The 72,089-nt window shown below is 33.0% G+C and overlaps 1 protein-coding gene across 1 annotated transcript; it reads right to left on the bottom strand.

The window, feature by feature from the left end:
- Window positions 1-41,563: 41,563 nt before the first annotated feature.
- Window positions 41,564-44,176, bottom strand: LOC105794331 (type IV inositol polyphosphate 5-phosphatase 9). Its single transcript, XM_012623464.2, has 8 exons — window positions 43,882-44,176; window positions 43,632-43,795; window positions 43,439-43,546; window positions 43,001-43,313; window positions 42,635-42,819; window positions 42,123-42,231; window positions 41,893-42,044; window positions 41,564-41,820 (listed from the first exon to the last, which is right to left on the bottom strand). The coding sequence occupies exons 1-8, from the start codon at window positions 43,897-43,899 to the stop codon at window positions 41,592-41,594; spliced, it is 1,278 nt and encodes a 425-aa protein (XP_012478918.1). The 5' UTR covers window positions 43,900-44,176; the 3' UTR covers window positions 41,564-41,591.
- Window positions 44,177-72,089: the final 27,913 nt, after the last annotated feature.

Raw genomic sequence — 72,089 nt, 5'->3', positions numbered from 1 at the left:
TCCAAAGATAATCTCGGACTCAACTTCTTGGTGATGTTTTATTTTGGTTCCAAACATGTACCTAAGAAGTCTTTTAAGTTATAAGCCTATTTTGTATGTTAATGGACATTTTGTGTTTTGGTTGAAAATATATATAATTAATGTGTTTATATATGTTAGTATAAATTTAATAACTATGTTAGGTGCATAAATTAAGTAATCGTTTCATGTGGTATAACTTTAATTAGTACAAAGTGGATAAGTAATTGCATATATATATGATTTTAGTTTGGGTATGTATATGCCATGTGAACTTGTTTTTGGTCATTTGGAAAGGTCTTATGGCATTTGAATATATGAATTATGATAATTTTATATGTATGCTTTATGTATGAATATATGAATTTGAATGTTGTTAGTTGGTGTGAAATGTGATATTTTTTCAAAAATTGAATTATGGTGTCAATGAGGGCACATTGTGTAGGTTTTAAGTGTTTGAATAGATGATAATATTGGATTCTGATTGCTAGGTAAATTTGGCATGGTATAAACTCTTAAAAGATGAAATTTTATCATTTTGATGATAGGTATCGATACTTGACCATATGAACCGTTTTAAAACAAACAGAATGCCAAAATTGTATCAATTTTTATTTTAGTATCGATACTTTTCATAAAATATTGATACCATAAAATAAATATTGATAGCATTGATTTTCAAGTAAACAAAATTGACTTTCGGTATCGATTTGGTATTGATACCATCTGTGCATTTCCAATATTGACTTTTAACTTCATAATTTTACAATCCAACCTTACTATAAGCTTGTATTTTGTAATTAGGCCATTGTAGAATTTTAATTATTTAATATATTTAATTATATCCATAATTTATTGATAAATAATTGAATTTTCATTAAGTAAATTATTTATTGAATTGTTGAATTATGTCGTAGCACCTTATCACTCGGGTCCGGTGATTGGAATGGGTAAGGGGTGCTAGAAACACTCTTGAGTTGTTAACCCAAGAATAATAGAGTATTCATAATTGAAAACAAAGAGACTAAGATTTTATTACATAAAAATAGAAATCAAATTATAGAATTCATCCTAGGGTTCATCTCCTCTAAGTATTAAGAGAATTAGTCTATAATGGCAAGTGTAAACACCAAAAATACAATATAACCACTAGAATAAAAGAAATTCATGATAACTCCCTTCAAAACCAACTTGGACTCTTGAACCTTGGTGGAAAATTGCTTGGAAATTGACTTCAATGGTGTTCTTAAGGTAATTTCGTGCTCTTCCTTGGTGGTTGCCTTTTTCCCTTTTTATTTCCCTATTTATAACATCTTAAAGTGCTAAAAAAACCTTAAAAAATCATAACTTGCAATCGTTATTCAACACAGTTCCCAAGATTTATACACCCTGGACACGTAGCTATGTGAAAACTTGCTATATGTGCACAGTTTCTAGAATGCTCCAAAGTTCTAATTTCCACTCTTTTCTCACTCTTATTGCTCCCAAACGCCCTATTAAGCATCAAAATATGAATACAAAGGACTAGGAGTGTAAAATTCACAATTAAAGTCACATAATCACCCAAAAATGCACTAAGAATGAGGCTAAAATATGTTACTTTTGACACTTATCAAATATCCCCACACTTAAACATTTGCTTGCCCTCAAGCAAAGTCCTCAATTCACATTCAAATTTGCTTTACTTAACCCATTATTTTCACTAGTCATGTCTTAAGATAATTAATAGATTATCATGCATTAAATATTTAAACTAAAATGATAATAAAGAGCATAAGCGATCCAAGAAAACATTTTAATGTAGAAAACATAAGAGTCTCCCCTACCTTAATAATTACTTGAGATTCAAACTCAACAAGGCTTAACATCCTCACTAAGATTCACTCAAAACACTCAAAATATTCAAAGGCTAATTAATATGCATTCAATAGTCAAAACGAGGAATGTTATTACTATAAGCTTTCTTAAGAATCAAATCTCCACCACTACAACTATGAGATAACACAAAGATCACGAGGTCTTAACAATGGTTGTAATGGGCTTAGGTAAATGGTGCCACATCCTAAAATTAGGCCTAGAAGAAATAGGAATTAAATTTAGATTTTTATTTCCTTAAAGCATAGGGTAAGAGAATTTAGAATGCCTTACAAATTATTTTTGTCAAGGAACTAACAATAATGAGCCTGCTAGTTCAATGGTAAAGCCTTAACTTACCCATAGGTCCCAAGTTTGAAACCTTTTGTGCACCTTTTAGCTAAAATATTTTATTTTCTTATTGTTACCTTATAGAAGTGCCAAAATTTCAAAATAGCCTAGCCCAAAACTATTTTTTTAATTCGGTCCTTAATTTAAAATAGTCCTAATTCTACATGAATTCCTAAAACCTATTTCAATTAGGGAAGAAAGAGTTTTATAAATAACCAATCTTTTGAAACCCTAGAGTTTTTACCTACAAAATATTTCAAGAAAAACTCCCAAAGTTATTTCTTTTCTCCTCCATTGTCGAATCAATTATCAATCGAGGATTTCAAAGATTTTCAAAATCATCCCTCTCCTCTCAGTAGATTGTCGATCTCCTCACCCAAATTAAGGTTTTTTTGTTTGCAAACCAGGTGTGGGATCTAAACTTAAATCATTATGTATGATCAATTGTAGTGTTAGAAAGTAAGCAGTTTGTACATAAACCTCCTTGCATGTAAGCCCATGTATGTGAACCCCTATAAGTGAACCCCTATAGGCGAGCGCCTGTATACGAACCCCTATAAGTGAACCTCTGTATGTGAACTTGGAATGTGCGAACCCTATAAAAGAGAACCCTAAGTGCTAGCCCTTATTTAAACTGTTATATATACGAACTGCACTAAGTGAATCATAGCAGATATGTGCGAACCCATATGCAAAACCTTATAGGAATAAATATGTGATCCCTTAGTATACTTATGCAAACCGTACATGAACTATTCATGTGAAACTTATATATGTATATGCAAACCCTATATGTGCGAACCTCTAGGTGCAAACCCATATGTAAGAACCACTAGGTGCGAACCATATGTGCTAACCCTGTGTGTGTCAACCTGAATATATGTTTTAGCTGAACTAGGCCTGTTAAATTTGCGTTAAGATACTGTATATGTGAAACTGTTTTTAGTTCACATAAATTAATTGTATATGTGAAATTGATGTGAACAAATGCATGAATACATGCCATTAAATGATACTATGAAATATTGAATGTACATTGATTGATGATAAATAGCCTAATATGCTAAAGTATATATGCATAATTACATGAAATTGGATATAGAGGACGTAGGAGTTTTGTAGGAGAAAGTGATAAATTAAGTTCACACTGAAAGTTGTACTGCACGAAGTAGGCGACAATGTCATCCAAATCGGATAAACCGAGATGATAGTTTAAAAATCCATCAAAATTGGGCAACTGGGATGGTAAGTTATTATAGTAAAAGTCATCGTCACTGATGACAAGTGAACGACCATCTTCACTGGGAAATCCAGGATGGTTAGTTATTGATATGTGCTTTGAAGTATTGAGCAATGTTCAAGGGCGGAAATGATGGACGGGTGAGAAATTTAAAGTTATAATTGCATTGCATCATGAGTATAATATGTACATGCATGGATTTACCTAATGCTTCTTATGTTATGCTTAATTTGCTACTATGACATAAATTGAATTCTTTACAGTTTTCACGTTTATAATGGCTTAAAAATTAGACTCACATTGAGCTGTCATAAGCTCACTTCCCCTTTCTTTACCTCTCAGGTAATGTAGAGAACTGGGACTGGAATGGCATCGGAGGAACCTCGGACTAGCAACTCGTTTTCTTTGCTATTATTTTAAAAGTTTCCATTAAAAGTTTTTCCTTAATTATTTTTAGGGTTGTAATTATTAATTAATTCTTTCTTTTATATATTAGGTTTGGGATTGTTTAGCTTATTAATTTTAAGCATGACACTAAGCTAATACTCTGATAATTGCATGCTATTTGGTGTAGAAAACTATTTTTCTTAATAGTGTTTTTCGTTGCTTTACAAATACTTTAAGTTTTGAAAAGTCTTTTAACTTTAACTGCTTTTCAAACTTCACATTAATAATGATGTAATTGAATTGCTAAGTAAAGCCAATTTAATTAATGAATGTTTTCCTTTAAAACAGAAGAGTGATTTTCATATAATAAAACTCAAAATTAAAAGAATGGCTTTACAAGATCATTTCAATGATCAATGTAATGTCTTCAACCTTGCTGAAACTCTTGGGCCGGCTCAGGGGTGTTACAAAAGGTATGAAAGGGTATACAAGGTGATTGCAGTTAAGAGTTGAATTGATAAGTTACAAGATCAAAAGAATAAGATGTTGAATTGCAAAGATGTTACAAGAAAAGTAAACAAACAGTTGAAGTGAGCCTTTATACAAGTTATAATAGTGATGATGTAAACTCAACAAACAAGATAATGTGGTTATAACATGAAGAATGATCAAAATGGTTTGACAACTTACCAAAATTTAATCTCAACTAAAAGAAGGCAAGAAAGGGTAATTCAAAGATTAATGGGCTTTTTAGGGTTAAAATAAGTGGGTGATAAATGATGAAAAAGGGATTAGACTCATAGGGGTTTACTAGTGGGCAATAAAGTGGGTAGGCTATTTAAAGGCTAAGTGGATTAAATCCTAATTGCCTCTATCATCTCAATATATCAAATCATTAATGTGGTCTTGACATGCATAACTGACACACTCAAAACAAAAAATATCAAATCCTTAATGTGGTCTTGACATGCATAACTGACACACTTAACACAAAAAATAACATAAGCATAAAAGGATGAATGCTTTAAAGGTTCAAAAGCTCGCAAAAATATGGTTTTGATGTCAAAACTTGTAAATTCAAGACAATTATTAAGTTTAGGGAAAAAAAAATCTAAAATGAAGTTTTCTGAAAGCAACTTATCATACTTGACTCTCTCATGCATTAAAGTATAAATAGAAAATACATGAAAATCAACAAATCATCACAAAACAGACTCAACAAAAAATCTAAATTTAGAGAAGGTAACTCTCATGCAAAAATTAAGAAAATTGTTTAAGAAAACATGTAAAAATTCATGGACTAAGTCGAATAAAAGTATAAAATCTTCCCCATACTTAAGATGTACATTGCCCTTAAGTACATAAAAAACAAAACAAAATAATAAAATTAGGAAAGAACTGAAACTGCCCTGAATTGGGATGAATGTGTTGATATAGTGAATCTTGAAGCATTGGAGATCCGAAATTAAGTACAGTTATCGTTGCAAAAATCAAAAGAGAACAAAAGAAAATAAATATGAAAGAGAAAGAAAAATAAAAAGAAAATTGAAAATGGATCTAGTGAAAAAAATAAAATAAAAAACAGTCCCCAATATCCACATGACTGTGTCATCAACCTGTGTAGATCACGGGAACTGTGTGATTTCAGGAAAAATCAAGGTTTGGTTTTTTTATGAGACCTAAAATGCATTCAATTAACAAAATTAAAACTTCTAAAAGAAAGAAATAACAATGAAGAAAAAGAAAATCAACCTAAAACTCACATATGCAAAACATGAAATTAAAAAAAAAATCGATAAACCTTAAAGCTCAACTTCCCTATGTAACACATGATCTATCGAATCTTTGAGTTGGAATTGTTGGAAAAAAAATCCAATTTGAAAATATTTTTCTTACATAAAGGAAAATTAAAATTTTGAAAATCGACCTGGTTAAAGATATTTATTGCAATAAACCTTAGATCGAAATTGTACCTATGTTGTCGGATAAGCGGATCCTTAAGGTTTTTCAACTTTTAACCAAACCATTTTCACCGCTATTCTCGTAGCATGAACTACTTTGAGTGTAGGCTCAAACCAATTGAATCAAAACACAAAACTAGAAAAGTTTTCTTTTTTTTGGGGGGGGGGGATGCAAACGAAAATTCTCTCTTCTTTAATAATAACTAGTAGAATTGTTATTCTAGAAAAATATATTTAATAGTTGAGAATAAATTCTTCCTAATTTTTGGTAGAGTAAAAATCTCTCAAAGTTTTGTGTTAATAGTCCTATCGGTGCCATCCATTTGTAAGAAGAGAATGTAGAACCCTTGTTGAATTGTAGAGGTTTATTTCAACTAGAAAAAGAACTTCCTACTTAAAGTAGGAGAGGGTGGACGGCATCTCCTAGTATTCCTACTAGGGTTGCCGCCCCTAGTATTTCTTAAAAATATATTTAATATTTTCACAATTCAACTTGTTTCTTATGATCGAATGGTTTATTTTCATTTTTGGGCTTTAAAATAGCTAAAAAGTGTAAACACATTCTCTCGATCATTTTTAACTAATTCATCTACATTTGCAAATGAATCATTTCTCTTGTTCTTTTCCATTTCCATTTTCATTTCCAAATGATTTCATTTCTCCAATTCGGAGAAAATCGTAATCATTCATGAATGTTTTCCATTTTCTATTTCTATTCATTTCGTTTATTTTGATTCAAATATACAATTAATTTTTAGTTTCAACGAGCTAGCAAAGTGACTGATTGAAATATACAATTAGAGCTCAAATAATTTATAATTAAGTTTCAGATTTTCGCCTATTAATTATAAAGTTATTTAGTCATAATGTTATTCCACTATAGTATCATGACTGAACTCTCTCTAACGACATATCATTACCAAAAAAACTACTCAATGCTCATTCAATGACCTTGTCATAAGTGTGTTACCCTGATAAGATATCCTTAATATATTTTAAAAAATATTCGTTCTCCCAATATGATCCTATTGTATCTCATGGTAACTATTACATCTTCCTTAATTAAAAGTCAATTACAATAAATAGTAATCAAATTCATTATAAGGACGAACGACTCGTGGCCACGTTTACTTTTTATCAACCATGTAATGCCAATGAGAGGATATCATTTACCCATGTTTTGGGATATGAATTTCACTGTTGTGAATGATGGTACATTTTGCAAAAGTCGTACACCTAACGCACCAACTTTTGGTTCGTTATCTATTTGAGCTCAAGCTTTTATTTACATCAAAGTGTATGAGTTAGACATACATAGTTTGTCATCCACTCAGGATTTAGGTATGTCACACTATGGACATCACAAGTGAATAAATCCTTTAATGAATTCAAGATCTATTCTTCTTGGGTCTTGTCCGATGTACTATTAGTCTAGTCAATCACTTTTATGTCTCTATCCTTTGGGAATCATCCGCTTCGATGCCCAGGACAAAGCATCTCCCCAATTGGACTTGACAGATGACATATTAGTCATTCAATTAGTTCTCATTTTCGATTAAAATAACGACATGTTTAGGTTCATCTACTAATATAAGTTGTCTTTTTGTATTACGATCTGACCACGTAATATCGCTTAGTATTAGTTAAACATTAGACAACCAGTGAGCAACATTTGCTTCCATTTTAGTTTGTGTACCAAAACCATATGAGGACATTTATAAAAAGTATTAATGTAATTCAAGAATAATTTTATTAACCATTCTGTTGAAAAAATTATAAATGTACATTAACGAAAATATTACACTTTGGGCACCAGATCCAATAGGAATTTCTTTTTCTCATTATGAATATCACTACCAATATAGAGTTTGAGATGATGACCATTTACCTTAAATTTTCCATATTCAGGATATGTTACCTCAATTTGTCTGGATGGAAACACGTGTTTTACCACAAATGGACCCATGCATCTTGACATAAGCTCTCTAGGGAACATTCGTAGCCTTCAATTGGTTTGTCCTCTTTAAATGAGCATCATGATGTTTCTTTGTTACTTCATTGTACATTCTTTAATTTTCATAAGCATTTGCTAGCCATTCATCTAGCTCATTGAGTTACAACATTCTCTTTTCACCTGTCCTCTGACATTTATCACCTTAAACAAGACACAATTCCAATATGTCTTTAAGAGTAATTTCCTGTAAATAATGTTGAGTTGCATGATCAATAGAATCAACATAATAACAAGTATCATCTTGCTCACTAAAAACTTGCATAACATCACGTGTTTGAAGAGTAATCTTTTCATTTTACCTACCCTAAGCACAAGTTTACCAATACCAATATCAATAACAACTCTAGTAGTGGGTAAGAAGGGTCGGCTTAAAATCAAAGGTATCTCAACATCGTCATCCATGTCAAATATCACAAAGTCAAAAAGGAATATAGATTTATATACTTTAACAAGCAAATCTTCAATAATATCCCTAGGATATTTAATTGATCAATTAGCTAGTTGAATTCTCATCCTAGTAGGTTTTGGTTCCCCTACACCAAGTTGCTTTAATATTTTATAAGGCATTAAATTGATACTAGCATGTAAATTAGTTAAGGCTTTCTTAACAAATAAACTACCAATAAAACAAGTGATAGTAAAACTCCATGAATCCTTAAGCTTAATAGGTAGCTTAATCTGGAGAATGGTTGAACATTCTTCATTAATCTTTACAATGGACAACTCCTCTAACTTCCTTTTATTTGTGAAAAGCTCCTTTAAGAATTTGACAAACTTGGGCATCTGTGAAAGAGCTTCAACAAAAGGTAAGTTAATATGTAGTTGTTTAAAAAGTTCAAGAAGTTTACCAAATTGTTCATCCATGCGTTCTTTCTTCAACTTTGTTGGTCATGGGATTGGTGGTTTGTATTATCTTTTTTTCTTTTTTGCTATCCTCAACCCCATCTTCTTTCTCAACATCTTTGTGTTTCAGCTTCTCTTTAGGCTCAATTAAAAACTTTCTACTTCTCAAAGCAATTGTGTTTACTTTCTCTTTTGGGTTGGTTTTGTTTTTGGTGTTAGACTACCTTGTTGTCTCTCTGAAACCAATTTAGCAAGCTGTCCAATCTGATTCTTGAGACACTGAATAGATGTTTGTTAACTTCTCAAAGCTGCTTCAGTGTTTTGAAATCTAGTTTCTAAAACTGAAATGAATTTAACCATTATATCTTTAATATTTGGCTTTTTCTCTTGTTGATGAGGCTACTAAAAACTATGAGGAGGTTGTGATCTTTGATTCCCTTGGCCACCCCAGGAAAATTTTGAATGATTTCTCCATCTTGGGTTATAGGTATTTCTGTAAAGGTTATTCTGAGGTCTAGAATTATTACCCATAAACTCAACTTGCTCATGCTCCATGTTAGACTTAAAAGGTAAGCATTCCTGAGTAATCATACTCGCTTCAGTTACATCACATTGCATCACAAGAGTAACTTGCTTCCCTATACTCAAACCATCTATCTTTCTACCAATAGTTTCAACTTGACTTGCCAACATAGTAACTACGTCTGCATCATAAACACCAACTGTTTTGGTAGGTTTTGCTCTTGTGACTTGTCACTACTAATTATTCAATGTCATCTCCTTAATAAACTCTTAAGCTACCTCAGGTGTGTTGTTATTCAGTGTTCCCCTAACTGTTGCATCAATCATTTGTCTAGTTGAGGGACTTAAAACATTATAGAAGGTTTAAACTTGCATGCATAAAGGTAGACCATGGTGAGGGAAGATCTTTAAATCTCTCCCAAGTGTCATAAAGTGTCTTAGGCTCCAATTGGGCAAATGAAGAGATATCAACTTGGTTGCCTTGGCTGGTGGAAAATAATTTAATAAAAAGTTTCTGTCATTTGAGCCCAAGTAGTGATGGAACCCCATGGAAGTAAAGTCAACAACTACTTTGCTCTATTCCTTAAAGAAAATGGGAACAACCTCAGACGTATGGAGTCATCAGAAGCACCATTGATCTTAAAGTATGATAGATCTTTAAGAAATTTGCTAGATGAGCATTTGGGTCTTCATCTTGTAAACCGTCAAATTGAATATATTGTTGCACCATCTGAAATGTGTTCGGCTTGATCTCAAAGTTATTTGCAGCAACACTCGATCTAATGATACTAGGCTCAGTCCTAGTCAAAGTTGGCTTGGCATAGTCATAAATAGTCAATGGAGGATCTACCATTTCTTTAATAATATCTTCTTCCTATAGATTGTCTAAGATAGTTTGATGTTGACATTTCCTTGTAACAACCCGATTTTGGGCCTAGTCGGAACAATAGTTTCGGAACCACTAATTCGACGAGGAAAAATTTAATATTCTTATATTTTTATGATCTATAGATGTACGGAATGATTTCGTGAAAATTTTGTTCAAAAACTTTGACGTTTCGGCACTCAATTTAGTCCATTGATTGATTTTTTGGACAAAAATGGATATGAAATAGGTGAAATAGAATATTTTTAAGTTAAGGGAATTTTAGTAATTTAGTGATTAAATGAATTAAAAAGCCAAATTAGAAGCCAATTTTTGCTCATCTTCAACCCTTTGGCCAAATTTCACATGAGAAAGACATAACTAGGGTTTTTCAAGCTTCCAAGCTTGATTGTAAGTCCATTTTAGCCTTGTTTTTAATGTTCTTTACATTTTTGATATCCTCGTAGCTCGGTTTAGCTATTTCTACCATTTTTTGAGCTAGGGTTTTTGTTTAAAAATTTACCCATGGATGACTTGCATGCATTTTGATGTTTTATGGTAGAATATGAATGTTTAAAGTGTAATAAACAACTCTTACTAAGTGATTTTTAGTGAAATTGCATAAAAGGACTTATTTGTAAAAGTTGTAAAATATGTGTAAAAAAGAGAAAAATGTTATTTAGTGAAAATTTTGGGATGCTATAAGAGGCAATATGAATCGGCTAGGCTTGAGTAATGAGAAAAATGAGTACTTTTCATTTGACGAGCCTAGGGGCAAAATTGTAAATATGAAAAAAGTTAGGGGCAAAAGTGTAATTTTACCATAAGGTGTTTTTGGGGCTGAATTTAAAATGTATGTATTAAATAAGTTAAATGTGTTATTATAGATCAAGAAGGACAATGAATTGACCTTGACCGGGGAAAAGGCAAGGTTGTGGATTAAGACGCAAACGTTTGATATTTTGGACCGAGGTAAGTTTGTATGTAAATAATGCATCGTTTTTACTTACGCTTTCATATTTTGATATATTTTGTGAAATGTGGTTGAATATTTGATGTTTTGACAAAATATTGACAAGTGTGAAATTTCTCGGTTGAACCTTAAGAATATAATAGGATACAAGTGACATGTCACTAGGAACCTATGTGAAATTGTGTCTAAGTGAATCTGGGTGCTAGTTTTATAAGTTCTTCCAGTGGCTGGGTAATCCGACATGTGTTACGGATACTTGACAGCTTGTGTGAGCAGCACTGAGTAGTTACAAATGACCGACAGCTTGTGTGAGCAGACTTGCGAATGTGAATAGCTCGAGAACGAGCCTATGGGTGATGAGTGATGCGAAGTAGCTTTGGCTACAAGTGTGGCAATATAGGCAAATTCCGATGTATCCGTTCATATTCTGATTTGTTCAACGGGAGATGATTAAGTGTAAATGATTGTGATTATGTGATGAATGAGTGTAGGTACATGTATATATGCATATTCATGAGCAATGTGCTCGATATGTGATCGAATTTTGGTAAGGTTGATGTGGAGTAAGTATGACTATAAAGACTTGTAAATATTTGATAATGACTAGCTATTGGAATGGCTAGCTATGGAGATGCTTAGTGTTATGCGTGTGTAAATGAAAGTTAACACAAAGAAAACATGAAAGAGTAAAATTAGTAATAAAACAGTTTTGGACAGCAGCCGTTGTTTAACTGTGAAAAATTACAAAAAATTGTGAAAATCAAATTAGAGGTTTACTAAGATATGAAATTAAAGCTTATTGAGTCTAGTTTTACATAGAAGAAACGGTGTAAGCAAGAGAATTTCATATTGGAATCCCCTATTCTGACTTTAGAAACTCATTAAAAATTTTATAAAAATAATTATGATTTAGAATTTATATTTTAAAATTATTAATGAGTCTAATTGCAATAGAAATAAACAGGAACATCATCCGAATCCCGTACAAGGAGATAATTAATTTTTAGTGAAGAAGGGTCGAAACTATCAAATAGCAGAATATGGATGACTTTAAAGAATAAACTGTACTTATTGGCTAAACCATAAATTCTGAAAATTTTATGGTAAAAAGATATGTGAGTCTAGTTTCAAATAAATTTAATGGGTCTTAATTCGGAGTTCCGTAGCTCAAGATATAAATAATTTATTTACTATGACTCGCGTAGACAATTTGATATGAACAAGAGTGAATAGTGAAATTATGTGCAAATATGATTGTATTATCTTGAGAACACATTATGAGGATTGATAAAAGCATGTTAATAAATTTTTTGTTTTTTTACATACCAACTTACTAAGCTATATGCTTACTCATTTTTCTTTCCCTTGTCTTATAATGTCACCAAGCTAACTAGGGATACAGAGATCGTCGAAGATCCATCCACACTATCAACACTTTTTGGTATTTTGAAAGCAATATTATGAATTATGGCATCTATAGAGAACTTGATTATTTTGTTATGTGTCATAATTGATTTGGCCTAAAATGTTGGCCTATGTTATTTGATAGTTCATTTTGTATAAGGCCATTGATGTTGGTTATTATTGGTTAAGTTGTACGTTTATGATAATGCCATGTTGTGTGTTTATAAATTTGGTAAAAGTGTGTAAATGTTTGGATGGAAAAAAGCTTGGTAAATAGCCTAACTTTCATCCGCACGGCTGGCCATATGGTCATGTGCTTAGGGTGTGTGCCCCTGTTTTTCAAGAAAATTTTCAAAGTTTTCAAAATTTCTTGGTTTGGTCCCGAACCACTTTCAAAGTATGTATTGGGTCTCATAAGCCCGTATATAGGGACTTTATGATGAAATATGAAAATTTTTAATTTGGATGAAATTTCATTACTCGATTTTATATGATTGGTTATGTTTAAGTCTGGTAATGCCTCGTACTCTGTCTCAAAGTCTGATGTGGGTAAGGGGTGTTACATTTAGTAGTATTAGAGCCATGGTTTAGTCGATTCTCTGACTAACATAGCGTGTGTGTGAGTCTAGCTATACATGCCATAAATATACTGTGATAGTGTGATGACTCCTGACAATTTAAATTGTGTTTTCATATAGTAAATGGATCTCAACCGAGCTATAGCTGATGACATAGAGAGTAACGCCCTGGCTCCTGTGCAAGGGACCACGCCAGTTGAAAGTAGATCTGAAACACGTAGTCAGGGAGATGGGGCTTGGGAATCCTTCCTCTATATGATGAATAATTGGAACACGGAATTTATTTGGGCGAATCCGAATGCCCAACCTCCTCCACCCTCTCCTATTCCCCAACTGGTTCCCGTTGTTCCTCAAGGTACAGAAATGGGAAGACTAACTAAGCCTCCGGTTGATAAGATCTGAAAGCAAGGGGCTGAAGAGTTCAGGGCTAATATAGATGATGATCCTGAGAAAGCAGAGTTTTGGCTTGAGAATTCTATTCGAGTATTTAATGAACTTTCATGTACTCCCGAAGAATGTTTAAAGTGTGCTATATCTTTATTTAAGGACTTGGCATATCATTGGTGAAAGACACTAGTATTCGTGGTTCCGAAAGAAATGGTTATATGGGGTTTTTTCAAGAGGAATTCAGAAAGAAGTACATAAGCCAACGGTTCATTAATCAAAAACGCAAAGAGTTTCTTGAGATAAAGTAGGGTCGAATGTCTGTGACAGAATATGAAAAAGAGTTTGTTAGACTCAGTAAATATGCCCAAGAATGTGTGTCTACCGAGGCTATTATGTGTAAGAGATTTGAAGATGGGTTGAACGAGGATATCCGACTGCTAGTTGGAATTTTAGAGCTGAAAGAATTTGTGGTACTAGTTGATCGAGCTTGCAAAGTCGAAGAGCTAAAAAAAGAAAAGAAAAAAGCTGTGATTGAAGCCTGAGATGCAAGAAAAAGGCCAATGAGTAAGTTATTCCAATCTCAATCAAAGAAGTCCAAAGAGATGAATCCTCGATTGACTATTTTAGCTGGGTATTCACACCGAGACCGTGGGAGATCATATTTGGGTTCTAAAACCCAAACTACTTCAATGGCAAGTGTGGGTAATGTTAAATCCAATAGACCTGAATGTCAACATTGTGACAGATGGCACCCCGGCGAGTGTTATATGGTTAGTCGTGCTTGTTTTAAGTGTGGTTCTCAAAAGCATTATATTAAAGATTGTCATGAGAGGGTTGAGGAAGAAAAATTTTAGAGTGTTAGACCGAGTAATACTGCCCAGTAGAGGTAGACCACTGAGAAATGCCGGAAGTGGAGCTAGCAGCAAAAGTGTAGTGAAAGATTCAGCTGTGAGGCCAGAAGCTAGAGCACCCACTAGAGCTTATGCCATTCGTGCTCGTGAGGATGCGTCATCTCCCGATGTGATTACTGGTACATTTTCTTTCTATGGTATTAATGTTATTGCATTGATTGATCCCGGGTCTACTCATTCCTATGTTTGTGTTTACCTATTGAACTTACTGAATTTGTGATTGAAGTGTCAAACCCTTTAGGAAAATATGTGTTAGTTGATAAGGTTTGCAAGAGTTGCCCTTTGATGATTTAAGGTCACTGTTTTCTGGCTAATCTAATGTTGTTGCCATTTGATGGGTTTGATGTTATTCTGGGTATGGATTGGTTGATAGTGCATGATGCCAAGGAAAATTGTAGACAGAAAACCCTTGAGTTGAAATGTGAAAATGGTAAGATTCTTTGGGTTGAAACAGATGAATCAAATAAATTGCCTATGGTGATTTCGCACATGTCTGCTCAGAAATACATGAGAAAAGGGTGTGATGCTTATCTTGCATACGTGTTGAATATTGAGATGTCTGAGTCGAATCTTGAATCAGTACCGGTAGTTTGTGAATTCTCAGATGTGTTTCTGAAAGAATTGCCTGGGTTACCTCTGATTAGAGAGATTGAATTTGCTATTGATTTATTACCTGGGACTAAACCAATCTCGATTGCTCCGTACGAAATGGCTCAGACTGAATTGAAAGAATAAAAAGTTCAGTTGCAAGAATTGATAGATAAGGGATTTTTGAGACTAGGTTTTTCCCCTTGGGGTGTTCTCATACTGTTTGTAAAGAAGAAACACGGATCTATGAGACTTTGTATTGACTACCGTCAACTCAACAAAGTGACTATAAAGAACAAGTATCTGTTACCGAGGATTGATAATTTGTTCAACCAGTTGAAAGGGGCGACAGTGTTTTCAAAGATTGATTTGAGATCCGGTTACTATCAGTTGAGAGTTAAAAAGTTAGATGTGCCAAAAACCGCTTTTAGAACGAGGTATGGACACTATGAATTTCTGGTGATGCCTTTCGGTTTAACTAATGTTCCAGCTATTTTTATGGACTTGATGAATCGAAATTTTTGACCGTATTTGGATAAGTTTGTAGTTGTGTTTATAGATGACATACTGATTTACTCCAAAGATGAGTCCTAGCATGCCGAACACCTAAGATCTGTGTTGCAGATTTTGAGAGAAAAGAAGTTGTTTGCTAAGTTCAGTAAAATTGAGTTTTGGCTTCGTGAAGTTGGATTTTTGGGACACATAGTTTCAGGTGATGGTATTCGCATTGATTTGAGCAAAATTTCGGCAATTGTTAATTGGGAACCGCCAAAGAATGTATCCGAGGTTAGAAGCTTTTTGGGCTTAGCTGGATATTATAGACGTTTTGTCGAGGGATTCTCGATGATTGCCTCTCCTATGACTAAGTTGCTACAAATGAATATTAAGTTTGAATGGACTGATAAATGTCACCAAAGTTTCGAGAAATTGAAAGCATTATTGACTGAGGCACTGGTTTTGGTGCAACCTGAGACAGGGAAACAATTCGTGATTTATAGTGATGCATCATTGAATGGTCTTGGTTATGTGTTGATGCAAGAGGGCAAAGTGGTAGCTTATGCCTCGAGACAGTTGAAACCACACGAGAAGAATTATTCGACGCATGACTAGGAATTAGCTACCATCGTCTTTGCTTTGAAAATCTGGCGCCATCATTTGTACGGTGAGAAATGCCGAATCTTTACCGATTACAAAATTTTGAAGTATCTGATGAATCAAAAGGATTTTAATTTGCGACAACGAATAAGGCTCAAATTAATAAAAGATTATGAGCTAGTGATTGATTACCACCCAGGAAAAACGAATGTAGTCGCTGATGGCTTGAGCAGAAAATCCTTATTTGCTTTGAGAGCTATGAGTACGTGTACCAGATGGTATTGGTCACATGTGTAGTACTAAGTGTAGGCTACTATGTGTACCGGATAACATTGCTCATAAGGGTGGTGCTATGTGCGGAACCGCCGTGTATCTGTTATTATTCCGAAGTGTTCATCAGGAAAATCGACTAAGTCAAATTATGTGTGACTATCTAGTGATAAGTGTAGGTATATGTATATGTATACTTATGAGCAATGTGTCCAGTATGTGATTGAAATGTGGTAAAGTTGTAGAGGAGTAAGTGAAGAGATAAAGTCTTCTATCATGCATGCAAGTTGAATTATGTTATTGAATGTTGAGCATATTGTTATGATTTTTCATCAAAGAGTGAAATTTGAGATAAAACAGTTTTGGACAGTAGAAGTTGTTTGATTTTGAAAAATCACCAAAAATGGTGAAAACTGAATTAGAAGTTTAATAAGATATGAAATTAAAGCTTATCGAGTGTATTTTCATATAAAAGAAATGGAGTAAACAAAAGAATTTCATATTATGAGATATTTGAATTTTAGTGAGACAGGTTAGAATGAATTTAGAATCCCTATCCTAACTTTGGAAAATTATTAAATATTGTAAAAAATATTTATAAGTTTGAATTTATATGTTTAAAATCTCGAATGAGTTTATTTTCAAGAGAAATAAATGGTAACATCATTCGAATTTTGTACGAGAAGATAATTAATTTTTAGTGCAAAAAGGTCAAAACTGTCAGACAGCAGAATAGGGGAAAATTTAAAAAATAAACTATACTTATTGGCTAAAATTTTTTTTTGAAAATTTTATGGTAAGAAGATATGTGAGTCTAGTTTCAGAAAAAAAATTTTGGAACTTAATTTGGAGTTCTGTAACTCAAGTCATAAATAATTTAGTGTCTACGATGCGAGTAGACAGCTAGATATGAACTTGAGTAAATACTAGAACTATGTGCTTTTATGATTGTATTATTTTGAGAACATATTATGAAGATTAATAAAAGCATATTAATAAATTGTTTATTATTTACATGTTCACTTACTAAGCTATATGCTCACCCCTTTCTTTTCCTTGTCTTATAATGTCACTAAACTAGCTCGGGGTACGGAGATCGTTGGAGTTCCATCCACACTATCAATACTTTTTGGTATTATGAAATCAATATTTTCAATTATGGCATGTATAGAAGGCTTGGTTATTTTGTCATGTGTCATAGATGATTTGGCCTAAAATGTTGGTCTGTGCTATTTTATAATTTATTTTGTATAAAGCCATTGATGTTGGCTAATATTGATCAAGTTATATGTTCATGATGATGCATTTTGTGGATGTGCAAGCTTGCATGACTTGATCGAAAAGTTTTTTTTAAAAAAAACTGAAATAAATATATAAGTCTTGGTTGTACGATTGCATGTGTTTATGTTCTGGTAATGCCTCGTACCCTGTTCCGGCGACAAACACTGGTAAGGGGTGTTACATTTTAGTGGTATCAGAGTTATGGTTTAGTCGGTTCTCGGACTAACATAATGTGTGTGAAAGTCTATTTATACATGCCATAAATATACTGTGATAGTGTGATGACTCCTAACAATTTAAATTGTGCTTTTATATATTAAATGGATCCCGACTGAGCTGTAGCTGATGACGTAGAGAGTAATGCGCCAGATCCCGCGTAAGGGACTACGCCAGTGGATAGTAAACCTGAAACACATAGTCAGAGAGATAGGGCTCAGGAAGCCTTCCTCCATATGATGAATAATTGGTATACAGAATTTGTTCGAGAGAATCTGAATGCTCAACCTCCTCCACCCCCTCTTATTCCTCAACTGGTCCCCATAGCTCCCCAAGGTGTTGATTTGGTAAGATTGAATAAGCCTCCAATTGATAAAATCTGAAAGCAAGGGGCTGAAGAATTCAGGGCTAATATAGATGATTATCCCGAGAAAGCAGAGTTTTGACTTGAGAATTCTATTTGGGTATTTGATGAGTTATCTTGTACTCCCGAAGAATGCTTAAAATGTGCTATATCTTTACTGAGGGATTCAGCATATCATTGGTGGAACACACTAGTATCCCTATTTTCGAAAGAAAGGGTTACATGGGATTTCTTCTAGGAGGAATTCAGAAAGAAGTACATAAGCCAACAGTTTATTGATCAAAAGCGCAAAGAGTTTCTCGAGTAAAGCAGGGCCAAATGTCTGTGATAGAATACGAAAGAGAGTTTGTTAGACTTAGTAAATATGCTCAAGAGTGTGTGTCCACAGAGGCTATCATGTGTAAGAGATTCGAGGATGGGTTAAATGAAGACATCAAACTGTTAGTTAGGATTTTAGAACTGAAAGAATTTGTGGTACTGGTTTGATCAAGCTTGCAAGGCCAAAGAACTGATCAAAGAAAAGAAAAAAGCTGTGATTGAGGCCCGAGATGCAAGAAAAAGGCCAATGAGTAAGTCATTCCAATCTCAGTCAAAGAAGTCTAAAGAGATGAATCGTCGATTAACTATTTCAGCTGGGTATTCGCATCGAAACCGTGGGAGATCATATTCGGGTTCTACAGCTCAAGCTACTTTAATGGCAAGTGTGGGTAATATGATGCCTAATAAACTCGAGTGTCAGCATTGTGGTCGGTGACACTTTGGTAAGTGCTGGTCAGTTAGCCGAGCTTGTTTCAAGTGTGGTTCTCGAGAGCACTACATTAAAGATTGCCCTGAGAACGTTGAAGAAGAAAAATTTCAGAGTGTTAGACTGGGTAATACTGCTAGCAGAGGTAGACTCCCGAGAAATACCGAAAGCAAAGATAGCAGTAAAAGTGTGGTGAGAGATTCGGCTGTGCGATCATGAGCTAGAGCACCTGCTAGAGCTTATGTTATACGTGCTCGTGAGGAAGAGTCATCTCCCGATGTGATTACTGGTACATTCTCTCTCTATGATACTACTGTTATTGCATTGATTGACCCCAGATCTACTCATTCCTATGTTTGTATGAATTTGGTATCTAGTAAGAATTTACCTGTAGAGTTTACTGAATTTGTGATTAAAGTGTCAAATCCATTAGGCAAATATGTGCTAGTTGATAAGGTTTGCAAGAATTTTCCTTTGATGATTCAAGGTCACTGTTTTTCGGCTAATCTGATGTTGTTAACATTTGATGAGTTTGATGTTATTTTAGGTATGGATTGGTTGACATTACATGATGCTAAGGTAAATTGTAAACAGAAAACCCTTGAGTTGAAATGTAAAAATGGTGAGATTCTTTGGGTTGAAATAGATGAATCAAATAAATTGCCTATGGTGATTTCGCACATGTCTATTAAGAAATACATGAGAAAAGGGTGAAGCTTATCTTGCCTATGTGTTGAATATGGGATGTCTGAGTCGAAGCTTGAATTAGTACCTGTAGTCTGTGAGTTTCTGGACGTATTTCCAGAAGAATTGCCTAGGTTGCCTTCGATTAGAGAGATTGAGGTTGCTATTGATTTGTTACTTGGGACAACACTGATCTCCATTGCTCTGTATAGAATGGCTCTGATCGAATTGAAAGAATTAAAAGCTTAGTTGCTGGAGTTGACAGATAAAGGATTTGTGAGACTAAATTTTTCTCCCTGGGGTGCTCCCGTATTATTTATGAGGAAGAAAGACGGCTCTATGGGACTTTGTATTGACTATCGTCAGCTCAACAAAGTGACTATAAAGAACAAGTATCCGTTGCTGAGAATTGATGATTTATTCGACCAGTTGAAAGGGGCAACAATGTTTTCAAAGAATGATTTGAGATCTGGTTACTATCAGTTGAGAGTTAAAGAGTCAAATGTGCCAAAAACCGCTTTCAGAACAAGGTATGGACACTATGAATTTCTTGTGATTCCTTTCGATTTAACTAATGCTCCAGCTATTTTTATGGACTTGATGAACCAAATTTTCCGACCGTATTTTGATAAGTTTGTGGTTGTGTCCATAGACGATATTTTAATTTATTCTCGAGATGAATCCGAGCATGCTGAACACTTGAGAATTGTGTTGCAGATTCTGAGAGAGAAGAAATTGTTTGCTAAGTTCAGTAAAAGTGAGTTCTAGCTTTGTGAGGTCAGATTCTTAGGACACATAGTTTCGGGTGATGGTATTTGGGTTGATCCGAGCAAAATTTCAGCAATTGTTAATTGGAAACCATTGAAGAATGTAACCGAGGTTAGATGTTTTTTGGGCTTAACCGGGTATTATCGACGTTTTGTCGATGGATTTTCGATGATTGCTACTCCTATGACTAATTTGTTGCAAAAGAATGTAAAATTTGAGTGGATAGAAAAATGTCAGCAAAGTTTTGAGAAGTTGAAAGCACGATTGACTGAAGCACCGGTTTTGGTGCAACCTGAGTCGGGGAAATATTTTGTGATATATAGTGATGCGTCATTGAATGGTCTTGGGTGTGTGTTGATGCAAGATGGAAAAGTGGTAGCTTATGCCTCAAGATAACTAAAACCGCATGAGAAGAACTATCCGACGCATGATTTGGAATTGGCTGCCATCGTCTTTGCTTTGAAGATTTGGCGTTATTATTTGTATGGTGAGAAATGTCGAATCTTTATCGATCACAAAAGTTTGAAGTATCTGATGAATCAAAAGGATTTAAGTTTGCGACAACGGAGGTGGCTTGAATTATTGAAAGATTATGAGCTAGTAATTGATTATCATCCGGGGAAAGCGAATGTAGTCGCAGATGCCTTAAGCAGAAAATCCTTGTGTGCTTTGAGAGCTATGAGTACGAGTTTGACATTGTCTGATGATGGTTTGATATTGGCTGAGTTGAAGGCTAGACCGTTATTCCTTCAGCAGATTTGTGAATTTCAGAAGAATGACAGGGAATTACAAGCTAAAAGAGCTCAGTGTGAATCGGGTAGTGATTAAGATTTTTGGATCGGTTCAAAAGATTGTTTGATGTTCCGAGACAGGATATGTGTACCAAAGAATGATGTGTTGATTCAGAATATTTTACATTAGGCAAGGTATGAAAAGAGATATTTTTGAATTTGTATCAAAGTGTTTGATTTATCAACAAGTAAAGGCCGAACATCAGATGCCTTCGGGTTTACTTCAGCCAGTGATGGTTCCCCAGTGGAAATGAGAAAGAATCAAAATGGATTTCGTGATAGGTTTACCTCTGGCTCCTAAAAAGAAAGATGTTGTTTGGGTTGTTGTTGATAGATTGACAAAATCGGCTCACTTTATACCAGTACGTACCGACTACTCACTTGATAAGTTGGCTGATTTGTATATTGCTGAAATTGTGAGATTGCACGGAGTGCCTATGTCTATTATTTCGGATAGAGATCCGAGGTTCACTTCGAGGTTTTGGAAAAAGTTGCAAGAAGCCTTGGGTACGAGATTAAATTTTAGTACCGCATTTCATCCGCAAATTGACGGTTAATCCGAAAGAGTAATTCAAATTCTTGAAGACATGCTTCGATGTTGTGTTTTAAAATTTGAGGGTAGTTGGGAAAAATATCTACCTTTGGTTGAATTTGCTTACGACAAGAGCTATCAGTCAAGTATACAAATGGAATCGTACGAAGCATTGTATGGTTGCAAGTGTAGAACTCCTTTGTATTGAACCGAGCTCAGTGAGAAATAGATTTATGAGGTTAATTTGGTTAGAGAAACCGAAGGGAAAGTAAAAGTAATCCGTGATTGTTTGAAAGCTACTTCAGATCGACAAAAATCATACGCAGATTTGAAAAGAAAAGAGATCGAGTTTCAAGTTGGCGATAAAGTGTTTCTGAAAGTATCTCCGTGGAAGAAGATTTTGAGATTTGGCCGAAAAGGCAATTTGAGTCCGCATTTCATTGGGCCGTATGAGGTCATTGAAAGGATTGGACCCGTGGTTTATCGGTTAGCTTTGCCGATGGAGTTGAAAAGAATACATAATGTATTTCATGTGTCAATGTTGCGACACTATCGTTCTGATCCTTCACATGTAATTTCTCCGACAGAGATTGAGATTCAATCGGATATGACCTATGATGAGGAACAGATAAAAATTTTGGCTCGGGAAGTTAAGCAGTTGAGAAATAAAAGTATAGTCTTAGTGAAAGTATTGTGGCAAAGACATGGAGTAGAAGGGGACGAAAATAGTACCCAAACCAGTTTTTCGGTAAGATTTTCGGGGACGAAAATCCCTAAAGGGGGAGAGAATTGTAACAGCTCGATTGAGGGCTTAAACGAAATAGTGGTTTCGAAACCACAAATCCAAAGTAGAAAAATTTATTGCGATTAAGTTTTAATATTTACTGTGTGATTGAATGACTGTGTGAAATTTTCGCTATGAAATTCTATCGATTGAGTGTCTAATTTGATGATTAGGACTAAATTACAATAGGTGAAAAATTTGTGTTCTAGTTCATCAAGGTACTTGTTTGTAATGGGTTTTTGAAGTGGATGTCCTTAAATAGTAATTAGGCCACTATACTTTTGTTTGGACAAAATACTCAAGGAATGATAAAATACCATAGTTTTTAATGAAGGGCATTTTGGTCATTTGGTTAATAAAAGAAATAAGAAAACGGAAATAAGGCCAAAATTGTGTCCATCTTCTCCATGCTTGGCTGAATTTTTCTAAGTCTCCATAGCTAGGGTTTTTCAAGCTTCCAAGCTCAATAGTAAGTGCATCCTAGCCCCGTTTTTAATGGTCTTTACATTTTTGAGATCCTCGTAACTCGATTTAGCTATTTCTACCATTATTTTGAACTAGGTTTTGTGTTTAAAAATTTACCCATGGATGACATGCATGTGTTTTGATGTTTTATGGAAGAATATGAAAGTTTGAGCTGTGATAAACAACTTTTACTAAGTGATTTTTGATGAAATTGCATAAAAGAACCTATTTGTAAAATTTGTAAAATTATGTGTAGGAAAATGTGATTTAGTGAAAAATATGCGCTGCTATAAGAGGGAATATGAATCAGCTAGGCTTAGGATTTAAAAAAAATAAGTGCTTTTCATATTATGAGCCTAGGGGTAAAATTATAAATATGTGAAACTTTAGAGGCAGAAATGTAATTTTGTCATAGTGTATTTTTGGACTAGAATGAATAATGTGTGTATTAAATGAGTTAAATGTGTTATTTTAGATCAAGGAAGACGAGGAACTGACCTTGATCGGGGAAAAAAAAGGTTGTGGACTAAATTGCAAATTCGTCATATCTTGCACCGAGGTAAGTTTGCATGTAAATAATATTTTGTTATATTACATGAGATGTGGTTATATATTGAATGATTATTTGATGTATACTATGAATTGAGATTGACTACGGATGAAATTGACAAAATGAGAATAAGTGAGAAATTTCCCGATTGAACTTTCGGAATAGAAAATGATACGAATGACGTCATGAGAACTCATGTGTAGTACTATGCGTATGCTACTATGAGTATAAGATAGTTATGGTCACATGTGTAGTACTAAGTGCAGGCTACTATATGTACCGGATAGCTTTGGTTACTTGTGTAGTACTATGTGCAGGCTACTACGTGTACCGGATGGTATTGGTCACATGTGTAGTACTAAGTGTAGGCTACTATGTGCACCGGATAGCATTGATCATAAGGGTGGTGCTATGTGCGGAACCACCGTGTATTTGTTATTATTCTAAAGTGTTAATCGGGAAAATCGACTAAGTGAAATTATGTGTGACTATGTGATGATAAGTGTAGGTATATGTATGTGTATACTCATGAGCAATGTGTTCGGTATATGATTGAAATATGGTAAAGTTGCAAAGGAGTAAGTGAAGAGATAAAGTCTTGTATCATGCATGCAAGTTGAATTATGTTATTGAATGTTGAGCATATTGTTATGATGTTTCATGAAAGAGTGAAATTTGAGATAAAACAGTTTTGGACAGCAGCAGTTGTGTGATTTTTCAAAATCACCAAAAATGGTGGAAATTGAATTAGAAGTTGAATAAGATATGAAATTAAATATTATTGAGCCTATTTTCATATAAAAGAAACGGTGTAAACAAAAGAATTTCATATTGTGAGATATTTGAATTTTAGTGAGATAGGGTCAGAATGATTTTGGAATCCCCTATCCTGACTTTGAAAAATTATTAAAAATTTTAAAAAAATAGTTATGGGTTGAAATTTATATTTTTAAAATCCTGAATGAGTCTATGTTCAATAAAAACAAACGAGAACATCATCCAAATTTTTTACGAGAAGATAATTAATTTTTAGTACAGAAAGGTTGAAACTGTCAGACAGCAGAATAGGGGAAACTTTAAAGAATAAACTGTACTTATTGGCTAAACCAAAAATTCTAAAAATTTTATGGTAAGAATATATGTGAGTGTAGTTTCAGGGAAAAGTTGCGGAACTTAATTTGGAGTTTGGCAATTCAAGATATAAATAATTTAGTAACTATGACGCGAGTAGGCAGCTAGATACAAACTTGAGTAAATATTAGAACTATGTGCTTTTATGATTGTATTATTTTGAGAACATATTGTGAAGACTGATAAAAGCATATTAATATTTTTTTTATTTACATATTCACTTAATAAGCTATATGCTTACCCCCTTTCTTTTCCTTATCTTATAATGCCACTAAGCTAGCTCAGGGCACTGAGATCGTTGGAGTTCCATCCATACAATCAATACTTTTTGGTATTTGGAAATTAGTATTTTGAATTATGGCATGTATAGAACGCTTGGTTATTTTGTTATGTGTCATAAATGATTTGGCCTAAATTGTTGGTCTATGCTATTTGATAATTTATTTTGTATAAAGCCATTGATGTTGGCTAATATTGATCAAGTTATATGCTCGTGGTGATGCATTTTGTGGATGTGCAAGCTTGCAGGACTTGATCGAAATGGTTTTTTTTTAAAACTAAAATATATATAAGACTTGGTTTTGTACGATTGCATGTGTTTATGTTTTAGTAATGCCTCGTAACCTGTTCCGGTGTCGAACATAAGTAAGGGGTGTTACACCATCCTTCACATGTAATTTTTTCGACAGAGATTGAGATTCGGCCGGATATGACCTATGATGAGGAACCGATAAAGATTTTTGTTCGGGAAGTTAAACAGTTGAGAAATAAAAGTATAGCCTTAGTGAAAGTGTTGTGGTAAGGACATGGAGTAGAAGAGGCTACGTGGGACCGAAGGAAGCCATGAGAAAACAGTATCCAAACCTCTTTTTCGATAAAATTTTCGAGGATGAAAATCCCTAAAGGGGGAGAGTTGTAATAGCCCGATTTTGGGCCTAGTCGAAACAGTGGTTTCGGGGCCACTAATTCGACGAGGAAAAATTTAATATTCTTATATTTTTATGATCTACAGATGTACCAAATGATTTTGTGAAAATTTTGTTAAAAAATTTTGACGTTTGGACACTCAATTTAGTCGAAAGGACTAAATTGTAAAAAAATTTAAAACTTGAGTTCTAGAAGCTAGAGGTGTCTAATTGCTATGAAATTTTAAATTGGAGGTCCTTAAAAGGTAATTATACAATTGGTTAATTTTTTGAAGAAAAATGGACATGAAATAGGTGAAATAGAATATTTTGAAGTTAAGGGCATTTTAGTAATTTGGTGCTTAAATGAATTAAATAGCCAAATCAAAAGCCAATTTTTGCTCATCTTCAACCCCTTGGCTGAATTTCACATGAGGAAGACATAACGAGGGTTTTTTCAGGATTCCAAGCTCGATTGTAAGTTCGTTTTATCCTCGTTTTTAATGTTCTTTACATTTTTAAGATCCTCGTAGCTCGATTTAGCTATTTCTACCATTATTTTAAGCTAGAGTTTCTGTTTAAAAATTTCCCCATGGATGACTTGCATGTGTTTTGATGTTTTATGGTAGAATATAAAAGTTTAAAGTGTATTATACAACTTTTACTAAGTGATTTTTAGTGAAATATCATAAAAGGACTTATTTGTAAAAGTTGTAAATTATGTGTAAAAAATGAAAAAAATGTGATTTACTGAAAATTTTGGGATTCTATAAGAGGGAATATGAATCGACTAGGCTTGAGTAATGAGAAAAATGAGTACTTTTCATTTTACGAGCCTAGGGGCAAAATTATAAATATGTGAAAAGATAGGGGAAAAATGTAATTTTTGCCATAAGGTGTTTTTGGGGCTGAATTTAAAATTTATGTATTAAATAAGTTAAATGTGTTATTATAGATCAAGAAGGACAAGGAATTGACCTTGACCTGGGAAAAGACAAGGTTGTGGACTAAGACGCAAATATTTGATATTTTGGACCGAGGTAAGTTTGTATGTAAATAATGCATCGTTTTTACTTACGCTTTAATATTTTTATATATTAAAGAACAAACTGTACTTATTGGCTAAACCATAAATTCTGAAAATTTTATGGTAAGAAGATAAGTGAGTCTAGTTTCAGAGAAATTTAGCAGATCTTAATTCGGAGTTCCGTAGCTCAAGATATAAATGATTTATTGACTAAGACTCGCGTAGACAGCTTGATATGAACATGAGTTAATAGTGAAACTATGTGCAAATATGATTGTATTATCTTGAGAACACATTATGATGATTGATAAAAGCATGTTAATAAATTTTTTATTTTTTACATACCAACTTACTAAGCTATATGCTTACTCCCTTTTCTTTACCTTGTCTTATAATGTCACCAAGCTAGCTCGGGGTATGGATATTGTCGGAGATCCATCCACACTATCAACACTCTTTTGGTATCTTGAAAGCAATATTATGAATTATGGCATGTATAGAGGACTTGATTATTTTGTTATGTGTCATAATTGATTTGGCCTAAAATGTTGGCCTATGTTATTTGATAGTTCATTTTGTATAAGGCCATTGATGTTGGCTATTATTGGTTAAGTTGTACGTTTATGATAATGTCATTTTGTGTGTTGATAAATTTGGTATAAGTGTCTAAATGTTTGGATGGAAAAGGCTTGGTAAATAGCCTAACTTTCATCCACACGGCTGGCCACATGGCCATGTGCTCAGGGCACGTGCCCCTGTTTTTCATGAATTTTTTCAAAGTTTTCAAAAGTTCTCGATTTGGTCCCGAACCACTTTCAAAGTATGTATTGGATCTCGTAAGGCCATATTAGGGACTTTATGATGAAATATGAAAAGTTTTAATTTAGATGAAATTTCATGACTCAGTTTTGTAGGATTGGTTATGTTTAAGTCCGGTAATGCCTCGTACCCTGTTCTGATGTCTGACACGAGTAAGGGGTGTTATATTCCTTGTTTCTTTAACCCCTCTTCAATTTCTAGAAGAAATTCTTTCAAAATGATTGGTTCCAATTGGTTGCCTCTATTTATAAACCAAAAGAACCTGCCAAAAATCAAATGAAAGCCAATCAATATTTCAAAATTAAACTACAAACAAAATAACATAAAATAAAATTAAAATTGGTTAAATTAACAAAAATAAGATTTTCCTAATAACCTAAACCCCGTAATGATGCCAAAAACTTGATGTCCTCTAAACTAATTAATAAATTAACCTAAAATTGCACCTATCAATTAATAATATAACTATGGTGAGCACAAATATCGTTCTCTCGAGGACTACAAGTACTAGCAATTATCATATTTCTATTATTTAACCTAATAATTCAAAGTATTACTTAAAATTAAATCAAACAATCTAAATTAACTAATGAATGCACCAAAGAATTAAACACAAAACAATCAAGTATTAACCAAGTGACAAAACAATACCTAGGTAAGAATCCACGAGATTTTATCTATAATTCTCTATCTAATTTATGCAAATTATTTTCTTAGATTTTATCTATAATATCTCTTTTGAGTATAAGAGCAACTAACTCTAGTTTGATTAATTGAAAATTTTTCCTAATTAAAATCTCCATTATTGCATTAATTCTCTCTATGGATCCCTCTATTAGATTTTACTCTAATTCGGTAGATTTATGTGGCCCTATTTCTAGGATTGCATGAAACTCTATTCAATTATGTGAGATCTAATTACAAGAAGGGTGTATCCAACCTCAACCTCAAACTTATGCACATCAAATATGAATTGACACTATAGAATTGTTAACCCAAGAATAATAATACATTCATAATTGGAAATGAGAGACTAAGAGTTTAGTGCATAAAATAGAAATCAAACAATAGAATCCATCCCAGGGTTCATCTCCCCTAGGTATTAAGAGATCCATGATAACTCCCTTGAAAATCAACTTAGACTCTTGAATCTTAGTGGAAAATTTCTTGGTAATTGGCTTCAATGGTGTTTTCAAGGTAATTTCATGCTCTCCCTTGGTGGCTGCCTTATTCCCTTATTTTTTCCCTATTTATAACCTCTAAAAGTGCTAAAAACCCTAAAAATCATAGCCTGCAGCTGTCAACCCACACAGTTCCCATATTGACACACCCTGGACATACTACCATGTGGATTGCTTGTGCAAAAACCTGTTGCATGTGTACAACTTTCAAAATGCTCCAAAATTCTAATTTCCATCCATTTCTCACTTCTATTGCTCCGAAGTGCCCTATTAAGCATTAAAACACGAATATAAAGGACTAGGAGTGTATAATTCAAAATTGATGCTACATAATCACTCAAACGTGCACTAAGAATAGGCTAAAATATGTTAGTTTTAACACTTATCAAGGCTTAAACCTTATTTCTTGGACCTATTAAGAAATTTGGAAATCACAGAACAAAGCCATCTTTGAAGGTACCAAAAAGGACTTTTCCAAGTTTGAAAAAGAAGCTCTATAAGGCTATGAGTTCTTAACCTCTCCCCAAACTTTAGCCCTCATACCATAAGCACGACAAGTTCTCATTCATCTCTAAGGAATTCATAGACCCCTACTAGCATATTTCCTCACACTCAGTTGTGATGCAACTTTTAGGTCCACATCCAATAGAGCAAGGATCATAATTATTGCTTGAGACAATTATGGCATAATTTTATGGGAACAAACATGCAAGTGATCACTTCCTTAGCACTTGCAGTTGAAACCTTTGCTTGGAGGTCAGGTTCTCACCTTATCTATCTTTATAATTAACAAAATATCATCATTGAATTCAACAACAAAACTTACATGGATCCTTTCATTAATAAAAATGATATTTCTTAGGAAGTTTCTACAACCTTTGATGATCCTTTGCTCACAGGGAAGGCCTTAAGGCTTTTGTTGGGCTGCAAAGAGCTTGTTATATAGGACCTATCTAGAGGATTGTGTCTTTAATGCCCCTCCAGAACTTCAAGTCCTTTTCTGACTTATGCATAATTTGAGTTAATTGGCATTTTACTTGTTAAGGTCTCTTTAACTATTGAACATGATAAAATAAATAAAGTAATAAACTAAACTAATTACTCAACTCTGATTCACTAAAATAATGTTAGCATCATGTTTAGTTAATGACAATTAATAACTTAAATGATTTCTACCTAATCTCTACCTCATAACTTGGATGAGCCTCTATGTTATATGATTACTTACTATGTCACCACGTGTGTCACTGCCATCTCCATTACCAGCTCCCCACTAGACTAAGATGTTGTATATCTTAAAGGCTAGACCTAACTGTTGGTGTATTTCGACATTCTACCACTAGGATTAAACACCCATCCTACTCTCTCTTATCATTTCACTAACCTATCTCACACATAGATTGGTTAATGTTATCAAATCAAGTAATTAAACAGATTATTATCCTAAATAAGATTTTAATCTTATTTTGATTATTAAATCATCAACTTACTGACATCCTAACCACAAATATTTTAGCTCATTGTAGAAATCCAAGAAACACAATAAATAAATAGAAAAGGCATTGGAACAATGATTAAAATAAAAGATAATAAAAGCTTATTATATATTAATCTCCAAAGTTGTTGGAATTTCACCCACAAATTGTTTGAATCAAGCACAAAAAATACTTGAAAATCTCTCTAACCAAAGTAAAACTAAAATTTAAAATTATCTCATGGAAAATTATCGTTCTCCTGTGTTTACAAGGCTTTTCTAAATCAAAATTCATTACATGTGAAAGGATAAAAATGCCTTTAATGAAAAACAAAATAGAAAGTTGCAACAAAATTCAACCCAAATTCACGGCTTCAAATCTCCATGTCATTGCAAAACCATTGGGTAATATTGCTTTGATTCATTTGATTTAGATGCTCTGCTTCTCCGACCTCCTTCTCTACTCCAATCACTTCTTAATTTAAAATACCTTAAAAGCATTTACACAAATAAAAGCATTAAAATATACTAAAATAACCTTAAAAGAAGAATAAAAATGACCCCTCTCTAACCCATAAATAAGAGCATGCTGTTCAACGCACTCGAACCCACGTCCTCCTATATTGGCAACAATGACCATGTCGATCGAGTTAAGATTCAATCAACAAAATAAATTTAACTTAAAATACTATAAAAACATGTAAAACCGACTCAAGAACGTAATAAAAGTGAGTGAATTAGGGAAAAAAACATATATATATAATATTGGCACGTTACTATGGCATATTTAAACTTTTAAAAATTAATAATACTTTTTTTTGGAATATGCTTTTTATTTTTATTTTATTTTTTAGAAATTTTCACATAATTATAATTTTTTATAATAAATGATAACTTTTTATATTTTTTTGGAATTACCATTAATTTAAAAATAAAATAGTATGCCATATTAGGCTAATTTAGAAGAATATGTCGTTTTTTAATTGGTCTTTTGAACGTTTATTTCCCCAACGGCTATTTGAACATTGGAAACGGTAAAAAATTTTCCTATAAATACCAGACCAATTTTCATTCTTTTCACTCAAATCTAACTCTCTCAATTCTCTCAATTTTCTCAAGTTTTGTTCTAAATTTTTTGATTCGCTTGTTTAAAAATATTATAGTTTTATTTAATTATTTCAGATATTATTCATTTCCATTAAATTTTCATGATTGACAACCTCTCTGATTTATTTTGACGACAAGCACATTTCTTTCGCTCAAGCGATAATGGTAAGACAAAATTTTAAATTCATTATTTTTAATTACGTTAAATTTAAAGTTTTTTTTTTATTTTTTAAAATATTTTAAATTTATTTATTTTTTTGATATAAATAGACAAATGATCGTGTTTAGAAGGAGTTCATACATAAATTGTCAAAGACCCCAAATATTAAAATTCGTGGTTACTTGAAAGATGCGAGATTCTTGGATGCGTATCGTATGCTTAAGGGTTGCAAGATTGATCCTACACTCATCAACGCGTTGGTAGAAAGATGGAGGCCCAAGACACACACTTTCCATCTTCCATGCGGCGAGTGTACAATCACACTCAAGGACGTAGCTTTACAGCTTAATTTACCACTGGATGGGCTAGTCGTCACGGGGTCAGTGGTCGTTCCCGGTAAAGAGGACCTTTGCAAGGCATTTTTGGGGAAGGTGTCGAATAAGTTTTACGGTGGCTAGATAGATATGAAGTGGTTGGAAACCAATTTCAAATATCTTCCTAAGGACGCGCCCAACGTTGTCAAAGAAAAATACATCTGAGCATCCATCTTGAGGTTAATCGAGGGCATTCCAATGCCTAATAAATTTTGAAATTTGGTACATATAAGGTGGCTATTACAGCTAGTCAACTTCAAAGAAAGTAGACTACTCAGTTGGGGATTAGCCGTGTTGGCCACATTGTGTAAGGGGTTGTGTCGGGCAATGAAACTAGATAAGATGTCAATCAGTGGTTGCCTGCTCTTGCTACAATCATGAGTCTGGTTGTGTCTACCATTTTTACTTCCCCAAGTGAACGACCCAAATATGTTCTCATTGGTGACAAGATAAAACTCATTTGATAATAAATATGTAGTTTTTATAGTAAATATTGTTTATTTATAATATGTTTGAATTAAAATATCGCTTGAATAGGTGGAACCATGGGCCGCGTTACGTAGGACTACCGGAGCAGCTTAAAGATATCTTACTGCTGCTAGTTCAATGCTCGAAAACCAAGGTTAGTTGCTTATTTTTTCAAAATTATAATAATTACACAATAACTTGTAAAATAAAATTTCGTGATAACAAAATTTACAATTGTGCAGTATAGTTTGAATGGATGTCATATGTTAAGTCGGATATTATAGAATGCGTACCATCAAAATTTTTGATCATTCTGAGTATGTGGGACGCGAATGTGCCATTGATAGTGTATGCAATGGTGGAGATGCACGAATCGGATCGAGTGATGCAACAAGTAGAGGTAACAAATTCTGCTGCCACCGCAAGACATGAAAGCACTATACAAGTTGGATCTATGGGGGAAGACCGACGAGAATTGGCGAGATTACCATAAGGAGTTCACAGCGTTTGGGATTGTAGGATAGAATTCTTACCCATCCGCGAACCCTTTTTCTCATCGGCACGACGACCTGTTCGGAGTACATGCCCTGATCCAGAGTCGCCTACAAGCCAAATCTATTATCGGTGGACGCGAGGAGTAGGCAACTTCGTCAAAAAAGGCCACGACGAGTGCCCCAACAACGTAGGTCCGAAAGAGGTGTCATGATGAATTCATCATCGGCTTTGTCACATCTCAAAATAGGACCTAAGAGTTTTAAGGGTATTTTAGGAATTTTTGCCTTTGAGTGTTCGAAATTCTGTGACATGGCATGTTGGTAATGTTTTCAATTATTATTTTTATAAAATTAAATCAATTCGTAAAAATGAGTTTTAAAGAGCTTTAATTTTAGAAAAAGAACTGATTTGTAAAAGAGTGAAAATTATGAGTTTTTAAGAAGCAATTAGACCAAAATTTAAAAACCAACCTATTTCTTCTTCCCACCCACAAGTTTCTCATGTTAACTTTTCCCCAAAACTAGTGTTGCCATCTTTTGATTCTCTCTTGCTATTTCAATCAATTTTCAACTCCAATTCCTAATCCTCTTTGATTTCTATCATCCTTGAACCTTAAACCTCTATAAAAGACCAAGAAAAACACCCAAAAATACCATAGTTCCTCAATGTCAAGCTTTCAGGTTTTTCGGGTTTTCAATCAAACGCATAGATTTTCTACATTTAAGGTAAAGATTCAATTACTTATGAGTTTTTAATGTTATCTAGTATTTAAAACTAAGTTTTTAGCTGTTAAAACGCATGTTCTTGATAAAAGCTGAAAATCGAGTCATTAATGGTGAATTTTGGGTTTGTGGATAAAAACTTGATTTTAAAGTTTTTTTCAACTTGTTTTAACATGATTAGAAGCTTTCTAAAGTTACGTTAAGAAATTCTTGAGTTTTAATGAATTTTCGTTATAAAGACCAAAACTTGTTGAAATATTTCGATACCTTAAAAAGTATAGTTTTGTGTAGTTTAAAAGTTGATAATTAGCCATAGATGAATATGTAGATCAAGATATTCGAATCTAAAGTTTTCTATGTTGAAAGTTTCGGTTAAAAGATAAGGTAGCATAGACTTATGTTTGTGACTGTTTTAATGAAGTTGATGACTGATTATTGAATGTGTGTTTGTGTGGTTTGTCTTGTTGAAGCATCGGAGTCAATAGGACCTTCGATGAGTAGAGATAAAGGCAAAGAAAAGCTTGTCTAAGTTTTTGGTTTTCGACAAAAGCGTATATTTTGGTGAATGTTTGGATTAGCTGCTCATAAGCGATATGTTATGTTATTTGGGAATTTAGAGGTAGCCTAAACCCCTTATCTAAATTTTGAGTGTAAGTGTTATTTTACCTATGGTAAATATGTGATAAATATATTTGTGAACTGTGATAAAGAGAGTTATGATGTGACAAAATATGAACATGTTGTGATGACTGTTGTGATGGTAAATATGAGGGTATGTTCTTCATGCCATGTGATAGTGTGTATAATGTGCTAATTATATGGTTATGTAGAGAATATGTATGAATAATCGGTAAAGTAATATTTGATGATAGTATGGATATTTTGGCCTTGTGACTTAATGAGACGATTGAATAGAGTTGGCATGCCATAGGATTGTGAGTACTCACTTATATGTGTTGTGATATTTAGGGAGTTGAGGCCTAGGGACAATTTTTGGAGAGATAAGAGAATGCGAGCTAAGCTCCATTCACCGAGATATGTGTGTTTGGTGTGTTGCAGAGTGTTAGCTATAATCTATATTTATGGGATATGTTCGACTCTACGAGTCTATTAGTGGTGCGTTGGAGATCCGTGTATCCGATGAGTGATGGTAGAGATCACTTTTATGTTTCATGGCTCAAGTACCAAATTATCCTGAGAAGTGTATATATGTGTAAGATGTATGCCTAAACGAGCATATGGATGCTATGCAAATTATTATAAATTGCATTTAAATGGAATTATATATGACTATATGTGATTAATATGTACCGGACTATATGCCTAAATATTCGTATATAAATTTGAAAAAAAGGACACATGAAATATGATTAAATATGTAAATTATGGCACTAAGTTAAAGACATTTTGGAAAAATGTTATAGGTTGTTTGGTTGATGCATGACGACTTCTTTGCATTGTGGTTATTCTGAGCATTCATTAAGCTTGTTAAGTTCACCCACTCTTTTTTAACCATTGCAGATAAGTAGTGCCAGTGTGAGCAGTGTGGCCTTCAAGGGAGTGATCCAAGCCGATTGTTTAGCTTCTATTAATAGGTGTTCTGCGCTTATTTATGTTTGGTGAATAAAGGCAAAGTGATAGGCCAATGTGGTAGATTTTATATCGGTTTATTAAGATGTATTGGGGATTATTTGTATATTACGTATGTTTGGAAATCTTGTGAACTTGGACATGGTGTTTGGATTTATTGTTTAGACATTTTGATGCATATGTGACTAGGTGAATGAAGCATGATGTTTAGGGACTAAGTTTGAATGATTTAAATGCTTTTATATGCTAAATTTTTGTGACCTGAAGCAGAGGTATCAATATTAAGGCTTTTAGAATGATACTTCTATATTTTCGAAAGTGCAGGGAGTTAGAATATCAATTTAGTATCGATACCTTGTCCCGAGTGTAATAGCCCATTTTTAGTGAAATTGGAATAGTAGTTTCGGGACCACAAATCTGATTTGAAAATATTTATTTTATTATTTTGATGTCTATAGTATATTAGTAGTGTCGTATAAAAATTTTGTTAAGAAATTTTATCGGTTGCATGTTTAATTTGGTAAAAAGGACTAAATCGTAAAAGGTGCAAAATTAGAGTTCTATAAGTTAAGGGTATCTAATGGCTATGAAATTAAATGGTTAAGGGACTTAAATGGTAATTAGACCATTTTGATTTTTAGTGGACTTATTTGGACATTAAATAGGTGATTTCAAAGGTTAATATTAAAGGTTAAATATGTAATTTATTAAATAAGTTAAGTAAAATAATGAAAACAAAGTTATCATCTTTTTTTTTCTCCATCTTCCACCGAAAATTAGGGTGAAAAACACCATTGATGGATGTTTGAAGGTTCGACCATTTCATCCTTGCATGTAAGTTAATTTCTGTTTCGTTTTTAATGATTTTTATGTTTCCGGGATCATTATAGCTTAATCTAGCTAGCCTAGGGACTAATTTGTAAAACTGTTAAAGGGTTAGGGATTTTACCATTAACATGTTTGTGTGATTCTTGAAATTTTATGAAAGATTATGAGTCCTTGTTGTTAAATAAACAACTTTTGTAAGGTAATTTTTGATGACATTATCATTTAGGGACTATTACGTAAAAATAGTAAAATAGCATGGTGAAATTATGAATTAATGCCTTGTTTGGGTTGATATAAGTCCCTAGGTAAATTGGCTAGCTTAGTATGTGGATAAAATTGCATGAATTTCAATTTACGAGCTTAAGGACTAAATTTTAAAGAAGTTAAAAGATTAGGGGTAAAATTGTGAATTTGCAAAAGTATGTGTTTTGGACTAAATTGAATAGAATAATTATTGAATGGATTGAAATTGTTTATTTAGATCAAGTTAAGCCTCGTACGGATCTAGATCGAGGGAAAGATAAAGTATTAGACTAGTCGATCCTATTTCGTCGTTGTTGTGATCGAGGTAAGTTCGTATGTTTAAATAGAATTTTAATGCATTTGATTTAAATGCTATTATGTTTTTCATCATATCATGTCACGAAGAAAATCCAATGATGTTACAACTACTATTGAGCCCCGTTTGAACCTTACGAATATATAAGATACAAATGACATGTCATTAGGGTTACCATGTTTCAAGTGATGGACTTAAATGTCCTACCGATGGCTGAGTTTCGGCATTTGCTATGGATACTCGTCATCTTGTGTGAGTGGCATCATGTAGCTACATTCCGACCGTCAGCTTGTGTGAGCAGACCCATTTATGGCTCGAGTGACAATCTATGTAAAGGAAAGGAAATTAATGGTTTGGAGCATGTGTTTAACACACTTTGTTTGAGCTTCTCGCGTATCCTATATTATTCTAAGTGGTTCAACAGGAATGAAAAGGGAAAGAATGGTAAGTTATCGAAAGCTAAGTTAAGAACTCATGAAAAGGTATGAATTGTTGATTATTCAAAGTATGAACACTCATGATTATGAAAAGTATGGTTTAAGTAATGCTATACTCATGTTCTATACCTTACCATGTGATGATATTACTAAGTTATGTGTTTAATCACTAACTTGTGTTGTTGATGATGCTTAGTCTTGTGTCACGCTATGTTGGATTGATTCATGTCTATTTTTAAGTTTATGCATTGAAATGGTAAGATATGTTCGTGATTTACGAACTTACTAAGCATTATATGCTTACGTTGTTGTTCTTTTCTATGTTTTATAGATTATTGGAAGCTCGATCGGTTTGGAAGCTCGTTAGAGACCTATCACACTATATAAGGACTATTTCGGTAGATTTTGATGTTTTGAGTCATGGTTATAATGGCATGTATAGGTGAATTGTGTTTAATGATATAGTTGTTATGTTTGGCTTGTAAATTTGGTATTATGGTTGATGAATTTTTGCATTTTGATGCTTTGATGGTCGATGTTGAAATGGTCAAATGATGGTATGTTTTGAATGACCAACTTGGTATGTTTGAATGTGACTTGGCATATGGTCATTGTGGTAAGTTTTGGTATAGAAATAGGTTAGAAATATATGGGTGATGAATGACTAAATTATGCATATGTTTAAGTATGTTTGGTTGTTGTAATTGAGGTGCCTTTTGGGTATATTGATTGTATGGATAAATGACCTATTGAATTGGTCTTATTATGCATATTTTAGGCATGTTTTAAAGGCTTGATTGTATGTGCAAATGGCTTGTAGGTGTGTACTTTTTTGGGGTGAACGAAATGGCTTGAAATTGGCCTATTTCTTGTCCATACGGCTAAAGACACGGGCGTGTATCTCAGCCGTGTGTGACACACGGCCATGCGACATAGTCGTGTGTCCCCTGTAGGTTTCAAAGTGTTGCAAGTCAGGCAATTACATGCCCTGGCACACGGGCGTGTAAGGCCATTTCGAGAGTTACACGGCCTAGTACACAGTTGTGTGGTTTGACTGTGTGACCCAAGTTAGAGAGTTACACTGGCACGGACGCGGGCTGGGACACAACCGTGTGTCCCTATTTCAAAAGTTACACGGCTTGAAACATAGGCGTGTGTCTCAGTCTGCAGTGTGACCCCTGCAGTGTGAAGTTTTCTATCTTTTTTCATAAAGTTCTAAATGTTTCTGATTTAGTCCCGAATTGTTTCTAAAGTATTTCTAAGGCCTCAAGGGCTTAAATAAGGGACCATATTCATGTATTTGACTGAATTATTCTATAATTTATGAAATGTTTAGAATTGAATGTTTTAAGTTATGATTTTACAGTAATGTTCTGTAACCCTATTTCAGCGACGGATACAGGTTATAGGTGTTACACCGAGTACAGATACTCGTGGTGTAATTATCGATACCTTGCGAAAGGTACCGATATTTTTTGATGTTTTGAAATTTGGTGAGAAACAGAATGCTAGTTTGGTATTGATTTTCTAGGTGGTATCGATACCAGTTAAAGGAAATATCGATACCACAGAAGCGGTATCAATACTTACGTAACATTTTTGGGAAATTTTGCTAAGTGGTCCCAATACTCGAGATATGTACATTTTATGTTTTTTTGTCGTGTGTTAGTATGATTAAACGCTAAACTAAGCTTGCATGACTTGATTTTCTCAAAAATGCTAGAATAATTAAAGTAAAACGAAACTACATGTATTTCAACTCTAATAATTACAATGAAATCGATGTGAGATGGTGTTGTGGCATCTCGATATTCGGCCTGGCATCCAGGCCAGGTATGGGGTGTTACAGGCTCCGACCCAACAAGCATCATCGATGTCTACGCCACATCCCGGTCAGTTCACTCCACTTATTCTTTTTCATTTCACTAACCCCGTGTTTTTTTCACAAGCACCACATTGTGCACCACTAGGGCACCCTACTTTTACCCCTCTCGTAGGTACATATTTTGAGGAACTTTCGTCCCCAGCATTCTATTCCCCCATGTCGACGTCAATGCCAACACAAACGTCGAGCCAGATGTCGACGTCTGTATCGTCACCAATGGCGACACTGATGCTGTCATTGATGTTCAGGTTAATGCCGATGTATCCAGGTTTTCTAACATCGTACATTTATTCACTGATAATGTCAAAAACACCCACGGTGTCATTGTTTTATCATGGTGGGTCACCAATGCAACCACCTTTTTGTGGAGTGGAGGATATATGATGGGAGGCTAGGATGACACCGTACTACAGCACGGAGGAAGGCGATGGAGATGAAGACGAAGCTGAGGGTGGAGATGAAGATGAAGACATTGGTGGAGATGAAGACCATGGTCATGACCAAGTGGATGAGTCGGCACCACTAATTGTGCGTAGAAATCCTATACGCACCTGTTAGCCAATGCCCGGCGCCACAAATTCGGCCTGGCGATGCCGATGATGTATTTTTTATTTACTTATTACGATGTAAATATAAATGACATCAATAAAGAAACAATATTTTTTTTGTATATTTCTATTGTAACTCATTTTTGTCTTTGTTAAATTCTAATGTAAATTATACGTAAATTTCCATATATAATATTTGATATGAAATATGTAACTTTGGATAGGCACCTTTATCGAACTAGTAGCAATTCCCTAAGAAGTTGTAATTGGTACTTGAAGCAGTGCTTAAAGTAGCAATTTTTACACTACATAAATGTTAGTAGACATTGACAAATACAATTGAAATGCAAGTTAAAAAGAAGAACAATTTTTTTACACACAGAAAATGAAGCGTTGTAATCCATTTTATATCGTAAAAAAAATGAATGCTAGCGATGTTGAGGTCCGAATGTACCCCTCAATATAGAACATGTTGCCTTCGTATGCCTTGGGTTTCTACAGTACTTACAAAACCCGTGTTGATTGTCCCTCTCCTAAACATCCATATTGGAACGTATCCGAGTGGAATTCGGACAACCTTTCGGGATGCGACGCAAGTTCATGTTTGATGTCAGCTTCCGGATAAGAATGAAAGGTTAAAGATATCGGCTAATTGGAAATAGAGAAAAAAATTACGTTGATTACACAAGAAAGCTCTTCGTTTTTCCCTATGATTATGCCATCAATCTTATGTATGGTATATATAAAGCATCGTTTGTGGGTATCCGAAAAGCTTGAACTTGTGAACGCGTGACAACCGTCAATTGGCCCCTAGTTATACTCAAACTCGTGACCGCATCACAACTGCCAACTGAAACCTCCACTTAAACTTCGACCTGTGATCGTATCAAGCATTGTCACCCCAAAGCATGACTTTCATAGGATGGGTTTTTGAGGTAATGGTCCTATCCCGACATAACATATGAAATATATGTGTTCTGAGACGCGTTATTGCATCCTCAGTCCCTCAATTCTACCTATAATTTTTTGCGGTTTCACCCCTAAAACCTTAACCTTAATTCCTAAAAAACATTAACCCTAACAAAATTTAAAAAACCCTAACTCTGACCCTATCAAAAAAAAAAAGACTGAGGAGAGAGTGTGTGAAAGCATGTCCAACTGGATGCGCTTTCTCACTCCCTCTCCAAAAACGACCTATTTCCCTAATTTAAAAAAAATAGCCTAAAAGGTCAATTAAAAAAACGCATATATCTTTAACTTAGCCGCCATATTAGGTAATAATCCTATAAAATTGAGCAACATTATCAGTTTGAATTAATGGATAAGTGACCATATAAATGATAACACTAGTGACCATTTCATAACCTTTCATAATTTGGTGACTAAAATAAAATTTAGTAATAATTAAGTGATTATTAATATAATTTATCTTGAAAAATTATATATGTTGAAATTAAATTAATCAAAATAAAATTTATATTTATCTATTATGCATCTAAATAACTTGATACATGATATTATAAAACTTACTCGATACAAGTCGATTTTTTTTCCAGGGAAAAAAAAAGTAAAGGGGTGTTATCTACTAAACTATATTTTAGAGCAACGATTTTGATTGCTATGAAATAAATAATTTCATTGGTTCTTTTTCAGTATCAACCATTGAATGAGAACTTATATGTACTATGACACACACAGTGAGGCACAAAATCATTGCACCACTTGCCTATTTTAAAACCATATCTACATCTTATTTATACATTTCTATAAACTATAAATCATTATCTAAAATAAAAAAAAATGGTCCAATTAATAGGCAGAATTAATTTGGTTTTGGCTTATGCTTTCTCACTGTTCCCCACAAATCATCCGTAGTCCAAACTACTCAATTATTGTCCCATAGTTTATATTATGTTGTTTCAAATCCTTTTTTTCTTCAAATAATTTATTGGTTTGAAAGATGACTAATTTTGCAAATTAAAGTCACCTTGAAATCTGCCAATCAATTTGATTCTTAAGCTACTCTAATCATTAGGGTAGTTTTGATTAAATTAATAGATGATTAACATAAACTGCATGGAGGGTAGCATGCTACACCCTGGTTGGAAGCAAAAATGTTGGATTCTAGTTGCTGGACCAAAACAAAACCTAATTTTCTTTTTCAATAATCTAATGAAAGAAGCGATAAAAGAATAGAAAAGATGATTTGGACCTTTTCTATTAACTAGTAAATACAAAAAATAATAATAATAATAATAATAATTGATGAATAAGTCCTCCAAAAATCACTGGACAATCATCAGCAAATTTAAGGTGCAAACTATCACAGAATTAAGAAATTATATCATATCTTAGGTGGTTTTAATTAATTTCTTTCACCCTTTTTCTCTCTAGTTTAACATGCATCAAACAAGAAAAAAGGATAAAGTAGTTTAATATATTAAATTTGGAAGCTTGATCTTCCTTTACATACAAAATCATCAGTCTGGCTTGTAATTCTATCAAACCTTTCTGATAAAAAAACGCTTTGAAATTGTTTGAGTGAATGTAAAACCCCAACTTCAGCTGTAAATATTGCTTTCACTGGCCTATGATCCGAGAAATTTTCTTCCCCTCTGTCATATTCATGTTGCTTTAATCCTTTCCCATACCATATTATTCTATCACACCTGCAAATCAAAAACATAAAACTCTTTAACCCTTATACATACATGAATGAACAGTGATAAGTAATTGATTACCATGCAGGGGCACGTTTCTTTTCGCCTTTTTTGCTTTGATGAAAGCATCCGTAATATACATCAGAATTGGGGCGGTATTTATATGTAGGAGCGAATTGAATTGATCCTTCATTCCAGCCTTCGAATTGACCATTCATCAGCTCCATCCGCAGCTTCATTTTAATAAACATAAGTTTAGAATGAGAATTAAGCAATAAGAAGAATAGAGGCGAATTTCTTTTTGTTATTACCTGATCATTTTCCAGCAGGGATTTCCAATCTCTTTCATCCACTAAGAGTCGAACATTTGATTCTGGTAGGGAAATTCTATAATTCAAATCTCCAAGGAAAATTACCCGACTGCAAGACAATTATGGAAATGGTTAATTCAGCTGATATCACCAAAATATTTCCATATTAGATTTATTTTAATCTTTCTGTTCATTATTAGTCTAAAAAGCAATTTTTTAACTTGATTAACAAGTCAACTTTATCATAAAATAAATGGATTGGATAACAAAAAGACGGTTTACCAGTAACGAAATTATATTAATTAGCCCACCAGATTAAAACTTGCATTTTAACAACTACACTAATTTAATTTTTTATCTTTGGCGGCTTCAAATCCAAACAAGAAAGATTCAAAGTTTGAAACTGGTAATCAAATAATAATGTTTAGGGTTTATAATTTATCGGATGTTCATGTCTTGTTTTCATGATAGAGGATTTATCACTGAGTAATGAAGTAATTAATTTTACATACTCATGGTCTAGGATCTTTCTTGGTAAATCAAGTGAAGGGCCTCTAGGGAAACTTGTTCTGGAAAATATTTCAGAAACATTGGCGTTCCTAAGCTTCTCATCTCCTTGTCTACCCCCAGAAGCTAGATGACTGCACACAAAGCAGAAGCTTGTTTCATGTAGTCGAAATCTAACTGATACCGAACCCTGCAACCAAGCGAAATAAAGAGGAAGAAGAAGAGAAAATTAATAAGCTTCTTAATTAAAATTTCATTAATTATATATATATCAAAACTAGTTGTATCTTGACACTTGATTATCACTAGGTACATAGAGATTAGAGTTCATTATTTGTTTGACAGTAAGCGTACATATTGAGAATGATCACCTTATTTCCTAGGCAGCCCATGATTCCACAACCTATACACGAGACACTAGGATACCGGATATAAGGACAAAGATAGCTTCGAACCCAAACTGTGATTAGAATCCCGACCATTTGCTTACTTATAATACACCGAAAGTCTTGCCCTGGGATGTTCTTGTTTCGCTCTTCATTGGAATGTTGGATTTTGTCTAGGCAGTGTGGTTTCTTCTTGTTGTTCAAGGCTCGTCTAATTAGGGAATTCCATTTCATGGAAACCTTGCTATTTTCAGATCCTAACACGTTGGAGGCGCTAAGGGGTACAATTTCTTGAAAACTGGAAACAAGAAAACCAAGACGCGTACCACCACAATGATTTTTAATATCAATCATCATTGTTTGATTCTCTAGCAGAAACTAAGAAAGAAAATAACGAACAATAATTATGGTGTACTTGATTACCCAAGAACGTAGATTTCGCAGGAGGTGTTGCCAGTATCTAGCAAATCCTCTATATCCAAATCTTCAGGTGGTGCAACCCCTCCAACATTCCATGTACTAACGAAAATCCTTGGGAAGAAAATTACGAAAGAAAATTAGAGACATGCTTATTATTAAAATGAGGGAGAAGAGAACAATATAATGAGTTAAATACCTGTAGTTATGGGTATCCTTGTGGTGACTGAATATACTGTTGGGACTCAAAGATGGACGATCTAAGCTTGGAATTTCTTTGTTGCATGGGAAATCAGCGACGAAATTGTTGCTTCCTAATCTCTTTCTGAGGATCTTGTTAGCCACTAATCTGGGCCACATAACCTGGATCAAGAGTTTTTATATATCAGTAGGGTAAGCTTCCTTCAAAAAGACAATATAAAATAATATAAGAAAAATGCAATACTAACTTCTTGGTTGCCTGGCATGGTGAGGGAAATGGGAGGAGAGGTAAGGTTGCAGAGAGAGAGGACAAAGAGGATGGGAAGAAAGGGTTGAAAAGAGAAAGCCAAAACGGATAAAAATGAGAGATCATGCTGAGGACTTGAGAGAGAGACCTCTGCAAGTTGCGAGGGAAGAGAGGCCTTAAATTTCTTAAATACAGTGTGACGTTAACCATGATGCGCCATTGTTGTCTAAATTATCATTTAATAAAACCAGAGAAATTTAGAGTGAGAAAAGAGCAAGAAAACATGGGTCTTTTTTTGCAGGCTTCAACTTTTTTTGTTTTTGTTGGAATGATTGGAGGATCTGAATTATCTTATAATATATATTTATTTAAAGGGCAGCAAGTGGGAAAGGAGGGAGGATGGTCCATTACTTAAAATATTATATACTTATTTCCATCTCTCATAAAATTTTAATTAAGTTGTTGAATGAAGTATATGTTAGAAATTTAATTTAAATTATCACATTAAATCAATTCAAGAGAAAATAAAGTTTTCTAATAAATATAAATTTAAAGGTATTTAATCTTTTATTTAAAATAATATTTATTTTGTCAATTAAATTTTAGTTCATCGACCTCGGCCTTATGTGTTTGATCATGTTTAAATATATTTTATCATTTTATTTAAAATTCGATATTGTATAAAAAAATACTCAATTAATACTTTTAGTCACATGTTTTGACTAATTTAAATATATTTTTACTAGCGATTTAAACTAACATGTTTTATTTTAATTTTTTACTTATTGTATATATGTTGTCATTATTAGTTTCAAACCATATATTTTATTGTTTATTGAATTTTTTAAACACATACTTGTATTCTAAATATGTTTTCCATACGCGACTATAAAAGAATTACTATTAATTTTTAAAAATCTACCTACATAAGGAAAATACAATGTGTGAGTTTAAATCTAAATTTATTTTGATTTAAATTTTATTTGTCCAGATTATCAATCCTATTATATATTATAATGATTGACATAATTGTAATTATTCAGATATTATATTGTGATTGTGATTATATTATACTAAATTTACTTGTAACCTAAAAAACTCAAATATGATATATTTCTACAATTTATCATATTTAAATTATGTTTTAAAACCTTATAATTTTAGTTACAGCATCTCAAATGGGGTAAAATATTTAAAAATGCAAAATTTTTTAAAAAATTATCGAATTAAGTTGGTTCTTGGAAAAATTACGAGACTAAATCGAAATAACGAAAACGCTTCAAGCTAGAAGCTTTTTCCACATTGGTTATCCTTTCTAACGACTCCCCCACCCCAACGACTATTTAAATAGTTGTTGAACCCCTCAACTAACGACTATTTTTTCTATATAAAACCTAATTCTTTTTTTTTCAATTCAATCTCAACTCATCTCTCTCACATTCTCAAGTCTCTCTCAAATTTCTCTCAATTCCATCTTAATTTCTCACTCAATTTTTATTCTTCTCTCAACTCTCTCTTTTTTTATTAAAATTGTATTAAGGTTTTTAAATTATTTTTCTATTACAATTTATTTTGTATTTTTCAAAATTAGTAATAAAAATATCTCTAATTCGCTTTGGATGACAAGCACATTTCGGTCAATCAATTGCAAATGGTAAGAAATTGTTTTATTATATTTAATCTAATTTAATTTAAATATTTTCTTGTTATACTAAAATTTAATGTTTTGTATGTTTTTTTATGTATAGTTGGAAGATCAAATTTTGGAGACGTATATTCGTAATTTACCCACTCCTCCATCGTCCTTAATTGAACCATACTTGAGAGATGCGGTATTTTTGCACGTGGCCTGTATGGGTAGGGGTGTAGATTAGACCCCACACTTTGTAAGCGTGTTGATGGAAAGGTGGAGACTCGAGACGCATACATTCCATCTTCCATGCGGCGAGTGCACTATCACACTCAAGGACGTGCGATTACAGCTCAGGTTACTAATGGATGAGCCAATAATGACTTGGTCAGTTGTCGCAGCCAATTGGAGAGATGTATGCGAGCAACTTTTGGGGAGGGTTCCAGACACAATTTATGGAGCCCGGATAGATATGAAATGGTTGAAAAGAAATTCTAGTGGGCTTGATTCGGAATCAAGTGAAGTCCAAAGAGAACAACACGCTCAGGCGTACATCCTTATGATTACTGGGGGTCTCCTAATACCTGATAAATCATGAATCTTTTCCATTTAAGTTAGAATTTAGAAAAGCAAGTAAGCTTAGTTGGGAATCAGTCGTGTTGGCGACGTTGTATCGGGAGATGTGTCGGGCGACGAAACCATAGAAAATTAAAATCAATGGTTGTATGCTACTACAACAATCATGGGCATGGTACCGATTGTCATTTTTACGTCATCGAGTGGACTACCCTTATACATTCCCACTCATAACAAGGTAAAATTCATTAGATAATATATTTACCATAATAAAATTACTTAAATTTTAAATTATTGTGTTAACATATTATTTCAATAGGTGGAACCATGGGTTGAGTTACATGGGACTACCGGAGGAGCTTCAAGATATACTGCTTTTGTTAGATCAATGACCGGAAGTGAAGGTATGTATTTTTTAAATTTGAATTATTTAATATTAACATAGTTGATTTAAAAACTAATAGTATATATAATTAAAATTTTTATTATTTTAATATAGTTTGAATGGATGACATACTTCGATTTGAGAATTCAAGAATGCATCTCGTCAAAATTCTTGGTGAACCTCAACATTTAGCACATGAATGTGTCATTGGTAGTGTACGTTGTGGTGGAGACGCATAAATCATATAGAGTTATGCAACAGTTCAGATTTAGGCAAACGATTTCGCTGACACCCCAAGACATCGACGATCTGCACCATATTGACTTTCAGAGGACAACGGATGAAAATTGGCCTACATTCCATGCGAAATATATCAACTTTTAGAATAATAGGTACGACTTTTTACCTACTTGTGAAGCCATTATCGCTTTAGAGTTAGCCTACAATCTGGAGTACATATCATGGTTTAAACACCATTGCAAGCCATATCTATTAGCGAAAGAGGCAAGGGGTAGGCAACGTCATACGAGGATGTCATGACGGGCGCGTAGGCATCCAAAGTCTGGAGTAGCTATCAAGGTGGGTCAGTATGGCTCGACTTATTCTGGTGCTTTCACTAAGCCCCATCATTTTTACACAAACACCATATCTTGAACCACATTTTTCTGTTTCTACATTGATGCCAGGTTTTATTTTTAGACCACCACCTCCATCCATAAAACTCGTGTGGTACAAACATACATTGCTACAAGCTGCAATTGCATGAGCATGTGGAAAATAAAGTTCGTCAAATCTCCCACACCTGCAGGTCTGTTGTCTCAGGTGTACACGATACGCTCCCCCGACAATACCTTGGTTGGGTTTGTCAAACTTTATAACCCAAAACAATAGGTCTTCGCGCGAGTGACACACTAGATGCATAAACTTCACTCGTGTTGTAGCCTTCCTAATTTCTTTCATAACATCATCACTTCAAACGTGGCTGCCCTTTATCTATCCAACATATTTTTCTACTCACTTTGGAAAAAGTTCAGCCAAACGAAAATATGTTTCTTTGAAAACCAAGGTTATCGGCGAATGACGCATTCCATTCAACACGGAATTGATGTATTCCGCCAGGTTTATCTTCATGTACTCATATCATAGACTCCCATCATACAATTATGTCCATTTATCGAATGGTATGTTAGAAAAGTACCTCACCCCGGCACTGTTAATGGCTTGTAAGTTTTCCAACATTTTATGGAAACGGTGTTTGACGAGCTCGTGCCCTGTCGAGAAAAGTAAATAATTTATCCATAATGCCCAACATCTGATGATTGGTTAAATATCAAACAATTGAAATAGTGGTGAATACATACCCATGTAATCACATGTGCGCGTTAAGCTTCAGAGTTTGTTGTTTGTGGTAGTTCGTCACAACATGTCTTAAATAATACCTATGGTGTATGCAGTCTCAAAGGTTTCCTTGTCGTTCAATTGCGACCAATGTTCTAGGTCCATTGTCAGGTATCACGCATATATCGGGTTAGGGGCAAGCATGCCTCTTCAACCTAGACAGGAAGAAATCCCAATCATCTTTTGACTCTCCTGACATTATTGCAAAGACAATTTGTAGGATTTTTCGATTGCCATCATCTGCCACAGCCAATAACAACCAATGCGTATATATTCCATACATAAATGTATTGTTGATTTGTATCAGTGGCTTAGAGTACTGGAATGTCTGTCGACATTGCTTGAAAGTTTAGAAGAAATAATAGAACACTCGGCATCCGTAGAGCAATTGGTTGTTCTAGTACATAGTCATCATTTCTAGATCGGTTACGCGAACTGGAACATAATTCTCCAGCACTTGACACCACTACCACAAATCATTGTACGATACGTCCCACCCATTATGCATATTTTCAAATACTTTCTTCTTTACGATCCACGCCTTGCAGTACGACGGCGTGTAACCAAATTGGCTACGAATATTTGCAATTAAAATCAACACTGCGATCTTGAGACTCGCTTTCACCATAAATAGTATTATGTTCACGATCATCTCCAAATTTAATTTTAGATGGTCCTATGAAATATCTGTAACAACACGAGTACGTTAAAATTAAGAATTCAACACCCCAAATATAAGACAGTCTTGATGCAGTACTCACAGCAACACACGTGTGTGGAGCGGCATATTTCTTTATGATCCACAACTCTATTTTCCTCTTAACATAAACCATGATTTTCCATACACATTTGCTATCTCGCATTGTGCATTCATCCTCGAACTTGTCAGATCGGTATTTAACAACGTAGAAGTTTACCACGTTCTTTATGTTGCATTATTTTACTATAGTGACAAAACCATCTTTAAAGGAAAACTTCTTCCCCACTTCTAAATCACCCAAATCCAACAAAAAACTTGCATGACTCGGTCTTTTGTGTGGGAGTTTTGCAAACTCCAACCTATATTCTGCTGATAGGTCCACATTATGCATGTGGATCGGAGGTGAGTATGTCATGAATCACGGATCTTTTTCGGCATCTTCGCTTGGACCTTCACGGTTTGAACCTTCATATTCTGGTTTAGTTGGAACCAGCTTTGGTTCAAAAAATAATACAATTTTTGAACCATCAGCCTTGGGCTCCTAAATTGGTTGGTATCAGATTTAGTGCCCTCTTTATTCTCAACCCCACAAGCATCTCTAGGGTTCGATGTCCCCTCGCTAGTGGACGTCGTAGGGAGCACATCATCCCTTCTTGTATAGTTGTTGAAAGAACTAAAATCACATGTTAATTGCCAACCGTTGGAACTTGGTGTCATTCCTCTGTAAGTGCCCAGCGTTGAACATCGGTTGATTGAAGTTCAAATTAAAACCACTAACTAAGTGTCGTGTCGGGGTCCAGTATTCTGTATTACCGCCAAACCCCAAGTATTAGATGTTTTGCCTATCACGATTGAAATCTAGGGCTGAAATCGATGAGTGTCTTTTCATTGATGATTTCGAAATATTATAATGGAAACTTTCTAACAAAGCAGTAAACCCACTGCACAACTGTGTCGTTGGACTCTCGACTTGTTCTTCCATTCTGAACTATCGAACTGGAACATATGTCGACCTCCAAGTGCCTTCATTTGTGTTTGCTAACTTCGAATATAAATCGAGTATTGATGATCCACTAGCAATATGGGTCAGCACCATCGTCTCTAACCCCTTTGTACCTTTAATATCGAAAGCTTCATTTTGACAAAGTCGACTAAAGCACAAAATTGATATTGCAATGAGGATACTTTCACCTGGTTGGATCTGATAATTTTTCACCTAATTCTTCCACGCAGCTCTATCAATTGTATGTTCGGGTTAAAAGTCAACCGCACTCTATTCTCTGATAAAAAACCCTAAACCCCTAAAATATAAAATACTAAAACCTACAAAACCCTAACCCTAATCCTAATCCTAATCCTATTTTAACAAAAACCAAAACCCTTGGCCTAAAAAATCCTAAACTCATAAGGAAATACTTCCAATTGGAAGCGTTTTCAGTGGATGTGGTAGAAAGCGCATTCAGCTGGAAGGGTTTTCCTACAAATTCGGTGAAAACGCTTCTAGCTAGAAGCATTTTTGTGTTTTAGGCCTAATCCCATAATTCTTCTAAAAATCGACCTAATTCGATAATTTTCTTTTAAAAATAAATATTTTTGAGAAATTTACTCTATGAAATGACCTAATCCACAAAATATACAAAACAATAAATTGGCTTACGTGACAAAAGATAATTGGCAAGTGATTCTAAAACAAGGTTTTACCTTTCCAATGTTAGTTGTTGTTTTCTTAGTTATTATTATTTTGGGTGGAATTATATGATGGAGATGCTGTAAGCTGTGTGGTAACTCTTATTGGATTTAATATTATAATCTCTATCCACCCAAAGTTTATGATATCTATTTATAGAAATTATAATATACAAAGTTATTTGATTGTACAACAATAATTAGTTGTTCCAAACAAAATAATCCTTTTTAAACCTAACGTAAAATGTAATCTTGAAATTTTGTATTTAACAAATATATATTTCTTTTAAATAAACAAAATGGAAAGCATGTTTTAAGTAAAAATTAAGGTCAACATGTGTCGTTAGTATTTGTACTCGAGATTTGATAAAAGTATTGAAACTATTCATATATTTCAAAAGTTAAAATTACTTTTTCTATATTTTAATTATTGACATAATATTTTTTATTAAAATTTATCTGCACACTCATGTAATTATATTAATTTTGTAAATAAATGAATAAATATATCTAACAGTAAGTAAATTTTGTAAAAAGAATATCGATGATTAGATTAAAATTTTTATAGTGAAAGTAAAAAAAATCTTTTCAATTTTTTTTTATAATTTTAGAAATAAAATGAAGTCGTTCCAAAAACCGATGTGACTTCCTTTCCGCGTGCTACAAGTCCAATAAAAAAACACACCCACTTATAGAGAATAATTAAAAAGGATCTGACAGTTATTTAAAAAGTAATATTACGCGGTAGTTAAATGAAAATTTTCATGAGTAATTCCCAAAACTATATCACGTGTCAAATAAATTTTTTTGGGTGTTTGATTTATAATTGTAAGGTATAACATAATTAATCTTAAATTTTATTTAAGAAAAAAAAGCTTAAAATTGATTAGAGTAATAAAATAAATGATAAATTGGACCAATATAAAATTATTTAAAGAATGGGCTATAATGAGATTTCACGTTATATTATAGAATGATTGTAATGTGAGATTATGAGATAATTAGAATATTGAAATCTAAACACCGTAATCTCATTTATAACATTACGAGTTGTAATATTACATTAGACGAACCAAATGCCCTATAACATAATAAAATTAATATTTGTTTTACAAAATTGAGTTTCATGTAGTAAATAGGCTTAACGATGGGTTTAGATTAGATTTATCATTGTCATATATAATTGTTTAAATTTGATATAAGTCAAAATACGTAAATTAAATTTTAAACTTTACTTGAGCTTATTTAAACTTGCACCTAACTAATTTTAATCTCATTAGGCCTCTGTACTTTTAAATTCATAAATATATTATTTTAAATATTTTTAGTAATTATGTATATTTATATATATATATATATCTTTTTAGTGTTCCCCATGTTTGTTTTACTTTTCATATTCAAGGTCTGTGGTTGTTGTTTCAATCAATGTTATTTCCAATGTTTAAATCTGGATATTCACTTAAAAGTACAATTAGGGGCATAGATAAGGGACTAGGTAGTGGCTTTGCCCCCCAACTAAAACGGTAAGTATGTATTTTAGTCCCTTTAAAATTTATAAATTTCAAGTTAGTATAATGATAAAATGCAATTTGAGCCTCCAAAATTTATGCTTTATCTCTAGCTCCTTTAATGTAATTTTTAACTTCACCTGAATATAATGCCTTTAACACTAACATTTGTTGGTAGTTAATTATACGTACATTTCTTTTACTATTATTATCTATTTTTCTTTTATTAAATTCCTAACTATAGTTAACTTAACATATCTTTTAACATTCATATTATAGCATAGCATATTTAATTTTATATGATATAAATTATTTAATATATATATATATATATATATATAAAGAAAGAAAAATTATTATAAATTTGAAAATGAATTAGGTTGAGGTTGGACTTTAAATATTAAAATTTAAGTTGTAGATTTTAAATAAGTTTAATATTTATAAAGATGTTAGTAGGTAGACCCAGTGAAAAGAAAAAAGAAGCTGTGTTCATTTATTTTAAATTTTTTTAATTTTTAAATATAATTCATCATTTAACTCCTACCAGTTCAATGTTTTCTTCCCACTAATAGTGCTCCCATTCTTAATTTCTTTTCTTGGACGTGAAAGATTTCCATTGATTTGGAATTCGTACAAAGAAAGAAGCAAAAAGATTTTATACATTCAAACATAAGTTCGAAGAAAAATAAATCAAAGAACACGGTGTAAACGCTTGCCAACAGACGAGCTATACTGAGAAAATCGCCAAATCTCAGGAATACCCATCACAACTAGAGCTTCTGATCCTAAGGAAGACGTCAGCCATCAACAAACAAACACGTTGATTGGCGTATGATATTTGCTCTCGACGAAGAGTCCATCTTGGATCATCTAACTCGTTTAAACCGTTTAGATTAGGCCAAGAAAATAATCAAGAAAATCATATCACAAGTCTCGAGCAAATCGAAACACCAGATTTGAGAGAATGGGTCCTAATCGACTCGATAAGACCTCCAATGAGGGAGCGAGAAGGACACGAGGCCAACATTTATTTAACCCGAGACACAAACTCCCGGAAACTGAGAGCGGCTGGCATGGGGAAGCAGGAGGGACGAGAGGGGTGGAGGGGGGAGGCGAGCAAAAGGTGAAAACGGAGAAAAGATGGTGAGAGAGGAAAGGAAACTGATTGTTCCAGAGTGGTCAAAGATCGCAACCCATATAGTAACCACTCCAGAAACAAAAAAACAAATATATATATATATATATATATATATTAGCAAGAGGAGGGAAGCAAGGGAAAGGAGGGAGAGAGGAAGGTGATCAGGGAAGAGGGAGGGGGAAGGGAGAAGGGAGAAGTTCGGCGCTGACGATAAGGTCCGCAACCAATCTTCAGGAGAAGAGAACAGAGACGGGGGAAGCAAAGAGATCGACGGACGGCTCGAAGGTCACCGCCTAGTCACTAAAATTTTTACCTCGAGAGACCAAGATGAGAAAGAAAAGTGTAGGAACCTAAAAAAAATAGGGTAAATTTATTTGCTTTAGATTATATTTAATTTAGTCACTTATGTTATTATTTTGTTATGAAGTGATCATTTTATCGTTAAGCTCCGTTATCTCTCTAACGGTGGTTCTACGTGGCAGTCTAAATGAGTTTTAAATGCCAACTTGGAAGTCTTACGTGGCAGTTCAAATTAAATTAAATTAATTAAAAACTTATTTTCATCCTTAAACATCTAAGTTGACATTTAAAACTCATTTGGACTATCATGTAGGATTGTTGTTAGGAAGATAACGGTAAAGTGGCCACTTCATAACAAAATGATAACGTAAGTAACTAAAATATAACATTTCAAATATAAGTGACTAAAATATAATATGAGACAAATAAAAGTGACTATTTTTAGAATTTACCTTTTTATTATATCATAACCTCCACCCATTCTTAATTTTTAAACTTACTTTTCAACCTAGATAAATAATTCAATAGTTGATCATGTCTGGTTGCACGCAAATAGTGTCAAATGAAAATAATTTTAAACTTACTTTTAACTGTAACATCAATTAAAAAAACATGTGTAAAATGAAAACCACATTAGGTTTTTCTTTAAATACACTATCATTTAACAAAAAATTTACGATATATAAATTAAAACATTTTAAAAATAAAGTGTAAAATGGAAATTAAATATGCCTAACAACGTATTGAATGAAAACACATGGACATAATTCTATCACTTTTAAAAAAAAAGAATAATTTCTATTTTTATGAATGAAAAACAAATCAACATAATTTTATCAATTTTTTAAAAAATGAAGATTTCTATTTTTATTTTACGGTAAATAGAAACTAACTAAGCTTTTTTATTTCATGAATCTTATTGCATATTTATTTTTAAAAATTTAAGGCATTTTCATATTTATTTTATATATTATAACTTTTTTAAGATTGATGATTGTTCTTCTCAGCAACGCAATCTCTAAAGTTAACATAATTTTTTTCTTTAAAAGTATACTTTACCTTATTGATACAATGTACAACAAGGAATGGGGCAAAGAGGAGTATGCAATGGTATTAAGGAAGTCGGTTCACTTAGAGAGCCGAAGAGCCTAAAATAGACAAGAGGACAAATTGATTGCTAGAAGAGAGCAGTTGCTCAGAGTATACTCAAGGCTTAAGAGTTTAATTCCTTTTTCATCGTTGGAAAGGTATTTATAAGAGAGGTCCCTTATTTGTTAGTGCGAAATGACACGTCATTATGAAGGAGGTTGTCATCATGCAATACATAAAGGATATGCATCATATGATCCATTTTATTATGCATTCAATATACGGGGTTGATATGTCCAAATGGATCCCAGTGACCTTAAAGTGTTCACGCTTGAGGAGTTTTCACACCTAAAAAGCAAGTGATTGTTCCATTTTTTAAAGTGAAGTGTATGCTAGGAGGGCTTAGCAAGTGGGTCACTATGAAGAGGTATATACTCTTTTAGCTGGGGGGGGGGGTTGGGTAAGTTGTATTCTCAAGCGAAATAAAAAAGGAGATGAAAATCATCTATTCTGTCGACATGTGTACAGATTGAGGAAGTGATATAACATACCTTACCAATGAAATCACAAAATTTAGTAATTAATGTAGTGCATTTTAAAATATGAAATAAGATGTAAAATATATTATATATGCCGTTTAGTTTAAATAATATTATTGGAAGTTTAACAGTAGAAAAGAAGAAATTATATGGACCAAACTTTGATGTACCATATCAAACATATAGTTAGATATTTAACTTTGTTGAAAGGCTATGCTAATGGCAAACAGACCAAGTTGTAGTAGTATATATAATGCTTTTGGATCGTAGATGATTTTGCTTTTAGTCCCAAAAGATCAGATCACATAAAAGGATCACTTTTTGGAGATTTCTTATATATAAAATTAAAGGCTGTCATGATAGATGAAAGATATATACAGGAAAATGCCTTCTTGGAATTCATAAAGCTGGTCTTTCCATAACAATCGTTTGCGGATAAGCGTATATTTTCATCCATAAAGCCACTTTAATAGAAACTTACCTTTACCAATATATATATACACACGCGCGCAAGAATCCACTTACTTACACTTCACAATCTTTTTACTGTTTTGAGAATACCATTCCCATTTATTAATATAATTAAACTTATGTATGTATATTTTTAAATCAATTTAACATATATATTATATTGATATAAAATATTATTTATAATAGTAAACTTTTAATGATAAGGAATTGTTTAGTTATTTTTTAATTTACTCAAACTAAACGTATACATGATTTATATAAATTGAAGATGAAATATGAATGTTGGACTGTTAAACTATTAATAAAGTAGAATTTATGAAAGTGTGTAAATTTGTTTTAATTTTATATCAATATGGAAGATAAAATATGAATGTTGGATTGTTAAATATTAATTATACAAAAAGTTATGAAAGTGTGCAATGGGAGTTCTTTGATTTTGCCTTTCAGATTCTCGTTTAGCTGCATATAAAAATAAGAGATTGACATATAAGTTTGGTTACATGATTTGAAAACTTTCTACATTTGCAGGGCTTTGCCCAAAAAGTAAATCCATATAAGGGTGTGTTTGATAAACCATTGAGAATTTTCATTTCATTGAAAATAAAAATTTTTAACATTTAATTTTTTTTAATTATGTTTGATAATCATATTAGCTTTTTACTTAATATAATTATTTTAACAAAAAAATATTGAATATGATAAGTAAATATATAGCTACTTATCACTTAATGTGGAAAATATTAAGTTGATTTTATTTATAAAATAAATTATTTCTTCATTTTATTAAAATATTCAAATTTTATCTTTAACTTTTATAAAAAAACTATTCAAAATAAAATTGTTAGAGTTGTGTGACCCAAATTCTAAGAGATTGCTTGCAAGTCAAGTTAAACAAAATATATCTTTTTTCTAGAAGATTTAGTATTTATGAGTATAATATATTTAGCATTTATTAACATAATATATTTGACTTTGATTAGAATTAGGTTTTTTCAATCTATAAATAGATGTAGTCGAAACTCCTCTTATAATCATTCGAATTTGACATAGTGAATTTTCTTCTCCTCTGCCCGTGGTTTTTTTCCCGAAAGGGTTCCTGTGTAAAAATCTGTGTGTTCTTTATTTTTATTTATCTTTTTATTTACGATATACTGTCATTACCGACGTTCTATTTTTACAAATTGGTATCAAAGCTTTCAGGTTGCTCATCTCGATCACAGTAATGGCGTCTTTGAAATATGAAATTTCGCTGTTGAATCGCAACACCAGATTTACGTTGTGGCAGATTAAGATGCAAGCAGTTCTTGCGCAGATGAATTTGGAGGATGCCTTGTTAGGGATAGATAAGATGCCTTCGACATTAACGGATGAAGAGAAGATGCGTAAGGATCGAAAGGCGTTAACACAATTACATTTGCATTTGTCTAACAAAATTTTACAAGATGTGATAAAGGAGAAGACCGCCGCTGCATTATGGAAGAGGCTAGAACAAATATGTATGTCGAAAACTCTAACCAGCAAGTTGCATACGAACCAACGTCTTTATGCTCATCGTTTGGAGGAAGGTGCGTCTGTACACGAAGACTTAACAGTGTTTAAAGAAATTTTCTCAAACTTGGAGGCCATGGAGGTTCAGTATGATAAGGAAGATCTAGGGTTGATTCTACTTTGTTCGTTGCCCCCGTCTTATTCAACCTTTAGAGATACGATTTTATATAGCCGCAAGTCTCTCACAATTGAAGAGGTTTATGATTCTTTGACCTCGTATGATAAGATGAAGCATCTTATGGTTAAACCCGACTATAAAGGAGAGGGTCTTATTGTTCGTGGGAGATAAGGTCGGAATACTGATGATGATCATGGAAGCACAGAATAACGAATCCTCGCGGTAAATATAAGGGTAGATCGAAGTCTTCAAACAAATGTAAAACTTGTAACTTTTGCAAGAAGAAGAGCACATTAAATCTGAATGCTATAAGCTACAGAACAAGATCAAAAGGGAGGCTACGAATCAAAAGGGAAAACAACCAAAAAATTCTGGTGAAGCTAATGTTGTAGAAGACTATAGCGATGGTGGACTTCTAGTCGCTTCTGTCAACAATTTTAAATTGAGTGAGGAGCGGATCCTTGATTCAGGCTAGACCTTCCACATGAGTCCCAATCGGGATTGGTTTATAATTTACGAAATAGTGCCTGAAGGTGTTGCTTTTATAGGAAATAAAGCTTCATGTAAAATTGCAAGTGTTGGAACGATTAAAGTTAAGATGTTTGACGGAGTTGTCAAAACACTTAGTGATGTGCGACATGTTCCAGAATTGAAGAGAAATTTAATTTCGTTGAGTACTCTTATTTCAAAAGGGTATAGATACACAACTGAAAGTGGGGTTTTGAAGATTTCCAAAGGTTCACTCGCTGTGATGAAAGGGCAAAGAAAAACTGCCAAGTTATATGTTTTACAGGGTTCTACTGTTACTGGTGATGCAGTTGTCGCTTCCTTTTCCTTGTCAGATGATGATATTACTAAACTTTGGCATATGCGCCTAGGGCATATAAGTGAGAATCGCATGGCAAAATTGAGCAAAATAGGACTTCTTAATGGGTAAAGAATTTGCAAACTAAAGTTCTGTGAGCATTGCGTTTTTAGCAAGCAAAAGAGAGTTCGATTCACTAGAGGAATCCATACGACGAAAGGAACGTTGAAGTATATTCATTCTAATCCGTGGGGGTCATCCAAAGTGCCTTCGAGAGGTGGAGCTAATTATATGCCAACTTTTATTGATGATTTTTCCAGAAAAGTTTGGGTGTTCTTCCTGAAGCAGAAAAGCGATGTGTTTTTCTGAAAAACAGATAGGAAATAAAATAAAATACCTCTGCATAGGAAATGGCTTAGAGTTCTATTCTAATGAGTTTAATAAACTGTGCAAGTTAGAAGGGATCGTGAGACACTTGACAGTTCATCATACTCCACACCAAAATGACGTTGCAGAATGAATGAACAGAACGATCATGGAGAATGTTTGATGTATGTTGTCAAATACCAATTTACCAAAGTCGTTTTGGGCCGAAGCAGTCTCTACTGCATGTTTTTTTATCAACCGATCACCATCCGTTGCCATTGAGAAAAAGACTCCACAAGAGGTATGGTTTGGTAATCCTACTAACTATTTTAATTTAAAGATCTTTGGATGTCCTGCATATGCTCATGTTGATAATGGAAAATTAGAACCGAGATCCATTAAGTGTGTTTTTCTTAGTTATAAAACTGGTGTAAAAGAGTATAAGTTATGGTGTCTTGAAAATAGAAAATTTGTGATTAACAGAGATGTTGTTTTTGATGAAACTGCTATGCTATCTAACTTATCTCTTAAAGACTCTTCCAATAAAGAAAATCAAAAGTAGGTGGAGCATCAGATTAATCTAGAATCTACAACAGAGTCGACTCCTCAAGCCAGTACAAAAATACAGAATAGAGTTACTTCTTTACCACAATACTCCATCACTAAAAATAAAACTAGAAGAGAAATTAAACCTTCAAAGAAGTATGCCAAGGTTGATCTAGTTGCTTATGCTTTAAATGTAGCTGAAGATATAGATGCAAACCAAGAGCCATCTAATTATTCTAAGGCGATTAGCTGTGAACACTTAGAAAAGTAGATGTTTGCTATGCAAGATGAGATGTAATCACTCCACAAAAATAGAACATGGGATCTTGTGAAACTTTCTAAAGGTAAAAAAGTTGTTCGTTGTAAATGGGTGTTTAAAAAGAAAGAAGGGACTCCAGGAGTTGAAGAACCCAGATATAAAGCAAGGCTTGTTGTAAAGGGTTACAGCCAAATTCCAGGACTGGACTTCACAGATGTGTTCTCCCCAGTTGTGAAGCATAGTTCGATTTGAGCTTTGCTTAGTATTATGGCCATGCATGATTTGGAGCTTGAGTAGTTAGATGTAAAAACTATATTTTTGCATGGAAAACTTGAGGAGGATATTTACATGCAACAACCAGAGGGTTTTATAGTCTCAGAAAAAGAGGACTATGTTTGCTTGCTAAAAAAAAATCCCTTTACAGTTTGAAACAGTCACCAAGACAGTGGTACAAGAGGTTTGATTCCTTTATGACTTATCATTATTTTAAAAGAAGTAGTTTTGACAGTTGTGTTTACTTTAAGAAAAATAATGATGGTTCTTTTGTGTATCTAATCCTTTATGTTGATGACATGTTGATAGCAGCAAAAGATAGAGGAGAGATAAGAAAGGTCAAAGCCCAAATAAGTGAAGAATTTGAGATGAAAGATTTGGGACCAGCAAAGAAGATACTTGGTATGAAGATTCTCAAAGATAGAAAAGCAAGTAATTTGTACCTAAGTCAGAAAGGGTACATTGAGAAAGTTCTTTGCAGGTTTAATATGCAGAGTGCTAATCCTGTTAGTACTCATTTAGCAGCCCATTTCAGAATTTCATCGGTTTTGTCTCCACAATCAGATGATGAGATTGAGTACATGTCACATGTTCCATACTCTAGTGTAGTAGGATCTCTCATGTATGCTATGGTTTATTCACGTCAAGATTTATCATATGCAGTCATTGCAGTTAGCAAATACATGGCGAATCCTGATAAAGAATATTGGAAAGCAATTCAATGGATTTTAAGATACTTACGAGGTACTACTGATGTTTTCTTACAGTTTCGATGAACTAGAGATGGAGTCATTGGGTATGTTGATGCTGATTTTGCTGGAGACCTTGATAGAATAAGATCTCTCACAGGTTATGTCTTTACAATCGGAGGTTGTGCAATTAGATGGAAAGCCACTTTACAAACTACAATCACTTTGTTTACCACTGAAGCTGAGTACATGGCGATTACTGAGGCTTGTAAAGAAGCTATTTGGTTGAAGGGACTATTTAGTAAACTCAGTGAAGAACTTCAAATCAGTACAGTATTTTGTGACAGTCAGAGTGCCATCTTCCTTACAAAAGATCAAATGTTTCATGAGAGAACAAAACACATTGATGTTCAGTATCATTTTGTTCGTGATATTATTGCTCGTGGTGATATGGTTGTGAGCAAAATTAGTACTCATGAAAATCCTGCAGATATGATGACTAAGTCACTTCCTATAACCAAGTTTGAGCATTGGTTAGACTTGGTTGGTGTTCATTATTGAATTTAAACCCTTAAGGGGTTTTATGGAAGAGTTGAAAAACTTGTTCGCTGAGAATTCGTGTCAAGGTGGAGATTGTTAGAGTTGTGTGACCCAAATTCTAAGAGATTGATTGCAAGTCAAGTTAAACAAAATATATCTTCTTTCTAGAAGATTTAGTATTTATGAATATAATATATTTAGCATTTATTAACATAATATATTTGACTTTGATTAGAATTAGGTTTTTTCAACCTATAAATAAATGTAGTCGAAACGCCTCTTGTAATCATTCGAATTTGACATAGTGAATTTTATTCTCTTCTGCCCGTGGTATTTATCCTGAAAGGGTTTCCACGTAAAAATCTGTGTGTTCTTTTTTCTATTTCTCTTTTTCTTAGCGATATATTGTCATTACCGACGTTCTATTTTTACAAAAATAAATAATACAATATCAATAAGATTAAAATTATGAAATAATAAATTTTCAAAAAATTAATATTTACTATTATCAAACAAAATAATTATATTTGGGGCTTAATTTCGACGAATATATCAAACAATTTTATAATATTAAATTCAATGCTTATAAAGTTTAGTACTAAAAATCCAAAACTTAATTTTTCAATTTGTCAAACACACCTAAAATCTCCTTGAACAAGATGTGATTTAAGTTCAACTCATTCAACAAGTTATTACCTCACTCCTATACATAATCTAAACCACTCATCCACTAAAAATTTTTCCTTGAAAGCTTAGTTGCAAACTGAACAAAAAGAGCAACTTGTTTACAACAATTTTGCACTAAAATAAATTCCTCACACGAACAATATAAATGATTTTTCAACCCTTAAAAAAACCATATTAACTATAAAAATTTATCTCTTAAATAATCATATAATGGTATACTTAATTACTATAAATGCAAATCTCAAACTCCTTGAATTTAGCTCGATAAAGTCTTAAATATGGAATGTATCAGTAGAGGTATTTTAGGTGTAATCTTCTTTATTAATCAGATCTCTTCAAACAAGAAAGCTCAATCACATTGAATGTCTTCAAGATATCCTTGCTTGACTTGGCTTTCTCTATTTTTTGACTTATTAAATAGTTGCCAAAAGTCCTCAAAGATATGTTTTTAAAGAGCCCAACATTTTTAGTCAAAAGAAGTCATCCAAATATGACAAGTTACATTGGCCTACTAGGTGCAAGCTAAATTGCAACTGGAGATGAATTTGACCAAAGTAATTAGCACTAACAATCTTCCTCTTTGACATTTTTAATAAAAAAATACACAACAATGCATTCAAGCAAGGTAAATAAAGTATTCAACTCAAGACTTCCCCTTAAAGTAACCATTCAACTATATAAAAGAATTACGAAATCAATAATTAACACATAAAGGTAACATTAAGAATAGAAAATCATAGTAACATAAAAACATGATAAAAGTAAGAATAGCTTAAGTATAAGCTATGAATAATGCAAAGAAATCTCACATTGGTTGTGTATAGGCTAATGAAAGGGTTTAAATATAGCCTTACTATTTACTCTCATTGAGTAATTGAGATAAAGGCCTAATGCACGCGTGGTGCCTTCATTTGGCCCGTGTTCGTGTCTGCGACATGTACAACGCATGTTTATTTTTGAATAAAACTTCTATATTATTTTTCAAAAAAGGTCAACAGAAAATATCTTTTTTTGAACTATTTTTAAAAAATTGTATATGCCAGCTTTACCTTTTACCCTTACATTTTTACTATTTTGCCCTTCAACTAATACTTTAAATAAGAGGTTAACTTCCTCATATTTCATACAAGAAAAAACATAATTCCTATCATTTTTCTTGTCTCCCTCATTCATCTTTTTCTAAAAGCTTTGTTATTTAACTAAAAATTACATCAAAGGAAGTTTTGTCTAGGAGTTTGGGTTTTAAGCAGTATCATCTATGACCCCTCCAAACTTTCCTAGGAATTGATCCTAGTGTGATTTTTTCGGTCAAATGTTTCGACCACCTTTAAACTTATGTTGATCTTATTTCCTGTAATTTTAAAAAAAAATAATGAGCAATACGATTGAGTTTCATCTTCCTCATTTGGGTGTACGAATTCGGAAGCACTGTGTTAACCTTGAGGGGCGATGTCCGTTTTCGATTACACCGATCATGACAAAATCGCTTCTAAGGTACTGGTTCTCCATAATGTAATATTTATTTATTTTCCTTTATTATTGTACTTGTCAGTGCTAACATCTTTTTTTTTTGCAGTAGTAATTTTCCAACAATTTAGAAGCAAGTCTTACTACTGTAGAAATAATGTCTCTTGGCGTTAACAAATACATCCATGATCTATCCAAACTCAAACCATTAGTGCATTTGATTGAAGATTTAGACGAGGTGGTCATCGTTGTGGTCTCTAATGTTAACTTGGTAGAAAATGACACTGAGTGGATAGTAGACACATGTGCTTCTAAAAATTTCTACGTCAACAAAGAGATGTTCACCAAATTTGAGAATGTAGCCAAAGGTGAACAAGTCTACATAGGTAATTCGAGCAGTTCAGAAGTACTTAGTAAAAGAAATATTTTACATAAGCTTACTTTTGGAAAAATACTTATTTTAAATAATGTTTTGTCTATTCCTGCTTTACATAGAAACTTGATTAGTGGTGGACTTCTGAATAATGTAGACATTAAACTAGTCTTTGAATTCGAAAAACTTGTACTTTCCCATAATAGAAACTATGTGGGAAAATGTTACCTAAGTGGAGGGTTGTTTGTGATCGAGATTGTGTCTAGTGCTTCTACTTCTACTAACATTGTTGAGTCTCTCGATGTGTAGCATGCTAGATTAGGACACCTGAAATTTCACTCTCTTAAAATGCTTAAAGAGATTAAATTGCTTCCTAATCTAGATAACAACTTTAATAAATGTGAAATCTGTGTTGAATCAAAGCATACTAAACCTCATGTCAAACCTGTTACTGATAGGAAGACTATACTTTTAGAGTTAATTCATACAAATATACTAGATTTTAGAAACTCAGAGAGTAAATGAGAAAAACATTACTATATTACCTTTGTAGATAAATTTTCTAGGTTTATCTCCTAAGGTTAAAAGATGAAACTGATAAATCATTTCTTCTTTATAAAGAAGAAGTAGAAAACCAACTTGATAGGAGAATAAAACGGGTTAGATTCGACAGAGGCGGTGAATATAACACTAATTTCTAAAAGAAGTATGTGAGAAACACGACATAATACATGAGACCACTTCCCCTTATACTCCGCAACAAAACAACATAGTTGAAAAAAAGAATAAAACTATAAAAGAAATGATGAATACCTTACTTCTAAGTTCTAGCTTGTCTGAGAATATGTGGGGGGATGCCATACTTTTTGCAAACCATATTTTTAATAGAGCGCCTCATAAAAAATTAGACTACACCCCATATGAATTATGGAAAGGTTATGTCTCTAATTTGCATTACTTGAAAGTGTAGGGCTGCTTAGATAAAGTAGGCGCTTTTAAAAAGAACACCAAGTCTAAAAATTTTGATGCAATTTTTGTTAGTTATGCTTTAAACAATACGACATAAAGATTTATGTCCTACATGATCATTCTATTTTTGAATCTAGAGATGTCTTTTTTTCTATGAAAACATTTTTCCTTTAAAGAAATTTATTATCATGCATGACATACAATCAGATTAATATGCTTATTCCTCTGCTAGTAAACATGCTAGGGATGTTCAATATGATGATGAACCTAGGAGGAGTAAAAGATAGAAAACTGCAACTAGTTTTGGTCCTAACTTCCTTACTTCTTTTATAACTGAAATTATTGACTTATACTCAGTAAGTGATTTTGTTTCTCCTATATTTGAGGATAAAAAACTTATGATAAAGTTGTAAAATCTATTGATGCTAGTTTTTGGAGAGATTATATTAATGATAAGCTAGAATCTATTATGTCTAATTCTACTTGGGAGTTAGTGGACTTGCTTAAAGGTTGCAAACTTTTTAGTAATAAATGGGTTTTTAGAAAGAAATTTAGACCAAACAGATCAATCCAAAGGTATAAGACAAGACTAGTTGTAAAGGGATTTACTACAAAAATTGGAGTTGATTTTTTTTATACATACTTCTCCGTTACTAAGATCTCAACCATTCGTGTTGTTTTTTTTGCTTTAGCTTCCATTCACAACTTACTTATGCATCAAATGGATGTGAATATTGTTTTCTTGAATAATGATTTAGATTAGGTGATTTAGATTAGGAGTCAATATGGAGCAATCTTCAGGTTTTGTAGCACCTAGGAAGGAAGACAAAGTATGCAGACTCAATAAGTCTCTATACTATCTCAAACAAGCTCGAAATTAATGGTATGAGAAATTTTACAAAACTATCCTTATTTATGGCTTTGTTGTTAATGGTGTTGATGCATGTATGTATTAAAAAATGTTTGGTTCAATTTGTGTTGTCATAAGTCTATATGTGGATGACTTATTAATTTTTTGTACACACATAGAAGCCATTATGGAAACAAAAAATTTCTTATCAACCAAATTCAAAGTTATTGACTTGAGAGAGGTAGATGTAGTCTTAAGGTTTATCTCTTATCAACCAAACACAGATAATGGGTTTTCCTTAAACCAGTCTCATTATATTGAGAAAGTGTTAAAGAAATTTAATAGTTTTGATGTAATCCCTGTGAAAACTCCCTTTGACCGTAGCATACAACTGAAAAGGAATAAAGGGAAAAGTGTATCACAATCTGAGTATGCTAAAATTATTAGGAGTGTTATGTTTTTAATGAACCATACTTGGACAAATATTGCCTATGTTGTTAGTAGACTGAATAGATATACTCATAACCCAAGTAGTGAGCATTGGAATGCTCTTAAGCATCTGCTTAAGAACCTCAAAGGTATGATGACTTGGGGATTGCAATTTGTTGGATACCGTGCAGTTCTAGAGTGATACTATGATGCAAAATAGATATATGATAACGATGAGTCAGCTTTACCAGTGGCTATGTGTTTACTTTGGGTAGAGCAACCATTTCTTGGAAGTCTGCTAAATAGTCATGTGTAGCTTGCTCCACCATGAAATCAGTGTTTGTAGCTCTTGATTTAGTTAGGCAAGAGGCTGAATGGCTTAGGAATTTACTTGCAGATATTCTTTTATGGGGAAACTTACACCTCCTGTGTATTTATTATGTGATTCACAAGTTGCCATTTATGTTGCTTAAAATTAGGCTTACAATGGTAAGAAAAGGAATATACAAATAAGACATGAATGTGTGAGACACTTAATAAAGAATGTAGTACTCGCCATGGAGTATATAAGATCTAAGAGGAACCTAGTTGGTCCACTAATCAAAGGGTTATGTAGGAAAATGGTTCTTGATTTGTCAAGGGAGATGGGTCTTAAGTCCATTGGTCGAAGAGCTCATGGTAGATACCCAACTTAGTCTTCTAAGTTTAATGTGGTCACACGAAACTATGGATAAAATCATAGCGTAAAACTTTACCTATCCCTATGGCACACAATGTACATGCATAAGGATGAGCTTCATGCTCTTAATAAGTTCATAGCTTAGAGTTTCAGTGGTCCTGCTAAGACAGACTTGATAAATACACCAAATTTATTAGATGAACTACTAGATGCTCTTAATAAGTTCATAGCCCAAGGGTTGGGTGTTCCTATTGAGACAAAATTGATGAACTTACCAAATTATAGGACAAGCCACTAAATCTTCATAATGAATTTATATCTCAGGCTTAGGGTGGTCCTAGTGAGACGGACTTAATGAATTCACCGAATTTTTAAATTGAGAGGTTAAGCTTACTAAATGCTCTTAATGATTTTGTAGCCCTGGTCCGGGTGGTCTATACTAAGATAGACTTGATGGAATCACCTAAGTAAGTGTGAAGGATTAGCCACCTTCTATGAAAGACGTTGGGTCTTTTTTTCTAGGGCACTTACCAGCATCCCAAGGTATATTGGCTAAATTGATTATCTATAGTAGAAGTCAATTGACCTGAGACTAGTCGTGTGTTATGAGTTTACGCTTATTTTAACAAGTTTCAGATTCATTCACATGTTAAAAGAAGAATTGCTCATTTCACTATGTATTAGTGCCAATCTAACAGATACTAGTACTTAAGTGGCTAATTTCACTATTGTTTTTTTTACCGTTTTTTCAAAAATCTTTATTTCTTTGCATTAGTGGGGGAATGTGGGTAATGTAAAGAAATCCCACATTGGTTGTGTATAGGCTAATGAAAGGGTTTAAATATAGCCTTACTCCTTACTCTCATTGAGTAATTGGGCTAAAGAACTAACACACGTGTTCTGCCGCCATGGTCTGACCCGTGTCTGTGTCTGCGACACATACCACACATGTTTATTTTTGGATAGAACTTCTGTATTACTTTTCAGAAAATAAAGAAAAATTTGGTCAATAGAAAATATTTTTTTGAACTATTTTTAGAAAACTGTATATACCAATTTTAACTTTTTCCCCTACATTTTTACTTTTTTCCATTCAATTAATAGTACAAATAGGAGGCTATCTTCCTCATTTTCCACACAACAAAAAATAGCTTCCATCATTCTTCTAGTCTCTCTTATTCCCCTTTCTTTAAAAGCTCTGTTATTTTATTAAAAAATACATTAGAGGAAGTTTTGTCTAGGAGTTTGGGTTTTAAGCGGGACCATCTATGAACCCTCCAAACTTTCCTAGGAATTGATCCTATTGTGGTTTTTCTGACCAAAATTTTCAACCACATTTAAACTTATGTTGATCTTATTTCCTGTAACATTTTTAAAAAAAGGAGTAATATTGGTTGAGTTTCATCTTACTCATTCGAGTGTAAAAATTCGAAAGCACTATGTTAACCTTGGAGGGCAACGTACATTTTCAATTACACCGATCAAGGAGAAATCGCTTCAAAGGCAGTGGTTCTCCATGATGCAATACTTATTTATTTATTTTTTTCTTTATTATTTGTACTTGTCAATGCTAGCGTCTTTGTTTTGCAATAGGAATTTTCCATCATAAGCTAGTAAAATCCAACAACAACAAAAGTACAAGTATCAAATCATTGAATAAAAAAATACCACACTCCCCATAACTTACTCATTAGACTCATTTGCCCTCCCTTTTTTTTTTCTAAAAAATGCAAAGGCATTAAGTATCATGAGCCAACAAATCTATCTTGTAGCAAAGACTACGAGTCTTTTATCGATTACAGATCTTCATTTGACTTTCAAGATGTTGAATATTCTCGTCCATACATGTTGATTCCTCATCTAGGTGTTCCAAAAGTCCTACCCCTCTAGATGTTGATCCAATTGTAAATAAGGTAACAATTACTGTAGGATATTAATCTTCATGAGTATTAGCTCCTAAATTAGTGTCAGTAATAACATGTTTTCCCTTCTTCCATTTTTGAGAATATTTCAGTTCACCAACTTGAGGCTCAACAACCCCATCTTTATTCATTATATATTTATTTTTGTTTGAGAAGAATCTGATAAATGAGTGAAGGAAATGACACTGCATGTCTAGTAGTCCCTATCTTTGCATGTTTGACGATTTCATTGAAGATTAGTAAACCAAGATCAAAAGGAATAAATGAAACTACCTTTTATTGTAAGGTAATCATCCTTTCGTTCACCACCATGCTCTACTTGTTATAGAATCAATTTCTTGTAATAATGGCCTACAACACTATACATATGTGGGCTCAAGTTCAGATGTCCTGAAATCTTGCCCTTCAAGTTAAGTATTACAAACATTTTTAGTGAGTTGAGCAACAAGAAATCTTTAATTGAAAAGTTTCCATCAACCAAACCATGATAATGGAGAAAGTTATTGATTAAACTATACTAAAGGTAAAATAATGTCTTCTCACATATTTTCCACATAATGTTCATTATTCTGGTCATTAATTGACTTTTAAAGATTGATGTAGAACTCTAAAACCACATTCTTCACAAATGGTTGAACATATAAAACGAAAATAGAAGTTCATTTTGACCAAGGAAGACATCAATATTGTTATTATAGAAGCCATTTTATTAGATGTTTCTCTCAAGAATAAAGCTTTTTTCTACTGTAATATTCATCCTTTTGGCATAGGCAAGACTAACAAATTTTGGCTTCCTCTATTTAGGTTTTGGTTGTGCAACCTTTGTAGCTTCCTTCATAATCTCAATGAATCCAACTTCCTTTAACTTTTGGTTTCTCTTTTTAGTCGATGAGAGAGCACTAGGCCACTTTGATATGCGATTAGAACCTTTAGGTGCCAATTATGATAAAGGCATGTTTTCTTCAAAATTAGAATAACCATTAACTTCATTTCATTCAAGAGTTTTCATTTTCATTTCTACTCTTTTCTTCTTTGGAACTTGAGGGATAAAATGTTCAATTCCTTTGCCTACCTTCTTCAGCTTTACATACTCATTTTCGATAGCCTTGGTGATTAAAGCATTGGTTTGCCTTTGAGATGCAAGGCCGGTTGCAATTGAGGTAATAGCTACCTCTAGCTCTGGACTTTCATAATCATTCCCCATGATGGGCTCTCCACGCTCTTTAACATCAACAACTTTCTCAACAAACTGTTGAGAGTTAGAATCAACTTCAGATTGGGCTTTAGAAGACTTTTTCTTAGTGATTACATCAATCAACTAATTAAGTTGAGTATCTTGTTTTGGATGGGGAGGTTCAACAAGTAATCATTTTATTTATTCCACTTCTTTATCAAGAGTCTTAGTGGAAATAACTTCTGCACCCTCTTCAACATTCTGAACCACAAACTTAGTACCAATAGTCCTTTCATATGCGGAATAATAAGCATCAACTATGTCATTTAAGGTGATTCTTTGCAAGTAAGAGGATTACCTTCTTAATCACTGCCTTGCTCAATTGCAATTGGTGGAACATCTAGTTGAGGTTCTTGAATAGGTTCTAGTCGAGGTTCGATTTGAGGTACTATAGTGGATGTTCTTTCACCAATGATTTTTGGGTGTCTTCTTAAAGGTGATAGAGATTGTGATTTCTTCTGAGAATTTCCAAAGAATGAAGGCTTGATGTTTGAGTAAGCTTGACAAAAGCTAAGTTACACTAGTTTATCAGATGCAAGCTAAGTTGCAACTGAATTTGCATCTTACCCAAGTAATTGGTACTAAAATGTTCAACTATTTTAATTTTGCATAGAAAAATGAATCCATTTACTATATGTAACTAAATCTTTTTCAAAGATGATAAATATTACAATAAAGACATATGTTGAGAGTAAGAAAATAGATCAAAAGATAAATTTAAACCCAAACCTATGAATGTAATATTTTAATGATAATTGCATGACTAAGTTTCAAGTTCAATATAATTTTGCTTTATGTTAAAGAAAAATGTGGTAATTTAGTTTATAGTAAGTATTAAACATTTGGACAAGTTATTTGAATCAATGGAATTAGCAAAGTTCTAGCTTAGGTTTATAAAGATGAGATTATACATAGAATGTTGAAGACAATTTAAGAACTTTTTATGTGATTAATTTACTATTTTAATGGAGCAACAATTTAAAATATTGTTCTATCCAACTAATGAGGCATTAGTTATTATGGCAAAAGGTGAGACTTTGATATCTTAAATATTTAGGTTTTAGTCTTACCATGTGTAAATATCACATGTGGATCATCTCTCAAGTTTATTATGGGTTTATATTTCATTATATGTGGGCTTTGTTCAAATTTATTCAAAATTTTAGTTTAGTTATACTTTATACTAAATTGATTGTAATTATAGTTATTTGAACATGTACAATCATTTCACTCTATAACAACCACCGCTATAATAGTATTTCACTATAATAACCAAGTTTCTAGTAGAACTGATTTTTATATTTTAATTTAACTCTCTAAAAAATTATTCACTTATAATAATAACAACCATAGTTATGAAGTACATTCTTTATTAGATTTGTTTTATATAACAACATATTGTCGAAAATTTTAAGTAATAAGTAAGCCTATTAGTTATAATTTATTACTTAAAATGATCTTAATTAAAATATTATTTCAATAAAATATTTAAAATTCACATGAAAAATATATTAATTATATTTTATTAAATAAAATAATATTCCATGAGTGGAATTAAAGATATCAATTAAATAAACTACTAAGATCCTTAATTAAATATTCTATCATGAATTTGGAACATCATAAACTTATAAATTGGTTACTTGAATTTAATAGCTCATGATAAATTAGTTAATTTAATTTGATAAGTCATATGATTAATTGAACTTGTTAGATTTATGAACTTCATAATTAATCATGTGAAAGAATGTAAAATAAAATATGCATAAAAGTATTAATGCATGCACTTGCTATATGTATTTTAATTTTATTGATTTGATTCAGACCTTGTTTTAGCATTCATCGATGAAAATTCACAATATAAATTCTATTATAAGTTTAGAACAATTATCTACCCATAACAGCATGTTATCTATTATAGATGTGTAACAACCACCTCTCTCTATGCTAGATAAAATCTTGGCAAACAAAGAAGATAGTTAAAAAGAGGATTGACTATATTATTTATGATTATATTGTAACTATAATTGTATTTATAATCTCCTTCTAGAAGATATTTGGCTGTGTATCAAAATGTTTATATTTGGTGCCTAAGGAAAGCGAGAAAGGATGGTATGAAATGGGGCATCAGGTCATCATGTATCCCTTTCCAATTATTTGATAATATTTCAAAAAATTTACCATGTCATTGTTATATAATTTTGGTAATTTTTTAACTTTAACCTCGAACTCAGAACCCTAAATCCTAAATCCCAAACTCCAAACCTAAACTTTAAACTCTAAACCCAGAACCAAAAACTTGAAACCTTAAACTCTAAATCCAAACCCTAAACCCTGAATCTTGAATTAAAAGGTCAAGTTTAGGGTTTAGAAATCAAGATTTAAAATTTAGGGTTTGAGGTTGAGGTTTGAGGTTTAGGGTTAAAATTTTGGGTTTAGGGTTCATGGTTTTGAGTTTGGGGGTTTTGGTTTCAATATTTAGGGTTCAAGATTTAAGGGTAAATGTTCAAGATTTAATGTTCAAGGTTCAGGGTTTAATTTAAAAAAATTACCAAAATTATGCATCAATGATATGAAAAAAATTACTAAAATGTCATTAAATAATTGGAAAGGGTTACAAGATGACATGACACCCCTATTTCATTCAACCCTTTCTTAGAAAACTATTTTATTCGATTTGCTTCACTAAAAAAATGTTTACGAAAAGCTTTTATTAAAATATCTAATGATTTATCAAGATATAATGTTAGAAATATTAGTAATATTGGCAAATTATTAGAATATTGATAACGTGTTAGAATGTTAGTAAAATTAATATTAATAAGTCCTTAGATATTTTAATAAAAAAAATTTCAAATTTTTTTTTAGTGGAGCTAATACTAGAATTTTCCGAAAAGAAATTAATTTTCATTGAATAATTAATGAGCATAGGAAAAAAGAAATTAAATCACATTTGCTAATTCAATCGAGTCTTGTGATCTAATTTTGGTAATTTGGCTCAATATTAAAGGGTAGAGCAAGTCAGAGTAAGGATA

The sequence above is a fragment of the Gossypium raimondii genome, chromosome 3 (assembly GCF_025698545.1).
Source record: "Gossypium raimondii isolate GPD5lz chromosome 3, ASM2569854v1, whole genome shotgun sequence".
NCBI lineage: Eukaryota > Viridiplantae > Streptophyta > Magnoliopsida > Malvales > Malvaceae > Gossypium > Gossypium raimondii.
This window is presented reverse-complemented; position numbering and strand designations above follow the sequence as displayed.

Coding starts and splice junctions, on each gene's coding strand:
- LOC105794331 (XM_012623464.2), bottom strand. Junction 42,820..43,000: donor TGGGCTGCCTAGGAAATAAG/GTGATCATTCTC, acceptor GCTTGGTTGCAG/GGTTCGGTATCAGTTAGATT. Junction 42,232..42,634: donor AGAAAGATCCTAGACCATGA/GTATGTAAAATT, acceptor ATTGTCTTGCAG/TCGGGTAATTTTCCTTGGAG.